The following is a 72,089-nucleotide window of genomic DNA, read 5'->3' as shown; positions in this document are numbered from 1 at the left end:
CCAAGCAGCCCTTCTTGGTGAGAGCGCTGCCGAGACACTACGAGAAATCGAGAAGATAGAGGGCTCACTGAAGCACCAGAAAGGGGAGTTGGAAGAGGCTCGTGCGTCACTGCAGAAACTAGAGCAGCAAGCCATTTGCGCTCAGAAGCGCGTCAAGGATTTGAAGTCGCAGCGCGATCGAGTGAGCGAAGAATTGACTCCGGCCGAACGTGCGCTTCGCACCGCCCAGGCCGAACGCGACGAGCTTCGAGAAGACATAGTGAACGCTATGAGTCAAATGTCCTTGCTCAGCGGAGACACGGAGATGCTAGAAGAGAAGCTACTCGACACGGGGAAAAAGCTCGAGGATGAGCGAAACAAATCACGTCTACTAATCGACGCGGTGCGTGAGGCGCAGGCACAAGCGGACCAGCTGACCGGAGAGCTGATCGCAGAACGCGGCTTGTCAAAAAGGTTCGCGGACAAAGCGTTCGTTCATGAGCGTCAGTGTGCAGAACTGAGAATGGAGCTGCAAAAAATTGAGGAAGCGTCCAAGTCCGAACAGCGCTCGGCTGCGGTTCGACTCGAGGGGCGCCTCGCGCAGGCCACCGATCTTCTGCAGCAGACTGAGGAAGGAAATCGGACTGCCGCGCGAACCATCCGACAGTTGGAGAGGCTGCTGGAAATAGCCAGGAAGCAGGTGGAAGACGAGAAGAGACGCGCAGAAGAACTGAAGGAAGACGAAGACGCGTTCAACAGTCGCACTAAGGAGCTCAAAGCAGCACTCGATGACGCCAAATCCCAACGCTCGCAGGAGAATGAGCGACGGCTGAAGCTCCAGTTTGAGCTACAGGAGGCCAAAAACCTTCACGAGAAGCTCACGTGTGAACTTTCCGCCTGCGGCGAGGCCTGGGGCTCCCTCCGCCTGGCAGAAAAGCAGCGCAAGCTCCATTAGTACCACTTACGAGCAAAGATACATTTCGGACCATGCTGCAAACTGTAGATGTCCCTAAACGGGACTTTGTGTTGAGTGAAATAAAACAATGGCTTGGCTGTCTCTGAAAATATTCATTCGTTCCCTGGTTATAACTTCAACCACTGCGCATATGCAGCCTAAACTACTTTAAATGCAACGAAATTCATCGATGATTATGATTCATCCGATATTTAGGTTTGCATGTGATTACTAGTGGCAAAGCAATGTCAATTCCGTTTGCACCGAATCAGAGGACCGAACCCTTTCAATTTTAGAGCGAACAGAGTACAACATTTAGCCGAAGGCGGAGCTCGGGGAAAACAGCATTGCAGCGCCTTCTAGCAAAGCTATCTGGCATCGAGACTATCGTGGCGGTGCCCCATTTTACTGACATGCATTTTGCGCTGTCGCTGTTCCTGTCGCTAATAGCATCGAGCTCCGCCACCGGCTGTGTCGTAAACCATGTCAGCATTTGTTCCTCATGATGGAACGACTGGTACTGAACAAAAAATTAGCTGTGGCTTAGCTCTGGTTAAGCCTGAGTGATTGCGAAAGCAATACCTCCCTGGCTGCGCTTGGCTCTGCTGGTGGTTTTGGCATGGCTTCGCCTTTTGTGCAACCAGAGTCCTTCAATGCTGGTGCAACTAAAGGATTTACTCTGGACACAACAGGGTTTCTACTGTTTGTTTATTCCAATGAACACGCTTTGGTGGTCCTTAAAGTAGTGACTCTTGGTATGAACACTGGCTCGCTGACTGAACTTGTAGAGCGCCGCCGGGCTCGCCATTCGGCAGCATAGGCATAGGCGCGTTGCTTAGCCAACCGCTCTTGCCTTTCTTCATCTGTCTCCTCAGCACGGCGCCGGCGTTTGCTCGCAGCACGTCGCTCCAGCGAAGCCTTGCACGACTCCTCAGACATGACTAAGCGGAGCGCGCCTGCGGCGCCCCGTTATCCTCTCCTAGCGAGCGCCCTCACGCGGCGGGCCGAGGAGGCCGTCACGTGGTAGCCGCCGCGCCAGCAAAAGGTGGTGGTGGAAAACATTTATATAGGATGACTACGGCCGAAGAGACAAGTTGGGGCAACACCACGTAATCTAGGCAGTGTTGGTTGGGGCCCCTGCTCTCCTCTAGTCGTGACGTCACGCTGTCACGTGGTATCCGGAGCGAAGGAACGACCTCCACCGACGGCAGAAAAGTGCTAGCAGTATTGCTTTCGCAATAAAACTGATTTATTTATAGGAAGGGAAAGGCGCGGTAACTGTCTCACTTGTTTTCTGTGGACACCTCAACCGCGCCGTAAGGGAAGAGAGGAGGGTGGGAGTGAAAGTGGAAAGAGAGAAAGAGGAGCCGTAGTGGAGGGCTGCGGAGTAATTTCGATCACCTAGGGATCTTTAACATGCGCTGACATCGCACAGCACACGGACGCCTCTTCGTTTCGCTTTTTTTTTGCCTTCATCGAAACGCAGCCGCCGAGGTCGGGTTCGAACCCGGGTACTCCGGCACAGTGGTCGGGCATCTTACCACTGCACCACCCCGGCGGGGGCAATAAAGCATGCCTGATTTATTTGTAGGAAGGGAAAGGCGCACTACCTATCTCACTTGTTTTCTGTGGACACCGCAACTGCGCTGTAAGGGAAGGGAGGAAGGTGGCAGTGAAAGTGGAAAGAGAGAAAGAGGAGCCGTAGTGGAGGGCTACGGAGTAATTTCGACCACCTGGGGATCTTTAACGTGCGCTGACATCGCACAGCACACGACGCCTCTTCGTTTCGCCTCGTGTGCTGTGCGATGTTTTTTTTTAAAATGATTTATTTGTAGGAAGGGAAAGGCGCGGTAACTGTCTCGCTTGTTTTCTGTGGACACCTCAACCACGCCGTAAGGGAAGGAAGGAAGGAAGGAAGGAAGGAAGGAAGGTGGGATTGAAAGTGGAAAGAAAGAAAGAGGAGCCGTAGTGGAGGGCTTCGGAGTAATTTCGACCACCTGGGGATCTTTAACGTGCGCTGACATCGTACAGCACACGACGCCTCTTCGTTTCGCCTCCATCGAAACGCAGCCGCCGAGGTCGGGTTCGAACCCGGGTACTCCGGCACAGTAGTCGGGCGTTTTACCACTGCACCACCCCGGCGGGGCTGCTGTGCGATGTCAGCGCACTTATCTGCCAGACTTGAGAGAAAGAAGGTAGAAGTGGAAGTGGTAGAAAGAGGTCCCATAGTGGAAGGCTTCGGAGTAATTTGGCTACCTCTGGGCCTTTAATGTACGCGGAAATCGCACAACCCTGGTCAGCCTTTCCGTTTAAGTTAGGTTTTGGGGAAAGAAAGGCGCAGTATAAGTTTGGGTGAACACTACGAAATAGTGGACACCCATACTTTACTAGGTCAAGCTCACTTGAAGGGCAAATTTTGTGTCACATTAAGACCTGCTATACCTTGACCTAGCTAGTAAAGTTTTAGCTTCCATTGTAAATTGGCTTATAAAAAAAATGACGACGATTACGGTACTTTCTAATGCGAAATTTGAGCGCAGCTCGTCAGCTGTTTCAGCTTTTCTATAGATTTAGGCAACTAATTCGAGCAAGACATATATGTACAATTACAGACAACTGGTTACGAGGGACAATGGCGACGGCGACGACGACGCGAAACCCAGGAACAGGCGCCAAAGAGCTTAATGCTGGAACGATGCCATTCGAGACATATTTTGAAAAGCGGTTTTTTTTTTTTTTTTACCGTGGTGAACTAGGTGTATATAAGCAAGCTACATCAAAATATGATGCTTTTCTCTGTACCCCGCCGGAGTGGCGCAGTGGTTACGGCGCTCGACTACTGTTCCCAAGGACGCGAGATCGAATCCCGGCCTCGGCGGCAGCTTTTCGATGGAGGCGGAAAACAAGGCGCCCGTGTGCTGTGCGTTGTCAGTGCACGTTAAAGAACCCCAGGTGGTCGAAATTTCCGGAGTCCTCCACTACGGCGTCCCTCATAGCCTGAGTTGCTTTGGGACGTTAAACCCCACAAACCAAACCAACCAAGCTTTTCTCTGTGAGTGTGTGAATTCTCGGTTACTGCACATGTTACCCTGCAGTTCGGTGTGGGCGCTCGCATTATTCATGAATTATCTTTGCAGTGTGCACCATTTGTGATCGCGTCTTCCATTTGAGCTGTGAAGCGTGCCTTTCATAATTGTTTCACACGAATGTAATTCGAAGTGTTGGTCACTTGTCTCTGTGGACACCTGAATCGCGCCGGAAGGGGAGGAAGGAAGGTGAGAGTGAAAGTCCACTTGAGCTCTGAAGCGTGCCTTTCAAAGTTGGTTCACATGAATGGAAAGGCGCAGTATCTGTCTCACTCGTTTTCTGTGGACACAGCAACCGCGCCGTAAGGGAAGGAAGGAAGGTGGGAGTGAAAGTGGAGCTGGTTACGAGGGACAACGCCGACGCCGCCGCGAAACCCAGGAACGGGCGCCAAAGAGCTGCGCTCTAAAAGGAAGGTGCAGTATCTGTCAAGATCACTTGAAGACGAAAACCTCCGTAACGCTGATGGCTGGACAAGTTGTGAAGCTTTTGCTTCAAAAATTGTTGAGACACTTAAGGCGGAAGCCTTTCTGGCTAGTTCTATTGGAGTGTTTATTTGACAGAACCCTGCCGATCACACAGTGACGGCCGGACAGCGGCTTCTTCCGTGCTGGAGTAAAGGGGAGTAGCTCCACTCGGCGGCCATGGCGCGTGCTTGATCCTCATAGCTGGCGGAAGATGGTGTGCTAGAAGACGATGTGCGTTTTTTTATTCATTTTGCTTGGCAGAGACAAAGACTGCCCGCTGATCTGTGAAGTATCATGCAGCGGTCTCAATTTTGTCTATACAATATTTCGATTTGGTAGTGGCCAAACGCAGTCACATACATTGGACTACTCGCCTTTGTCAAGTCCATTTGGTGCCACAGTCTCTCGCACGCGCTACACATGTGTAAAAAGGGATTTTTCACCAAGTCTGCTTCAAATGTCTGGGCCGCAGATGCACTTTCGGAAACTCGAATGGAGCGATCAGTTACACGATGTGCCTTCACATCCTCTTGTATTGGTTCCAGTTTACTGAACTCTTCCATAGGCCCCATATCGACGGCTATACGCCGTCTAATACGTTCGGCAGTCTAGGATCACAGTTTGGCAAGCCGTTCCTCTCTGTTTGGGCATCTCCGCTGCTATCTTCGCCTTCTTACGCTCATTCTCGCTTTGCTGCTGCTATACGCCGCTTTTTACGCTCTGCATCTTGGCGTCTCCGCTTGGCAAGACGTTCTTTCTTCGGGCGTCTCTGCTCAACACCACCTGTTGCTCATATCTGGTTCTCGCGCATACGCACTAGTGGCCTCTCCCAAACACTGCGAAACACTCGGCTTGGTAGGTTAGTATAGCTCTGGCTACAACATCCTGTCTCCACCGGGAATCGAACCTCCATCCCTCGGATCTCCAGCCGAGGGCTTTATAACCAACTGCGCCACGACCGAGATCTTATAATAATAATAGTTGGTTCATAGGAAGGGAAAGGCGCAGTATCTGTCACACTTGCTATGTGGACACCTGAACCGCGCCGTAAGGGAAGGGATGAAGGTGGGAGTGAAAGTGGATAGAGAGAAAGGGGAGCCGTAGTGGAGGGCTACGGAGTAATTTTGACCACTTGGGGATCTTTAACGTGCGCTGACATCGCACAGCACACGGACGCCACTTCGTTTCGCCTCCATCGAAACGCAGCCGCCGAGGTCGGGTTCGAACCCGGGAACTCCGGACAGTAGTCGGGCGTCTTACCACTGTATCACCCCGGCGGGGCACCGAGGAGGAGGAGGAGGAAAAACATTTATTATGTAAACTTCCTTTTCTTCCTGAGTGGAGCCCTCAGTCCAGGGCTCCATGTGCCGCCTCAATCCTGCAGGCCCGCCAGAACAGCTGTCGCTGGTCTTGCGGTTTGGTGCTGATGAAGCGGTCTCAGAAGAAATAAATACACGTCAGTCCATAAGCCCATGGGCCACGGCAATCCTCTCGGCCCGCTCGATTAGCCAGCGTTGTTCGGCCAGCTCCGTGCGGGACAAGGCATCTTCCCAAGATGAGAGGGTGGGGTGAGGTACAGGTGCAATGCCGCCGGGTGGCTTTGGGCAGGCCCAAACAGAATGGTATAGTGTAGGTCGGTGTTGTTGGCAGGTGGGGCATTTATCTGGGTAGCGGGTGGGGAAGAACAAATGTTTGTGGTACAAATTTGTATACGTGTGAGTCTGCAATTGTCGCCATGCCACAGCTTCGGCCTTGGTGAGTGTTGGGTGCGGCGGTGGTAGAGTTCTTTGTGTGCGGTAATATAGTGTAATGTGGGTGTAAGACTGTGGAACTGTGCTGGCGTCCTCTGTGTCTACTTCCTCATCCGCTTCCGTCGACAGCGCCCGGAAGGTTGCTGCTCGGGCGAGCGCGTGCGCACTCTCGTTGCCAGGAAGGGAGGAGTGACCAGGAGTCCAAACAATTTTAACAATGGGAAAGGTATGATAGTTTATAGTTGAGAGCACGCGTGAAGCCTCGAAAGATAATGTATTCTTCGCGAAGGCGCGACACGCAGCTTGTGAATCTGTGATTATTGTGTATGTCGAACTGGTGGGATGTTTGTAACCTGTGTCCATGTGGTGTATGAAGGTGAGTGCTACCGCTATGGCAGTCTCCTCAGCCGTCGTGCTCGAATTCCTGCCACGAACGGAGCCCGTAATCTTAATTGAGCCGTTGGCGTCCGTAACAGCTAGCGCCATAGCGTCAGTGCCCGATGGATATCTCGCCGCGTCGACATATAAAACAGTTTGGACACCTCTGTACTGGCGCAGGAGTGCCTTGACTCTAGCGGTCCTACGACCAGTGTGGAGTGCGGGGTCCATATTCTTCGGAACTGGCGCGACCCTGATCTTAGCTGCCAGTTTGGGCGAGATGGCATGGTACCTCTGTTGCAGCGGTGTTGTCGGCTCCGGGTAGCCTAGTCTACGGAGAACAGTCCGGCCCACTCTAGTGTCTCGAAGGCGCGTGAGTTGGCCATTCCTTTGGGCTTCTATCAGCTCTTCTGCGGTATTGTGGAGGCCAAGCTGAAGCAGGCGATGCGTCGAGGTGTACGGGGGAAGTCCGAGGGCTGTCTTTACTGCCGATCGTAGAAAGATGTTCAGATGATTTAGTTCAGTTCGATTGAACTTGTGATAAGGGGCGTGAAACGTCATACGGCTGATTAATAGCGCCTGCACGATTCGCATGGTATCTCTTTCCTTGAGCCCCCCACGTTTATTGGAAATACGGCGGATCAAGTGCGCCACCTGCGCGAATTGCTTCTTGAGCAGCTGTATAGTGTAGGTCGCTCTGCCGTTGCTCTGCAGATACAGGCCCAGTACCCTTAGTCGATCCACTCTAGGGATGGGAATTCCTTCGAGATGCAAGCCGATTTCCCGGTTGACTACTTGGGTCCTCGCTCGTGCACGAATGACAAGCAGTTCTGATTTCTCAGCCGCGCATGTAAGCCCGCGCTCAGATGCGTACTGCTGTATCATCTCAATTGCTTCTTGAAGGCTGTCTTGGATGTGGCCGTCAGAGCCTTTGGTGATCCACAACGTGATGTCGTCAGCATAGAGCGAATGATGCAGATCAGGAATTCTTGACAGCAGCGGAGGAAGTCCTGCCATCGCCACGTTGAACAATGTGGGCGACAACACCGAACCCTGTGGGGTGCCTCGACCAGTGAGACGTATCGGTTCAGAGCATACGTCTCCGATACCCAGGGTAGCAGTTCTATCCATGAGGAAAGCCCTAACGTAATCATAAGTTCGTTGACCACAATGTGAACTCGCTAGTCCCTCCAAGATGGCATCGTGCGACACGTTGTCAAAGGCCCCCTTCAGGTCTAAGGCCAGGACAGCACGGGCCTGGGTCCTGCCGGGATGATCGATCACTTCCTCTTTAAGCTGAAGATGAACATCCTGAGTAGAGAGATGCGGCCGGAACCCGAACATGGTGTCAGGGAAGAAGATGTTGGTTTCCAAGTGTGGGTGCAGCCGCCGGAGCACTACATGCTCCATCAGTTTCCCAACACACGACGTCAAGGATATGGGTCGAAGATTCTGAAGGGCGAGCTGCTTGCCTGGTTTCGGAATTAAATTTATGTCAGCATGACGCCATTCTTGCGGGAGTGTACCTGTCTTCCAGACGTCATTATAATAACTGGTCAAGGCAGTTATTGATTCGTCGTCAAGGTTCTGGAGCATCTTATATGTAATACCGTCCGCCCCAGGGGCAGTGCTCCTTCTCAGGCTCGCGAGTACTGCTCGAACCTCTGATTCCGTGATGTCCTCGTCCAGGGGTGAATACTCATTTTGATGAGGGTAGTCTCTATATTGCGGTCTGGGACCCGTCAGTATATAGCGCGCCTCCAGGGCATGCAGCAGTGCAGTGCTATCTTTCGCTTCCTTATGGAGAAGTTTGGCAACCGCTTTAGAGGTTTCCTCTCTGGTTTTGGATGGGTCGAGAAGACCTCGGAGGAGTGACCACGTTTTGGCCGTTCCGAGTGTTCCCTGCAGCCTTGTGCAGAGCCTGTGCCAGTTGGAACTCGTGAGCTCTTCTGCATAGCGCTCTGCCGCAATTGTAATTTCCGCTATACGTTTCCGTAGCTTGCGATTGTGTCGCTGCTTCCGCCATCTTCGGACAAGTCCTCTTCGAGCTTCCCACAGATGGAGGAGGTGCGGGTCGATCTCAGGTGCCTTTTCTGTGGCCTTCACTATGGAGGTGGCGTTCTTTAAATCCATCTGAAGCTGTCTCACCCATTCAGCCAAAGGGAGTCGCTCGCCTTCTTTCAAAGCGATTCTTTGTTTTCGGAAGGCGTCCCAGTCTGTGAGGCGCAGCTGACGACCAGACACGCGGCCCACTCGCACTTGCATCGCCGTCTCAAGGATAAAATGGTCACTGCCCAGAGACTCTTCTAGGTTGGTCCACGTGCACGGATGTTGCGTGCGAACTAGTGTCAGGTCCGGGCTAGTGTCCCGGTTCACGCTGTTGCCCATACGGGTGGGATGGTCGGTTTCAGTCAAAAGAGTCAGTTGGGTGCGGGCAATAGCTAGGGCCAACTTACGGCCCTTGGGAGTTTCGGTTTTGTAGCCCCACGAAGGATGGGACGCGTTGAAATCACCCATAATTAGTAAAGAATTCTCACGTGGCTTCACAATCTTGAGGGCGTCATGAAAGAGCTCTTCAAATACGTCCCTCTTGCCCTTTTTGGGAGGACTGTACACATTCAACACAAATACACTGCCATGGCCTCTTTCTCTAGGCAGGAGCTCGAGCAAAACGTGTGAAATGTGTGAGTGTTGTGTCATTGAGCAATCAATCGCGGCCATATCATTGTTAACCAAAATGGCTACGCGTGGTGTTTCGTAGGGATCCAATATTTGTTGCGTGAATGTTGAATATCCCGTGAGTGTTGGCGTGCCGTTCGTTTCTTGGAGTGCGATAACATCTGGTTTGCGTCCGCGAGACTCTACGAGTTGCTGCAGACCTGCCTTTTTCTGACGAAAGCCTCTGGAATTCCACTGCCATGCAACCATGGTAGAATCCGGCGGTGCACTTTTTGACTGTCGTTTGTGCTTAAGGTGTCCCGCCATAATTAGTTCGGGCGCGAACACGGGCTACCTTATCCCTTAAAACTGAGCACGTTCCGTGGCCAGCAGGATGGTTCGAAATTTGCCCGGCTTCACGGCATGCGGCGCAACAAACAGCGGAGTTCCGCACACGTAAACTGCAAGATGTGACGCGGTGAGGTCCAGCACAGCGTGTGCAGACAGCTTTTGAGAGGTCGTCCGCATGCGGGCAGCGGCTCAGCCCATGACCATACTCTGAGCAGTGCGTGCAAAGGGGCACGTGCAAATCCTCAAAGACTGCGATTGACGTCCAGCCTACAATGACACTTCTGGCTGCCATCAGGCGGCGAAACGCAGCCGGGTCCACTTCAATTATATGTGCATAAGTTCCGCCTCTTTCTTTATACGAAACACGCACCTTACAAGTGGCAGGGTCCAGCTGCAGCGATTGGTTCCGGCGGTTTAGGGCAGCAATCAGGTCGTCCGTGCTAACACCCGCGTCCACTCCGGCAAGTTTCACATGAGGATTTCTCTGCTGCGGCACTCGAACAGCTATCGAAGTGCGGGTTACCTCAGTACGGTTGATCGCCTCCTTTATGCGTTCGAGGTCTGAGCGATCTTTGGAAACGACTGTGACCCCGCGCCGAGTGCGTCGCAAAGTGACGGCTCCGATGCCTTCAGCCTCAGGATCGATGTTAGCTTTGAGCACGGTGTCCACATCACGGCCTGCAGAGTCGGAGGGCTGGATGGGTGACAAAAACATGACGTGATCAGGACTGGGGATCACAGAGGACAAGTTGCCAAAGGAGTCAATAGGACCAGCAGACGGAGTTACAGGGACGCAGCTGGCGGCATCCGAAGTATCCTGAGTAGGCTGCTCGCGCACCACGGACGCAAAGGATCGAGGAGCCGCTGTTCTACTTCGGAGGGCCCGCAAATCTTCCACAGCCTCCGTGAGCCGCACTCGTTGCTCCGCAACCAATGATTTGAGGGCCTCAACTTCGCGGTCTCTTTCGCGTAAAGTGGCGAAAAGGACATCTGAACGTCCACGCTCGCCAACTGCAACAGCGAAGAACCTTGATGATTCTCGGTATAGCTCGCTGACGGCCGTGATAAGCTCTGCACGAACAGTGGCCTGTACTTTGTGCAGTGGGTTCAGGATCGTTGCTATTATACCCTCGTGGAGGGCCATGGCCTTCGCAGAACTGCCGAGTTGAATACGGTCCGGGAGAACAGACGCAGAGTCCGGAGAAGACTGATGTGTGTTACCGGCAAGTGCATCATCCGATAGAGCCCGCAGCTCAGAGTTCAGGGAAGAATGAGCGTCGTGATGATGCGCCTGCAGTTGTACAGGTGGTAGAGGTCCGTCCCGAGAGCCAGAGCTCCCCGCCAGGGCTAGGCCATCAGAGGCGTCTGCAGGGCTTGGTGACCGGCCGTGGATTTCGTTCGAGGCGGCCATGCTAGGCCTCGCTGGTAAGAGGCACTGTGGCCTGCGGCCACCGGGGACGAGCTGCCCTTCAACGAAGCTTGGGCTGTGCCAGGGTGAGCCCTACAAAAGGTCCTTGTTCAGCGACAAAAGCCGCTCAAGGCGAATAAGAAGTTAAACACAGCGAATAAATCCAGTCACTGCAGGAACAGACAGCGGGCTACCTGCTTCTTCTTCCTTTCTTTCTCCTTCGAAACCCGCCGCCGGACACCCACCGGTAAAATTGGGTACAAGCGTCCCCCGGCCCGGCGCCCGGCTCCTTTAGGGGTGTGCGTTTGGAAGAGGCTCTGCTAACCCTGCTGTGCCCCTTCGGGGGCTTAGTTTCGAACAACCATGGCCTGCAAAGGCCGTGCCGAATAAAAAAGGGCCACATAATGGGCTGTTGCCGCGCAAGGCGGACTTATTGTTGTCCGATGGCGGAACGAATCACTGCCACATCGGCGCAACTATTTGGGCCGTGACCCCTTTTCCCAAGCATTTCACCCCAGAAGAGCCGAGCACCAAACCCACCGCCGGACACCCACCGGTAAAAATGGGTACAAGCGTCCCCCGGCCTGGTGCTCGGCTTTTACAGGGGTGTGCGTTTGGGAGAAGCTCCGTAAACCCCGCTGCGCGCCCCTCCTCCGCAGTGGGCCCAAACCCAGTTTCGAACCTCGCAGCCTGCAAAGGTGGTTCTGTTTGTCTTGCAAAGGTACTTCCTTTGACCCTCACCTGAAGTGCTCCCTTAGAGCCTCAGCTGCAGCAGTCCTAAAAAAACAAAACGAAAAAAAAAAAAGGGCCACATAATGGGCTGTTGCCGCGCAAGGCGGACTTATTGTTGTCCGATGGCGGAACGAATCACTGCCACATCGGCGCAACTATTTGGGCCGTGACCCCTTTTCCCAAGCATTTCACCCCAGAAGAGCCGAGCACCAGGCCGGGGGAAAGCTTGTACCCATTTAAAAACCGGTGGGTACCCGCCGGCACCAGGGATCGAACCCGGTACCTCCCGATTGCGAAGCGGATGCTCTACCACAAGGCCACCGCTTCTTGATGATCTTGATGATATCGGGATTCCGCGAGTGACAGATACTGCGCCTTTCCGTTCCTGTAAACTAATCATAGAACGTCGGTCAAGTTTGATACGTTCAACGAAACGCTGACTTGTTCGACAAGGGGCGCACGCTGTACAGTGTGCAGCAGCAACGCTAAGGCTTTCTCATTTTTCCGCTGTAGATTCTGCAGTACTCTTGGAATTTTATTTTGTCGTAGTCATTGCACACCGATGAATGTCATGTCGCCAATAACTCAAAATGATGAAAAACCTGCGTAGTTGCTCTTTAAGGTTAAATTGGACTGGAGCACGATCTTTTGTTCTGCGCTTGCGCGACAGTATCCGCCGCTGCCACTAGACAGACCAGACCAGGGTAAGGCAGGCAGACCTTGTAACAGGCAGGCACTGTTGACTGCCTGCCCATTACACCGATGGCCTGCCCATTACACCGTCCTGGACTGGGGGCGCCAACCGTTAGTCAGCCTCGGCAGAAGAGGCGAAGATAAAAGATCTCCATGTATTTAATAAAGTTTTACTCACTCATTCACTCACGCACTCACTCACTCACTCGCACTAGTCAGACTGCTGCCGACCTTGAACAGGAGGTAGCCCGCACTTTCCGCAATCCACCTCAACACCCCCCACCAGATACCTATGTCCCTGTTCCATCCACAGACTCTACTGGCATTACTGCGCCCCTTTTAACACTTTTGAATTCGATATGCTCTTTCACAAGAAAAAAATAACAGCGCTCCCGGCAAAGGTGGCATCACTTGGAGCATGTTCCGGGACTCCAGCACACCTACAAAGGAAAAATTAATCGATCTCATCAACCAGCACTGACATTCGAGCTCCCTACCACAACAATGGAAGCACTCGGTAGTCATCCCCATTCCCATGCCTAGAGAACACCCCACGCAACTTACGATCAATCTCTCTAACCTCAATCGTCTGCAGGATAATGGGACGCATGGCCACCAATCGACCCACACATTATCTTGAGACCTCCAGTTATTTTCACCCGTTCCAGACAGGCTTCCACCCTGATCTAGGAACTAAGGACAGCCTTTATCTTCGCCATACCAACCTGAACAGCACACGCAGATGGAGCAAAGACTATCCCGACATACACGTAGCTGTCGATTTACGCAAGGCATTAACACCATCAGCAATCAAGCCATTGTTGACGCGCTCATCAACACTGGTGTTGGAGCCCGCGTAATCAACTTTGTGAAATCTTTGCGTTTCATTGCATGAGAGCTCGCCGTTTTTTGAACATGTGCTACCAAACGTGCCCATTTTAGGTGGTGGTAGAAACATTTACTGCCAGTATTACAGGATGGAAGGGTGGCAGTTCCTGGCCCCACGGGGCTGGGACGGTACGTCAACGCCGCTTTGGCGATAGGGACGGTAGGTCAACGCTAACTTTGGCTACAGTGTTTTCAAGGCAGTTCAAGGTATTTTCGAAGGTTCTTCTCTTCTGCAGCTTGTGACATTAGTCTCTTCGCCACGCAACGTTTCTATGGGCTCCCGCGCTGCCTCCCGCAACCTCCCGGTAACTTAATCGCTCTCTTCATTTCTCCAACCACAAAGCTTCATTCATGACAGTCAAGAACTGTTAATGGAGTGTTTCTTGAAGGTATATGTGTGAAAAATAAAATAGTCGTCTGTAATAGTACAACATGTCTTGCTTAAAATCTTTGCCTCAATCTATCGAAAAAGGTGAAACAGCTGACGAGCTGCGCTCAACTTTCGCATTAGGAAGTAACGTAATCATCGGCAAATTTTTTTCTGGTCCCATTGTGTCTCCCCAGTTCTCGTCGGTTCACACTCATCAACAACACGGCACCAAAACAATGCTATGTACTCGTCAGAAACAATGGCAGAAAATGCATTCAACGGTCACATCGAACCGGCTCAATTTCAGCTCGTGTGAATCAGTGCCTCTCGACGGGGTTTTCCAGTTGTTGCTGGAAACTTTATTATCATCAAAATCTTCATATGGCGCTTGATTTCCCCTGTTTCCTCAGAAAAAGAAACAGGGGAAATCAGGCGCCATATGAAGAGCATGCGGGCATGAAAGAAGCTAACCTCCTAAGGCTAGTCCAGTCTTTCATAATCAGCAGGATAGTCTATGTGACGCCGTATTTACGGCTTCACAAGGCGGAAAAGGAGAAACTTGACGTTTTGATTCGTAAAGGGATCAGACCGACACTAGGTTTACCACCCAATACATCGACAAATAGGACTTTGAGACTAGCGGTTTCCAATACCCAGGAAGAGGTATTGTGAGAAAGAAAAAATTACTGATAAAATGAGATACAAGTATGGTAAAAGTAAACTTACAGCCGTCGGAAAAGCAGCGAAACACAGGACGAGCTCGTAGCGTAATTATATGCACGAAGTGCTCAATACGTTCGTATTTCCTCAAATAACGAGACTTTAGTGCGCCACTGTATAATTATTATACCAGGAAAGAAATTGTAAAATACAAACTGACAGAAATCGATATAGATTATCATCATTATACTTTCATATTGTTGCACGGAGATTGGTAATACGATACTTCTCTGTCGCTAATCGCTAGAGCAAGAAGGGAATTTATGAAATGGTGGGCCACTGTGCTGACACGCATTACGAAAAGCTGGATAATTCGCTTCACGTTCTTTTTTTTTTTTTTTTCGCAGCGACATGAGCACTGTGTTAACTGGTTTTCATATGAGGCTATACCGTGGTGTCTCTGTTACATTCTCTTGTGTAGTGTTATAAACAAGCGTTCTGATGCATAACGTATATATGTCGGTTTGGTTGTAAAGCCAGAACACCCAGCAATGAACGTTCAGGGCCAATTTCAGAACGTTAATTGGCATACGTTGTTTCCTTACCTCCCACGTTGTTTCCTTACCGCCCTCCATCTTCCTCAACTCAAATAAGCGTTTAAAAGAGGCTCCTAACTTTTGAACAATCCTTAACCGCTCCTTGGGTAAGGAGGCAATCAGAGTGACGAGGAGCACCGTGCGAGGAGCCGTTGGCGCGTGTCTGATGTCGAGAGCTTTTGTTTGAAATATATTGGTTGAAATTGTAACAAACGAGCAACTTCACATCTATACCTTTGTGTTCCTTTCAAGGTACGCACCTACGAGCACTCATTTCGTATTGTTTCAAAGATGTATTTAACTTGACACGGCAAAACCGTTGGTCTGGCAACGTGCAATTGTTTACAGTGGTGGAGCGGCTTTGCAAGAGCAGCTGCGAGTGCCTGATCTGCGTGCTCTACCACTGTAAGTGGGTTCCACCTTATCAGCAGCTAGAGACGCCTTACAGCGCAAGCGCAAAGCGAGTTGTGTTGGAGGGAAGCGTGCATTAAGTCAAGAGCGATGAAAGGAAGCCTATCTATAGGTCCTAAGGGGGGCCTCACTGAACACTCATCAGTAAGGCGTGTTTAAAAATTGACCAAGGAAGTGTTAGGACCGGGCTTGTGAATGAGCAAAACGAGACTGGACAACGATCATGGTCCTCGGAAATGTAACCAGGGACGAGCTGCTGTTGTGTGACGATGGTGCGGATGCGGAGGAAGGAATGAATAACTATGCAAATTGAGTTGGAAATGTGAAAATTGTGGGGAAAAAAGTGGAACGCGAGCAGCAGAAACTGCATGAAGCGCATAAAAATGATGGAATTGTTAGGCGCAGGGCTGAAGCCGCTTCGGCTCGAACTTGAGATGCAGAAAAAAAGGCAGCTTCGATTAGGATGATCCAAACCCAGGAGGAGCGACGGAGCGAGAAAGTAGAGCGCCAAGAACGAGGGGAAGGTAGTTGTGTGTCAGATGGGAGGAGGGACGATTACCAAACAGTGAAAACTTCTCCGTTCCGGCGCTGCTCAATTGGCAGAAGGAGCTGCAACATAAGCGCCATGCGAACCCTATAGAGATCAAACCCGCTCATCTTCAGTCCGTCGCAGAGATGCAAACTCGCAAAGCTGCGGATAATAAAACGGCGCTTAATCGTCTCTGGTGGAAGGGAAACACTAGAACTCTAGATAGAGATTCGGAAGAGGTTAAAGAAGCCACTTTTCATCCGCGTCGGCATCAGATGTGGTGGGGGCACGGCTGCAGCGGCAGGTGTGGCGATGAAGACGGGGTGTGCGCGTGGTGGCGTGAGCGTGGTGGCACTAGCGTGACGGGTGCTAGGTTCGAACGCCGCGGGTGTTGCCTTGGTGTCGTGTGCAGCGATGTGATGGCTTCGGTCCACCATTTCGATGTTCATCGTCTGAGCGAGCTCCAAGGACGCGACGACTTCGGTTCGCCGCCGGCCCGCACGCTCCTTCGACCGCGTGACCTGTGGACACCTGGCCAGCTGTGCTCCGGACACGGAGCAAGAAACCATTTTTGCTCCGTTGCTCCGGACCAGCGTCTTCGCTTGTTTCTTGGCGCTGACTTCGATCTGTGAGTGGCACGAGATACTGTGAACGTGCCTACGCACTAGGCCACTAGTCCGAATGCTGTACTCTAGAGTTGTTCCGCGTTGGCCGTTTCTCGCATCGCCACTAGAATAGTTGTGCTCTACTCCCTAGTCTGCTCTAGACGCTAGGTTAAGGAGGACGTCCTCGTTATAAAGGCGTTTGTCTTAGTGTGTTCAATGGTGTCTTTTTTTTTTTTTGACGGACGCGGCGAACCACCACACAGGGTAGGGAACCCAGTGCAAGCGTCCGGCGGACACGGAGGGAAACCAGGAAAATGGGAGCAGCTGACCACAGTCGAAAGAGATATGGCATGGAATACCGCGGCAGAGTCGGTTAGGAGGAGTCGGACGACAAAGTGATAGCGAAGTGATCGAAAGATGTGCCCAAGTGTGAAGGCCCCAAAGATGGGGGTGGCCTGGAAAGTGTACACAAGGCTGTGCCGAAACGTTTCACTATAGTGTATGTGATATAAACCAGCCAGGCGAGCTAGTAGGCAGTCAGACGACGCGCAGAAACTAAAGGACAGCCCTCCGTTGAGTGACCTGTGTAACTCCGAGGCAGTAAGAAATCCTTCATTTGAGTTTGACGAGTTTGCCTTTGGCTGTGATGTCAGTAAGGACGTTGTTCCTAAAACCAGGAGAGCAGTGTACCCGCAGTACCTAAGTGAATCACTGAGAGTTAGTTGACGAACGCGAAGCGCATGGGCAAGACGCGCAGCCAAGAGAAGGCAATAGCGCGCCACTGCCGGATAAAGGCAAGAAACGCCCGCCTTTGGAGTTATCAGCGCTAACAGTCGCTGATGAAAAGAAAGGTGGAGTTAGGTCGAAGCCCCCAAAAGCACTACTGAACTGTCTATCAGAAAAAAGAGATGAGGTTCTGGTCGTACGACGCGTGCGTATAGTTGATGCACTATAAGCTAAAACAGAGTTAAGAGAAATTATCTTAAGGGCACGAAATTAGCAGACCTGACTCGTGGTCGAGGTAAAACTGACAAGAAATTTGACAGCAAGAGCGCTTCGCCTATGATCTTCCCAGATGTGGAAAGCGAGCGGCCACTGATTGTGGAGTCACTTAGACCAGAGCAGCTCAAGATGAAAGACGAACATGAAGACACAGTACAGCAAACGTGTCAGCGTAATGTGCGAAGAGAATCGTCAGAGGCTGAAGCTCAGCCCATCGATAACTGAGTGACGACGCTGCCCAACGACAGCGAAGAGAGGGTTCATGACATATCAAAGAAAGAGTATCCGCAGTGAATTCCAAATGCAGGAGAACCTGCTTTGGGGAAGGCAGCGCACGTAGAGCGCTCTAAGCGCAGAAAATGGGAAAGAGCAAAGGCTAGATTGAAACAGGCCAAAAGCCAGGCCCTTGATTCGGTGGCATTGACGGTGGCTAGGGACAACAAAGAAAAGTTACTGCCGAGCCGAACGGAATCCCTTCACGCGGTGCACCGATAAACTCGCGGACACGGTTCGTCAGGCGATGCACACGAGTGGTTCGCACGTTCCAAACAGCGATGGAAAAATGCGCGAGGTCAAGGAAAGGACGTCGCCATTCAGGAGGAGTTCAACCCCGCCGTCCTGGAACGAAAACGGCGGAAGCGAAAAAAAAGTCGCTTCGTGGAACCCGTCAAAAGCCTGTGGACTGGGATCAAGCAGCGCGTGTGCTTGATTTGAAGGGTTACTGCAAGGGAAAGATCGTTTTCCAAGCCATACAGGTGCAGGGTTCAACGGAATCGGCCTGCGAGAGCAGCTAAACCACGCCTGCTGTGCCGAGAGGGCGCTGAGGAAGAATGCGAGGCGACCCAAGAGAGCAGAATGGACAAATCTCACAACGCCCTGCGTAGGCATGCGAAAGGTTCAAACATCAAGGTTCGTACATGTAGGAAAAATGAGCCACAAACACGGGGGAAGCTACTTTCTGGGAATCGCATAGAGCGACAGCGGGTCGGCCAGACTGTTTGATACGGGAACAAAGAGTAGCTTCTCGTACTGGTCGCCACGTGTTATCCAGCTTCCCTTCACCATGGTAGCTGCGCTACGCGGAAATTATGAGCGCGTTGAGGAAGCACGGAGACGGCACTGCCGGCCAAGGAGGGACCTGTCCCCTCCCCTTTTGTCATTCCTTGACAGAGGAACAAGGGAGCAGGCGACGACGCCAAAGGGCATGCTTGAAAGCCTAACCGTTCAAGTTGATTGTTTTTCCTTGGTATTTGATATGTATGGCTGGTCGCTTTTCGGCCATCTAGGTGAAGCTTTACGAAGGCAAGACATGAGCGCTCGCTCCGACGCAAAATGTTAGTAAGTGTAACGTTCTGGATTTTTATCTGTTTGTTGTGAAAGCCTGGCGTGTCTCGGGGCGAAGTCGTGGTGTTTGCGCGCCCTTTAGTGTAGTGTTACTTCGGCCGACCATGCCGCTGTTTGCCATGGTGAGATACTTGGGAGTTGTCTGGGTGCTCGCAGAGGAAATCAAGCCTTCCCACGATTAAGCGCATCTCGCCGTGGCAAGTAATTGATGCTACTGACCGGTCGACATTTTCCGGAATGTCAAGAACGCCTCCTCTCCTTCGAGCAAGACCTTGCCGGAGACGTGTCAACGAGCGCGCGTGTGTGTGTAAGTACGCGAGAGTGATATGTGTTATGACTTATACGAACGATTCCTCGAAAAAATAATTGAATTGTATAATATTGCATTCCCCACCGTCACAATAAAAAAGAGCAAAAGGGCTAGGAAACCTTGGGTTACACGCGACTTAGTGATAAGAATAAAAGCGCGAAATGCTCTCTTCCATAAGTTCCTATCATGCAGAGAGAAATTATTATTTCAGGAATACAAAAAGATCCGTAACAAGTTAGGTAACGATATAAAGAAAGCACGTATCCACTACTATGGCAATAAATTTGCTGACATTTATTATGATCCTCAAAAGACATGGCGCATTGTAAAAAGCTTACTTGGCAAACACCATACAGTTTTACCTGCTGAATTAAATATTGATAACCAAATGTACGGTGGTGTGGCTCTCAGTAATGTGTTCAATAGACATTTTTTAACTTTTGGATCTTTTACTACTTCTGGTTCTTACGATTTCGATAAGTATATTCAGTGCAACCTGACTAAGTCCATGTTTCTTTATCCAGTCACAGAAACCGAAATTGTCGACCTAGTTAATGACCTTAAAAATAACAGTTCATGTGGTTTCGATGGTATTATGGCAGCACCAATCAAAGCGGTTTCTGATATTCTATCTGAAGTGTTATGCCACTTAACTAATCAGGTGTTATCTACAGGAATATTTCCAGATAAAATGAAAATGGCTAAAGTCATAGTTCTACACAAAGGGGGTGCCGTCGATTGTATCAGTAACTATCGCCCAATATCAGTCCTCCCACTGTTTTCCAAGATAGTAGAAAAAGTAATTAATCTAAGGCTAACTAAGCACTTGACTGAAAATGCCTTGCTCTCTGCAGCCCAGTATGGTTTCCAGAGAGGTAAGTCAACTGAATCTGCTCTAGTATTCATTAAAGATAAGATAGCACATAATATAGACATGCAGTTGTGTACTATAGGAATTTTTTTGGATTTCAGCAAAGCTTTCGACTCAATTAAGCATGAAATACTTTTTGAAAAACTGCCACACTACGGAATAAGAGGTGTCGCACTTCAACTGCTCCAAAGCTACTTGTCAAACCGTTCTCAGTTTGTCGTTATAAATGATTTTGCCTCGAATCCTGAATTCATAAAATACGGTGTTCCTCAATGTTCCATCCTAGGCCCTCTATTATTTCTTTTATATATAAATGATATAATTGCTATCCCTGGAACTTCCAATATCTTGCTCTATGCCGATGACACGAGCGCCTTTTTTTCCTCGCCAAGCTTACCCTCCCTAGTGTCTGCAGCTAACAAATGGCTTGAAGATCTTTCGAGTTGGCTTTGTGCAAACCAGCTGATGTTAAATGTTAATAAAACAAAATATATACCTTTTTCCGCTGTCAATAAACCAATAAATAAAAATATCACACTTTCGTTCCAATCTGTCTCCTTAGAACGTGTTTCAGTGCATAAGTATTTAGGTGTTCTATTTCACGAAAACCTCCGCTGGTCTTATCATGTAGACTTTGTATCCAGCAAAACAGCCCGATACATAGACATACTGAATAAATTTCGCCCGCTTCTGCCAATGCACTTGAGGAAGCAACTATATTTTTCCACTGTCCAGTCTCGTGTTCAGTACTGCCTGTTGGTATGGGGAGTGGGTACAAAAACCAACATGGAAAAGATTTATATTTTGCAAAAGAAAGGCCTTCGGTTTATTCACAACCTGTCTAGATATGATTCTGCGTCTGCATACTTTAAACTAAGTAATATATTAAGTATTACAGCCCTCTATAAACAACGACTATCCGAATTTATATACCGACAATACAAAACTGACAGTAATGCGTTTTTAACTACGTTTATCAACACTGATCCACATTACGTCCTTAGAAATGTGAACTTTATAAAACCTCGCATAAGGACCGGGTATGGTATGCAGTTAATTCACTGGCAAATCCCTAACCTCTTGAACTGCTATCCTGACATATTTTATCTACCTAAAGAATCATCCTCCTTGTTAACATTCAAAAAAAAAATTAAGATGTACTTTTTGGAACATACGTGATTATTTGTTTCCTATTTCCGTTGTGTAATACCAATTACTGTTGACACTGTTACCTTGATGTATGTTACAGATTGAATTTTATGTATTTTGCCCCTGGTTTGTGTTTGTATTACATTCTCACATATGACTATTTTGTGCTGCTCTGTGCCTGCTGCGTTGTGTTGCACATGTCATTTGTGGTGCCGAAGGCCCCGTCAGGTGACTTGTACGTCACCTTTAGCCTCGGTCCCACGGCAAAAATTGTATTTTTGCTACAAAGTGCAATAAATAAATAAACAAGTTGCTCCACCCTCGGCTGGTCCGCCTCTTTTTGGACATAACTGGGGACCGGATGCGTATTTGGGTTTGCTCGGTACGGTGGCTCCGCAAGGTACAAAACGACAAAAGAGACGAAGAAAGCGGGCTATTCCGACTAGCGTCTACCGCCCCCAGGAGCCGAGCAGCCTAGCTACAGTGAACCTAGCGATTAGCGGCGCATGCTTTTTCAATGGGCGTCATGTTGGACGCGGCACTAGCTTGAGAGAGCCTATAATACTATACTACTACTACTACTACTACTACTACTACTACTACTAAATAATAATAATAATAATAATAATAATAATAATAATAATAATAATAATAATAATAATAATAATAATAATAATAACAATAATACACACATTAATACTTATTTGCTAAATTAAGACTGTGAAGATAATATTTAGCCAGTTAATTCGGCCGTTACCTACAGACAATTCAGTGCCAACTTCGTGTAACGAGTCTTCCTCTATACTACTACTACTAATAATAATAATAGTAATAATAATAATAATAATAATTTTAGTAGTAGTAGTAGTAGTAGTAGTAGTAGTAGTAGTCGCTAGGCTACTCGGCTCCTGGGGGCGGTAGATGCTAGTCGGAACAGCCCGCTTTCTTCGTCTCTTCTGTCGTTTTGTCCCTTGCGGAGCCACAGTACCGAGCAAACCCAAATACGCGGACCGGATACCAGCCCAGCTGATATGGCCTCTTCGGGGGACATCGAGGAGCTGTGACCCCTTTCGAGACGTCTTCGGGCAGCGAACGAACTGGTAGGATGAGGCTCTTAGCCGTGGTTCGGGCGACTCCTGCAGCGGCCGACAACTGTAGCCAAGTGGGTGCCAGTAGGCGCCGGACACTCTGCATGCCCCGGTGCTACTACGTATGGCACTGGCGCATTGAGAAGAAGCTTCGGCTTCAAACACGTCTAGACACGAATTTCAACAAAACTGAATACTGGGCGAGACAAACCCAGCGCTGATTTGTCTTTGTGTGTGTTTCTTTCGCGATCATTGTTTTTCGCGCTGCGCGCAATGCTTAACGTCTAGACACGTTTGGCAGCCAGACTCCATGATCCCTCAACCTCCTTGCCGGCGACGTAGAGGCGCTCCCTTCTCTCCCCTAGCCCCGCGGCACATCCGCGATGGAAACATAGCGCTCTCGCTAATGTGCCTCTTGAGCCGCCGCCAACTTCTACGTCCGGATTGGAAAGTCCAGTTGCCAACAGTTGTCAGGCCTATAAAAGAAAGCGCACTGCCGATTGTCGAGAGAGCGCCGCCACTCTCGTCCAGTGTCTCTTAGAGAGAGGACTTCTGCCTCTGAGCCTCCTCCCTGAGCTGATACGACTTCACCGTCGGTCTGACCGGCACAGCATATGCTTTCGTCACGAGTATGCCTCTTCGCGGCGGGCTCGCTGCTGCAGTACGCGCTTGTGCGCTCCTCGCTGCCGCTTCAGCGACCGCCGCTATGCTACTGAACGTCGCTTGCCCTGGACTTAGATGCATTGGTGCCTCCCGATTCCTGCCTGGGCCTCGATGATCCCCGCAGCCCAATTCCATTGCGCTCGGAGCTCCACTAAGGCCGCTTCCGCATTTCTCGAGTGATCGCGGCGGACGACCGCAAGGCACCCACGTTGCAAACACGTGGAGACAGTCGCCTTGCCGTTTCCCCCGCCACCAGCAGACTCCAGAGAACCTGGATCAGACTGGCTGCTGCCCGGACCTCCTCTCGGGAAGTGCCTAAAATTTGCTCATGATTCAAGACTGCGCCAGCCGCCCTACTGTCAGCATTCTAGATTTCGTGCGCCTCCCTCCGCGCACTCGGCTCCTCCGTGGTCTGCGCGTGGAGGCTTCCTGACAGGCTTCGCCCGTGTACCTGAACTACACCTGGGCATCCCGAGGCCTGTACGTGTGTGGCGCGTGGCGTGCACGTGATGTTTTCCATCACCAGACAACCTGCCGCCACCATGTCTTCTGAGGATATTGAGTGCGCTACTAAAGCCAGGAATATCGCACACATGCGTATCTTCAGCACCTACTCCTGCAACCGCTTGATCGCAAGGTTTGCCTTCTTGTGGAGAGAGCATCGGCGAGGCAATACTTCTGAAATCAGTGGGTTGCCTACGCACTTTGCGCCAACGCAGCCGCAGCCCACGACCACCCGCCAAGGACAAGTACTTTTCATCCGTCTCCAGGCCAGAAGGCTGTCTAGAGCGGACCTTCTGAGGACGAACGAGGCCACCCATGTCCCCCTGAAGGGTAAGGGTATGAAACGACAGCCCCGTCCTTTGCCTCAGGCGATCTCTGAAACACAGAAGGCCCACCCAACCCACCAGAGGAGACCAGTCTCCAGGCTTCCGAGTGCCGCGCGGATGCCAGGGTTACCTAGGACCTTCCAGCTGACAACCAGGTGTCCCACCATGGCAGCGACACTCAGGCCCATCACTGGACCAGGAGCGTCGCGACTGGGTGTTTCTGCAGGGCCATAACCGCCGGCAGGACCCATGCCGACCCGCCTTGCCACCAGAACAGCCTGAGAACATCATCGGGACCATCCTGTTCCGGAAGCCCACGCTCCTAGGCCATTGCACTCCGGAGGGACCTCGTGCTCACAATAGCGGCGGAGCTCTCTTCCACAGCTGGCGTCGCGGAGCCAGGGCTCCGCTATCCGGGTTCCACTGTCCTGGACTCTGCTATCCGGGTCCGATTCCGGGCACCTCAACCACCCTCCTGGGTGGCGATGCACAAACTATGCGTCTCCGTCCGATCTGCCCTTCCTAGCCGAAACCAGTGCGGGTGATGGGGCCACATAGAGAAAACGGGACGGCATGCCGCCTTGAGGCGCCACGTTGAAGATGCTGCAGCCACCCTTAACGCACCAAGTCCTACAAATCTAAGATGACATGCTGCAGCAACTTCGGGGCTCTCACCCTGTCAACACATTTTCCTGTCCTCGATGGCAGGTGGAAAGGCACGTGGCAACTGCTGTTGCCGCGTCCAAGGAACCTGTCTATGAGGGCCATCCTGTAATGGCCATCCTGTCCAATTGGAGATCGGGCTATCCCTCCTATGTCCAGGTCCTGGTGGCCCCTCCATAAAGTCCCCAGAAGGTCAGTAGGCACACAGCGGCCGCCACACCAGCCAGCAGGGTCTCGGTAGACGTCAGCCCGCTGTCGCCTGAAGCCCTTGGCAGCCACCTCGCAGAGCATCTCCAGGTACCTAGATGCAACTCTGTGGACATTGACGTCCCTCCTTTTAGTGGTCATCCTCTGGCAGTAAAGCCGATCGAGCCAGGCCCAGCAGCAGCAGCCCCCACCGTGGCTGGATGCCCACTGGTGACATTCGTCCATGGGTTCTCCAGTGGAAAGAGCTCTCCGCCTTCGACTCACGGAGCTTATCGACCGCCTGTGGGCCGACAGCTATGAAGTTTTGGCACTCCAGGAGGTCCACTGCTGCCCAGGCCATCTCAGAATCCCAGGCAGCTTGGGCTATCGGAGCAGAACAGCCCCAAAAGTTCTTCCTGCACATCCGACCCATTCATGGGTGCCTCCTCCTACCAAGACCATCCTGGGTGGCCCTCTTTATCCGCAATGCGCTTTCCCAGGCAGAGATTCCGGTGAGTGATGGTGCGGTGGTGGCCTCTATGGATGTTTGGACTCGGCTAGCTCGAGTTGACCCAGCGGTTGCAAGTTTTACGTGGGCGCCACAACCCCGTCGGATGCCGAATCCTTGCCACGGCTCATCAGTCTCATCGGCGGTGAGAGCCAGACATCCGCGGTGTGATCCCGCAGGACGGAGAGGCGCGGCCGGGACTTGGTCGCGTCCCTTCGTAGCACTGAGCTCTATATTTTGAACAGCGAAATTTCTGTTTCTCTAGTGGGATGGAGTCTATTCATACATTGATTTAACCATCGCGTCACATCGCTTTGTTTATGAATGGCACACCTGGCAGGATGCGTGGGGTTCTGACCATAGCCCATCGTTCTAACTCCCAATCCGGGTAAGCGCATTGATGGGCGAAAGTGCATTGTAGTACACTGGGACCTGTTTTGAGAGCTGTTGAGCAGCCCCCATTCTAGGACATCCTCGCATATGTGGCGCTTTATGCAGAGGCTAGAACTGTCATCTGCAAGGTCACTGCCAACCAGTCAGCTCCTGACCTTGCACTCTTCCAGCTGCGAGCCCAATGCAGAAGGGAAGAGAGGAGGGTCTTGCGCATCGATAAGCCTGACCACTGGACAGTCTTGCACTTGTGAATGCTAGAATCCAGGCTAGAGCCTGGCGGCTCTTCCGCTGCCTCCTTCTCCCTAACATCCAAAAGGTAATTGCTTTCGCTCAGGAAATTCATACCGGCAACTAACGGAATTCCCGGCGGACGCCTTCTTTCCTCAAATAGCTGCACCTCCAGGCCTCCGCCCTGCTGGCGGCACCAGACAACAACTCTACAGGAGCCAGGCCGACATCAAGGCTGTCTGCTCAGCACCACTCACCAGGGAGGAGCTCGCAGCCACCATGCAAGCCGCAGGGCCCTGGGCTCGGCTGGCATCAGCTACTAGATGCTGAAGAACCTGAATGAGAACATGCGCAACAACTTCCTGTGGCTGTTCAATAGCATCTGGACCTCTGGCCTACTCCCGGAGTCCTGGCGGATGGCCATCACCGTTCCTGCCCTCAAGTCCGAAAATCCCTCTTCGCAGCTTAAGTCCTTTTGGTCGATGGCAATCGCATCTGCCACAGGAAAGATCCTGGAATGCATTGCCCTGGAGCGAACTTTTTCATGAATGATGGAGCTCACAAAATTCATCCTCGCCCAATCATCTGGCTTCCGGAATCACTGATGGGCAGTGGGCGCCATCATGGACGTTGTGGCATCCAAATTCTTAAGCACGTTATCTGCTTCGTGCTCCTATACGTCCGTGGAGCTTTTGACATCCAACACGCGGCCATCTAGCTGGAGGCTGGGGACACATTGGGTTTCTCTGCCAGCCGCCGGAACTACATCCAGGGCTTCTTGGAGGGCAAGCAACCCCTGGTCCGTGTTAGCAGCGCCACCAGTGTCCCCTAGGGCAGTATTCTGAGCCCCATGCTGTTCAACCTGGTTTCGGCGCAACTCTCTAGCTGCCTTCGCGGCCTGAGGCACACTGTCCGTATCGTTCACGCGGACATCACCACCTGGTGCAGCGGGCTATAGCGACAGTGCCCCCAGGTCATCAGGAACGTTCAGCGGACCATCAACATGATGAGAACCTACCTGGATCGGATGGGGCTCGGTCTCTTACCATTCAAGACCGATGTCATGCTGCAGAACACACGACCAGGGGCTAGTGAAGACAGCCCTCTTCATTGTGAGGACCGAACTTCGCTGGAGCCGGCTCGTCCGCTACCTGGGCCTCCAGATTGACCGGGACCTGTCCTGGATACCTACTGTCCCGCACTTCTGCAACCAGGCTAAGAGCGTCAAGGGAGACATTTGGAAGCTGCTCGCTGGCGGCAGTGGCGTCATTCCACGAATCGGGTTGCGTCTGGTCGACGTCCTTGCGGTGGCGCAGTACCGCTATGCGCTCCCCTTGGTGCACCTCGCCACCCAACAGCAGCTCGCCATCGAGAGGTGCCAGAGAGCTTTCATCCGTATGTCCCGTATGTACACCTGGTCCTGCCGAAAGGCTGCCATGTGTCGGCCACCCTGGCGGAGGCAGGAGCCTTGCCCATGGAACTCCTGGCCAACAAATTTCTGCCGCATTGAACGTCATGTTGAAACATGCAGCTGAATAGACGACAATGCCCAGAAGAGGCACACACACATGTAACAAGGACGATGTGTGTCTCTCTTCTGTGCATTGTCATCTATTCTGCTGCGTGTTTCATCGTGTCTGAAGGCCAACTAGCTCAACATTCTACTGTAACATCCAACGACTCCACCTCTCCATGGATAGGCACCTCCTGCTCGAGCAGCTGCTGGAACTACCCCACTCTAAGATGGGAATGACGGCCCACGAGTATGAGCAGCTCGTGAGCAGCTCTCCTGAGGAGATCCCGCTCCCTCCATGGCCAGACCTTGGACACTTCTTCCGGATCTCTCTCTCACCCGGATCACAGGTGTAGAACAGCACGCCACCGGAGGCCCTCAGACAAGATGTATCTGCCACTCTGGAGGAGGAACTGGCCGACTACCATCACATCTATACAGATGAGTCAGTCCTCTCCGGTCGCTGCCCCTCGGATACTGCGGCCTGCCTGGCACCATCATTGGGACCAGCAGACAGGCCAGGCTCCCTTTCGCCACGATATCTATAACGGCTGAACTGGCAGCAATTCACCTGGCAGCCGACACTTCGGACGGATACCTGTCCGTGCGCTGCCATCTTAACGGACATCAAATCCGCCTTCCAGCTCCTCCGGAATCGATGCTCTTGCCTGCCCATAGCCCGTGGGCTGGCTGCTAGACTCGACCAGCTGGCCTGTCGGGGCTGTCGACTCTGGCTCGGCTGGACTCTGGCCCCGCTGGAGTTCCTAGGAACGAGGCCGCCGACGACCTGGCGAAGGCTGCATACGGTTACCTCATCCCATATCCTACCACTGTGTGCCCACTGGACATCGCCAGAGGAATCTTCGCGCGCATGTTGCTACGGGACCATCTTGAATAACACGATCTGCTAGGCTCGTTGGTTAGTTGCGATCCATTTGTATCAGCAGAGCGTACGCAATCAGGTCATATCCCCTTTTTTTCTGATTGTTACCTTTCCCTTCATTTTGAATATATTTTTAAAATAACCACATACTACTTTGAGCGCTACTGATACAAAAGGGATCATCCTGGCCACAGGATGGCAGTGGGCCCACGACAACTAACATTCAGAGATCTCACCTGGCAGGAGAGATCCCTCCGTCTCTGATTGGGCTGCTCCTGGACCGGAGCCTGCCTTCACGGAAATGGCCGGGTTCTTATTGCGGAAGGTGGCAACAGCTCACACGAGGAGAGAACCATTGGTGACCTCACTTGGTGAATGACATATGTCTTCGATACTCAGCAGCTTCGCCTTCGATCGGCCTGCTGACATGACGTGGTGTATGGACACGTGTCCAAGGTGGTTGGTTCGTTTGTGTGACGCCATCAGGCAAGCTGCCTGCATACAGTTCTGTGTCTGCGAAAATAAACCCCGTTCTGCGTTGGCCACCGAACCGGCTTTGTCACTCTGCCGCTACAACAGTCGCGACTAGGGGTTCGGCCCTGCGAGATTGGGCGTTCCTGCGGCGACGGCGCTACGTTTGGTTTGGTTTGGTTTTGGGGGGTTTAACGTCCCAAAGTGACTAAGGCTATGAGAGACGCCGTAGTGGAGGACTCCGGCAATTTCGACCACCTGGGGCTCTTTAACCCCAGGTGGTCGAAATTTCCGGAGTCCTCCACTACGGCTATGGTCATGGCCATGGCTGCGAACATCGGCTTCTCAAGTTTCGACGAGAACCAAGATAAGTGGGACATTTTTTTTTACTCTCCTGGAAGCATTGTTCGAAGCGAATGATGTTAGGCAGAAGATAAAAAAGAGCAGTCTGCACTATCGACGAAAACAATTGGCGTTCTGGCCGGATCTGCGTTCCGCGAAAAGTAAATGATTTAAGCTACCAGAAATCAGTTGTGTTTCATAACGACCATTGCCCACCAAAGTGCAACGAAATTGCCGCAAGTTACAAGTCCTTTTCTAGAAACCAGCTAGCCAGCGAATCCGTTCGAGATTATGTCGTTCAGCTCCGCGAGCTTGCTGACGAGTGTAATTTTGGCACCAGCCTTGACCGTATGCTACGCGACCATACGTCACTATTAGGCGCGCCAGTCAGTAAGACACACAAAATTCATGATCATTGCTCGGCTACTGCGTCCGTGAGAGTGCTTTCGCACTAAAAATGATAGGTGACATCGGTACTGTTGTCACTTAATTTGGCAATAAGGATGGTATGTGTAACACTCCCTTGATGTCAAGTGCCCAGGTTTTATCCCAAAAATAGCCTAATAGGCCCTACAATCGCCATCTACGAAAAGAAATAAAGCTTGAAAATTCGACTAGCCCGTCGTTGCCACCAGAAATATTTAATATTACCAGTTCCGAAACTATAGTTATACCGAAACTACCCCTCCGATGTGTAAAAAAACGGCGGCGCCCACGGCCATGTCGCGGCCAATAAATGAAACTGTGTCTAAGTTGAAACTTTCAGCTTTTTAAATAAATGTACAAACACCGGGAAATAAAATGAGTTGAAGATTAGTTGCAGTAGCAACAATGTGTTGACCTAACAGCCATTTTTTGGTTTGGTAAAACTTTATTTCCCACAGTAGGGGTCCTGGAGGACACTCGGCTAGGCGCCAGGTGTAGAGGGCAGCTCCCACGTCGGCACAGAGAGCCCGAAGCTCTCCGCCGCCGCGCGGGCCTCCTGGACAGCCCGAAGCTGATCATGTAGGGGAGCACTTTTTAAAACTTTGTCCCAACGTTCCTTGTTCTTGGCGAGGCGTCGCTCGATGCACAACCACACAGCATATGGTTTAAGTCTACACGATCACTGCACCGTTCACACACATGTTGTCCGTCGTAGTCTGGGTCGATGTGCTTCATGCGCCAGGGGTTGGGGTATGATTTCGTTTGGAGCAAGCGTAACGTGACTGATTGGCTGCGGGTTAATTTCTTATCCGGGAGGGGAAATGCTCGTCTGCCTAGATAAAAGTGCTTAGTGAGCTCGTTGTACGTGAATAATTGATCTCTGTACTCGATATGTGGAGTAGCAGGGGAAACCGGAGGGACGCGGTCGATGAGTCCTCGCGCGCCTCGTGTGCAATCTCATTGAGATTCCGCAGGCCGCCCCCTAAGCTGCCCATGTGTGCCGTTAACAATACAATGGAGTGAACGATGATGTTACTTCCGCCTAATATCCGTAGCGTCGTCTTGTCTATCCCGCCCTTGGCGAAAGCTCGAGTGGCTGCTCTAGAGTCGCTGTATACAGTTGTGAAGTTCGAGTCTTTTAGAGCTAGTGCTATCGCTGCTTGTTCAGCTACCTCTGGCTTCTTGGTGTAAAGTGTGAGTGAGTTGCGCGTACGTCCGTGTCCGTCGACTACTGCTACCGAGTAGGCATGCTTTCCCGGTATGTACGCTGCATGAAAGCTGTCTGGTCGGGAAACTGTGCCGCGTCCGCAGCGAGGGCTTTGGCGCGGGCGAGCCTTCTTCCTTGATTGTGGATCGGGTGAACGTTTCTTGGGAAGGGGGACACTTTGATTGCTTCTCGCACGACTTTAGGTAACTGCAGGACGTTGTCCTTTTCTACTATGGTGTTCAGGCCGAGCTTAACGAGAATCTCTCTGCCCGCTTTGGTGCTTGATAGGCGTGCAATCTGTGCCGTGTGCTGTGCCTCGATGATTTCGGCAAGGGTATTGTGCACTCCTAGCTGTAAGAGTAGTTCAGTGGAGGCATTATCGGGGAGCCCCAACGCTGTCTTGAAAGCTCGGCGTATGTGTACTTAAAGCCTTCTCCGATGTTCCTTTTTCCAGTTGAGCATTGCAGCCACGTATGTGATGTGACAGAGTACAAAAGCATGGACCATTTGAATAGCGTTGTCCTCGCTCAGTCCCCTGTGCCTATTCATGATGCGCCGAAACATCCGGATCGCGTTTGCAATCTTGATCGTGATGCTGTCAAGCATAAATGTGACTATATAAGTTGGAGAAGAAGAAAGAAAAAAATAATTTCCAGAAGGCATGCCAATGGAGTCTCATCTAATAGCAAAAGGTACTGTTGCAGAACTGTTGCAGGATCAAAATTTTGGCAGCGACCACTACATAATTGTCTCCACACTGAGGAAAGGCGTTAAAACACGCCGGGCTCGCGCGCCGGCCGTCGTTGAGTGGGATGAATTTAGAGATATCAGGAGGGCTCAGGAACTAGAGCCCATCAGAAGCATCGAGGAATGGGCGACGGCGCTCAAATCGGACGTTAGAGAGGCAACAAAATTGCTCGAAGGTGATAACGCCCCGGAGATTGCGGACAGCCGTCTTCTGCATATGTGGGAAGCTAAGCAGAGCATGGAGCGTCGTCTCAAAAAGCAGAAATGGAACCGCAACCTCAGAAGAAGGATTGCGCGACATAATAAGGAAATCGAAGACTATACTTTCAAATTATGCGAACAAAATTGGGATAACAAGTGTGACGAAATGGAGGGGAGCATGAACCTCTCCAAGACGTGGAGCTTCCTCCGGCACTTGTTGGACCCAGACAACTCGAAGACGCAATCTGGTATAAGATTGGCAAAAGTGAGGCACGCTTTCAAAGGGAACGATGATGATTTCATGAACAAATTAATTGAGACGTATGTGGGAGAAACTTCACGAACCCCACTTCCTGACTATGGTGGAGCGCCTAACGAGGCGCTGGACGCCCCCATCACAGAAGCGGAAGTGGGGGCGGAGATTGTAAGACTTAAAACGAAGTCGGCTCCAGGCCCTGACGGAGTAACGAACAAAATGCTCAGGAACCTAGATAATGACTCCATTAGGTATCTAACGGAGTATATGCAGGAATGTTGGGAAAAAGGCGAGCTCCCACAACAGTGGAAGACGGCAAGCATTATTTTAATACCGAAACCAGGGAAGCCTCCTCAACTAGCAAATTTACGACCAATTTCCTTAACCTCATGCGTGGGGAAATTGATGGAGCACGTCGTCCAGACCAGACTGATGAGTTTCATGGAGCAGGGCGATCTGTGGCCACATGAGATGGTCGGGTTCCGTCCTCACTTGTGTACGCAGGACGTCATGCTCCAAATCAAACATGACATAATAGACTCAAAGTCTAAAGATGCGAAAGCAATTTTGGGGCTCGACCTCACGAAGGCTTTCGACAACGTAAAACATGAGGCGGTCCTGGAAGGGCTGAACAAGATTAATGTAGGTACCAGGACATATCGGTACATCAGGGACTTTCTGACAGGTAGAACGGCCTGCATGAAGTTCCAGACGCTGGAATCCCCCGCAATAGAGCTAGGGAGTAAGGGTACGCCCCAGGGATCAGTGCTGTCCCCCCTACTCTTTAACGTGGCTATGAGGGAACTCCCCGAGCAATTGGCAAAGCTCGAAGGATTAAAATTTAGTATATATGCGGATGATATCACCCTTTGTGTCAACCGGGGAAGTGATTCGTGCGTCGAAAACCTGCTCCAAGCCGCCACCGACATTATAGTCGATTACGCGGCAGAGAGGCCTAGCGTGCTCGCCGCAGAAATCAGAATTGTTTATATACAATCCGAAGCACTTAAGGTGCAAGGCACCGTCGGAGATCAAAATTAAAGTGGCGGGTAACGAGGTACCAATAGTCGACCAAATCAGAATCTTGGGCTTGATTCTCCAGTCACACGGACATAATGGCGAGACCATCAAGAGGCTGGAGAATCACGCGATGCAGACCCTGAGCCTAATTAGGCGGGTGGCCAACAGAGGCCGAGGGTTAAAGGAAAAAAATTTGATGAAACTGATACAGGCCTACATCTGCAGCCGAGTGAGCTACGCAACGCCCTATCTAGATTTGAAAGCGGTGGAAAAAGAAAAAATTGAGTCTCTAATTAGAAAATGCGTAAAAAGAGCGCTGGGACTGCCCATATGCACATCCACAGAGAGATTGATGGCTCTAGGGGTACACAACACATGGGCAGAACTTGCGAAAGCGGTGCGAACCTCTCAAATTGAGAGACTTAGCACCACGAGGACAGGAAGAGTCATTTTGACGAAAGTTGGAATAAATCCGGATAGAGGTCCTACGGTCAAGGTGGAGGTAGCTAGAGAAGTCAGACAAAATTTGGTGATTCCCCCGCTGCCAAAAAACATGCACCCAGAATATAACAAAGACAGGAGGAAAAAACGAGCCGAAGCATTAGAAATTAGATTCGGCGAAATGTCGGAACATGAAGTGGCCTATCTAGACGCGGCGGGAGGTGGTGGCAGTTTCACGGTAGCAACGGTCGTCAGCGGCCGGAGCAATCCCGTGACAGCTGCCACTTTGCGCGGGCGGAACATAGAAATAGCCGAGGAAACTGCGATCGCGTTAGCTTGCGTCGGAACGGAAGCGAAGTTTGTCATCAGTGACAGCAAAACTGCCATACAAAATTTTAGCAAGGGCAGGATCTCGCCCTTAGCAGCCAGAATCCTAGGCCAGAAAAAGTTGGATAGGAAAATTCAAATAATTTGGACTCCTGCGCACGAAGCCGTCCCCGGCAACGAGGCGGCCCACAAGCTGGCTCGAGATCTCTACCGCCGAGCCGCTACAGGGCCACTTGATGACCGAGGAAGCGGAGAGCGCTTGCTAAAATATGGGGAGATCACGCAGCACTACAGATTGGATCGTAGACTGGTACCCCCACCAGATCCGAAATTAAACAGCAGACAAGCAGTGGCGTGGAGGCGACTGCAAACTTATACATATCCGCACCCGGTTATGGCGAACCAAATGTTCCCTGAAGCTAGGAGTGACAAGTGCAATCTTTGTGGGGCGAGAGGGACCCTCGACCACATAATATGGGAATACCCGTATTCTCCCAGGAGGACGAACAATATAGGCTGTAGAGACACCTGGGAGACCCTGCTGCGCAGCTCGGACCCTGAGCTCCAGCTCCTACTCGTCCAACTGGCTGAAGAGGCTGCTGGGACCCAAGACCTCCCGGCCTGCCTTTGAGGCGGCGGCACCCGCCCCTTGACCTGCGTGTTCACCTTATCTGTTGGACATTAAAGTTTAGTCCATCCATCCATCCATCCATCCATCCATCCATCCATCCATCCAGAAGGCAATGACGGCAATAGCAGAAAGCTTTTATTTAACGCTTCTAGATGGCGCGATAATTCATAAACAACCGAAAATGCGCATTTAAAGCAGTCACTTTTTGAAGTGGAGTAACGAAACGCGCCAGCAGACGATGTAGAAAGAGCGCGAACACAGAGACATTAGCTTGCGCCAACGTTCGCTTGTAAAGTCATTAATTAAAGCCCTTCAATAAAAGGGGCTTTATCATTAATTGACCGACAGCGTCACCTGATGGTTGTTTTAGGTATCAGTGTATTTTAGATATGACCTCAGCATGAACCAAACGCGGCCAGAGGCTGTCTCGGAGGCTATGTTGTTTTACTGGTTTTACTCCTTGCGTCCACCCAAGGAAGTTTAAAAAAAGCTGGTCCACCATGAGGCGGTCTCCGCAAATTGGATATCATATCATCACTCATCACCTGAAGTCATATTTTAGCTTATTGAGTGCTGAAGTGCTGAATGCTCTACATAATCATCAACAACGTTCAAACGGTTTTACACATCGGTTTTACGCAAAGTAATAATAATAGTGTCATTCTCTTGTTTACAGAGATCATTTGTTTGATAAGCTTCTCATTGTCACAGTTTTTGTTATTTTTGCAGTCTATACAAATGAATCAATAATTAAACCAAACCTCCCATACCTCCCAACATAAGTTAAGAGGGTGCTGCCCTCAAGTGTCGTCGCTGTTAAATGCCGGAGTTCATTGCGATCGCCGCTCCAGTGAATTCTGCCGTCCCCATTAAAAATGTCGGACTCTGTGTTGCCGTCGAATCCACACGTGTTCCTCGACGTGCGAATAGGAGAAGAATTCGGTACCAGAGTTTCTATTTCTTTTGATCATAACCGCTATAAGGTTATGCGTACCTTGACAGCACTGTCGCTTGCCGTGATTCGGCAGTTGGCTGTGATACGAATTAACTTCGGTCAACCATCGTCAAGTGTATTCGTGCCTTCGCGGTGTAGTACTTTACGCCTCGCAGTCCTGACATTGCTGCAGTCTTGGCTGTTGTTGATCAGTGAGCGCAGTATTCACGTGCATGGGTGTTGCTATCCAATGTGCGTTTTTAGCGGGCGTGTGTGCAAGTGCACTCCTACGGGACTGCTTGTTCGTAAGGAGACGCGTAAAAGCACAGTAGCACGCCTGTTTTTCTCGTTTACCTGATATGTTTGTTTGCCGCAAAATCTTTCTTTTGGACCTTTAGGATCATTCATGAGTATTGTTATGCCACCGTCATCGGGTGGTGCCGCTCGTTTGGATGCGTTTATGCGCCATGCACAATAATGCTCGATGTTGGCATTAATGGCTGCAAACTATTGAGTGGCTTTTGCTTTGTGCTGACGTTTTCCTTTTTTCTTGGTTACTGTGCAGTCGGTCGCATAGTCATTGAACTTTTCCGGCACCTTCAGCCGCAAACCTCGGAGAACTTCCGACTTCTGTGCACTGGCGAGAAAGGGCTCGGAGTCAACAAAGTGCCCCTTCACTACAAAGGATGCAAGTTTCACAAAAGTCAGTTCCCTGTGTGATTGCTTTCGAACTTATATTGCCTGATTCCGCTTTCACCAGTTTTGCTATGAACTGCTGCTGCCTGTGTGCCTTTTAAAGTTTTTTACTTTTTGCAGCGTTTTTGCTTGCTTGGTATAATACCCACTGCTTGAACACTGCAGTCACCTAGTGCATTGACATGCTGTTGAAAAGAAATTGAGGAGAGACAACACAGTTCGGGGACTTGATCATAGGCCTTCATGTTAAGAAAATATATATATATGCAACTAGCACAAGACATTTCAAAGCAACCTATAATGACCGTGTATAATGCAAATTATAATTTGGTCTTCATGTTATACGCGTAATACCCTGCAATTTCAAGTGCCACTGAAGTCAAGCATTTTCAGTGCACACATACGCTCGCAACTTGTCAGGTCATTTTGATAAGTAGTGTGCTGCATAGTTGTTTGCATAGCTGATGTCTCAAATTCATATAAGTTGAAACACTGCATAACTGAAGAAAAATTGCAAGCCATGGTTTTAGATGGTTTCATGTCAGCTCAATTTGTATGGTGTGACATCAATGACCGTCCACTCAGTACCGTCAGTGTTGCAACAGCTGGTCCAGAAAATGTTGAAGGGGCATCTGGTAATAATGGTTTATGGTAAGTGGATTTTTATGGATTTCAGCATTTTTGTATTCTGTGGCACATGTTGTGATGGAGGTCTTGTGTTGCGACCTCCCACCATGGTGGCTCAATGGTTAGGCTGCTTGACTAAGCTGGACTACCTGGGTTCTATCCCAGCCACGGCAACTGGGCTTCATTGGACATGAAATGTGAATTACTCCTGTACTGTGTGATGTCAGTGCATATTAAAGGACATTAGCTGGTCACAGTTCGCCTTCCATTATCGCCGCCCGTGTTCCGTAGTCGTTTTGGGGAATTGAACACCGGGTGCTCTAATACCTCGGCACACAACTCTTTTTGTACTTAGCTGCCATGAAAAACAGCCAAACCAAGCCAAACCAAACCTGTGAACAGAGCGAAGTATTCACTGAGGCCCTGTTACCAGATGGCGCAAGCATCATCCCTGCCAGTATGCCATTTCATTGGCAATGGGTGGCATTTACACACAACAGCTCGCACAGTACCAAGTTCGCCACTGGCTACCTTCCCTATATTAGAAGTGATCTCTGAAAATCCGGCATCGGTGTTGTGAGTGAAATATCAAGAGGATGGCATTGGCAGGCAATAGCTGGCAGGTGACATGGCCACGCACTAACTGGTCGTAGGATTGCCTGACATTACATTTGGCAGGAGCTATCAACTCGGGCCTCTCCTTTCATATCGAAGGGCGCTATCAGAATCAGCCTGCCAGAACTTTTGGATTCACGTTACACCTAGGACACGCAGGCACATTCAAATGGCTTGGTTAAAGCAGAGCTTTATATGTGAGGTGGTAGCAATGCTATTGTGTCATATTATAGGCGGAGCTTAAGTGTTCCCCATAATTCTTTTCATGTTAAATACTTCCACATCCACTTTTCTTTCTGTGCGCATGAAGTCTGCTGCTGCGACAGTCTTCTCCTATACAATGACATGATAATTAGGTGGCCATACTTGCCGCACAACAAAACTAGGCAGCTGCATCTTATATGCAACACAACTTGCAGCTTTTCAAATCTGTTACTTTTCTGCTACTGCCGCAGTACATGTCATGGATAGTTAGCACATAATTAATTGCCCAGGTCCGAAGCTTTCACAGGCACTGTTCCAACAAAAAAAGGAAAGCATCTTAGTTGTTTAATTTGGGTGACAGAACAGTCAAGCAAATACAGTCACAGAAGGCAGACCTAACAAGAATATTTTGCAAATTTTGTTGCAGCAACATAGTGCTGCTTAAGATGCATATAACCTGGAATCTAGGTTCACAGCAACACAATATCTGGCAATTACTCTAAATTCAGTTCTAGCACGTCATAAGTCGACACAGGTGACAATTTGAAATGTTCATAATTAAGGGAATAGGCATGTCACAGTGTACTCACCTCTAAAATCAGTGTACCAACCGTCGAAAAGTTGTTGAACAAGGAACACTTTCATCGATTTGTATATGTTACTATTTTTTGCTTGTCGCAAAAAGTAAGCCATTTACAAGACAGGCATCACTAATGGTGAGTTCAGTGTGCCATGCATTGGTTCTGTACACCACACAGCACAATGGAGTCTGCACTCGGTCAAGCTGATGTTATGACAAAGTTGAACCTGCTTGTTGGGTCTACCATTTTGATTTTTGCACTTAGTTTGTAGGCACATCCACTCACTCGCACACTTTTACGGATTGAACATAAAATACAAATGACAAGGCATGAAAGACGCTTGCTCTTTGCAGATTACAAGGAATTGAATACTGCAGCTGGCTGCATCGCTCATGCACATACCCATGGACATGGTGAATGCCGCGCCAGCCACTAGTGATCCTTGCGGATGGTCTAGTGAATAGCTTCTATACTTAGCGGCCAGAAAATCATGGTCACTGAACTGCTGCAGTGGATTCAAATTTTCGCTTTAGGGCACTTAAATAAAAAAACTGACTTGGTCCCGTTTCTTTTCTAAACTATTTGAAATTTTCATTCTAACACCTACTAACATAGGCGTACGCACAGGGGGGCGGCCGCCCTTCCAATCCTCTTAAGGTTGCTCCAAGGCTGCCCCATATCTTTACTCTGCCGGACCTATGCTGTCACTTATAAACGTGTAGGTTTATGGTCATGCATGAATTTTAAGCGCACACTATTGTTTTTATGTTTTAATGACATCACGTCAAAATAAATGATTGGTAACAAATCCTCATCTTTGCACTGCAATTTGTCCATAAGGACTTTGGGGGGGGGGGGGGGGGTGAAGCGTCGCTCCCCCTAATGCAGAACCCTGCGCACGTCTGTGCCTACTAATCTTATTTTACTAATGCTTGCTTTTTGAGGAAATAAACGATTGCATTGTTACATATTAGGGCACTCTTGTCAGTATTCATTAATCATCAATTTGCAGTTGTGAGGCGGCGCCTGTGAAATTTCCTGAAAACCAAGTTTTTCAAATTATAAGCCAGTGCGGAGTTACTGGTAATTTTTTTTGTACATGAACTTTCTATACTTCAGCTTTGCTAGTATCTTGTTAATTTAATGGCTGCATTAAGCACAATGCTCCTTTGTCTAAATCCGTTATGCTGTGCTACGATAAACAGCACAATGTGATGCCTTGCATAACAGTACACTCATTTCATTAGAGGTTTTTATCACTTTAGTTTAAGTCACAGCAAAATGTTGCATTGCCGGACATCATCGGTCTTTGTGAAAGAAAGTAGGTATAGTTGGCCTGTATTGTACATGGGTTTTATCATTTTTGCATCTTTTATTTTTCAAAAATTGGGAGGCTGGAAGTTGGGGGATAAAAGTTTCGGTGATCGAATGTTAATTGATTTTTTCTTAGGATTACTGTACAGTCTTGCTCTTTTCCTTTAAATCAATTTTACCACTTGTTAGACACAAAAAACTTTTTCTAATATGAATTGTAATATACACTGAACAGCTCAACTACATCCACCCACTACTGCTATCTGATCTTGATATAGTGGCCGCCTTTGTTTAATGGGGGGACCTTGGCTTGGCCTATTAGTTTGAAGAAAAGTTTTGAATTATTTCCATTCCAAAAACAAAATTGTAGGCAGACACTTAAGCTCCGCCTTTAAGTTATGACGCAATAGTGTAGGCTACCACCCAACATATAAAGCCCCGCTTTAACCAATTCGTGCGAATATGCCTGCTTAGCCAAGGGGTAACACAAATGAAAGGATCCTGGCAGGCTTATTCTGACAAACCTCCCATATGTAAGGTGAGGACCGAGTTGGCAGCTACTGCCAAATGTAACGTCAGGCAACCTACGTCCACTGAATGTGCTGCCATGTCAGCTGCCAGCTACTGCCTGCCAGCACCGTGCTCGTGATGTTTCGCTCACAGTGGGAACGCCGGTCGCCGATGCTGGATTTTCGATGAACGGTGTCTTTAACACTGTCGTGTTAATAACAGTTTAACATGGTCGCCTCGGCTTGCTGTGTGCTACATCTAGCTAGCACGCATCACTTTTTACAACATTGAAACATGCTTTTATGTGGCTACAATAGTATGAAGGGCATTTCACTTATTCTTAAATCTCATTACAAGTTTCTTGCTTAACTTTACAGTGATATGCACACAGAGAAACCCAGCTGCCATTGTAGCTGATATTTTACGCTAGGTGTGGTTGATATTTTACACTAGAGAGTTTGTTTTGTTTTTTTCATTGGTTTCACCTTGTGTTATTGATGCCAGAGTCTGCAGTATATGCGAACTTCTCCTATTAAAAAAAAAAATAAGAAGGGAACAGCCTTTTATTTTAAGGTCTTATTTTTGGTGTATCATTAGAAGGATCAGTACTAGTATGGGAACAGTTGCCTTGTGTGCTGGAAAAGCATTTGGTATATGTTTTGGAACACTGACAATTAGTGATATGTGTGTGTTAAACCTTTGCAGCGTGTTAAACATTTGCAGCAGTCATAGCCCGAGTAGAGCTGAAGAGAAATGGGCCCTTGCATGAGTTTGGAGCTCTCTCGATGTGAGGCATAGTGTGCTGCAATGACTGCCGATGGCAGACATGCTTGAGACATTAATACAGGATACACTTTTCGTCTCTGATCAGCGCATGATTGAATACAGGTGCACAGCAGTGCCGGCAAAGCCATGATACATAGGCTGTCTTTACTTGCCTTTGGTTGTTGGAATCCAGCAATGTCTGATGGGTCTCGTTGGAAATGGAACTGTATGACAACTCACCACATGCCTGGCGGCTGTCCTCGTTTGTGGCTACCTTCAGGATCTCATGTCCAACGGCTGCAGAGTGCGTAACTAATAGGCAACTGTGCCAAGATTATGTTATGGAACAGGTACCTGGCAATGCATTCTGTAACAGCATTATTCCTTAAGGCTCGACTTGCTCCACAGCTTGTCTCGGCCCACCCTAAAGTCAGTACAGATGACCACAAATAAGTTCAGCAGCGTCATTTTCCTTAGCCACTGCTTAAGCAATGTATGCTGTGATGGTAGAACATACATATATTTGTCACTACATGTTCCTACTTCCAATTGACCTTTTCTTAGCACATAAGGCTCTCCACTGTAGCCTCTCTCGTAGCCTGAGTTGCTTTGGGGCATTAAACCCTGGAAACCAAACAAAACCAGTGGTTGTTTCTTCGACACGACATCAGAGATAGCAAAACTTTTCTCATTATTTCTTTACTTCTATCTCGGTGTGTTAAAGCATTATTAGGGTATGAAGCAGCGACTGCATTAAGACATTTTACCAATACCTTTTCTTGTAGAATTGAATGTAACGGGCACCTTACTAAATCATCCATATTAAAAAATTGCAGCACAGTTACAAGCTTGTGACACAACAGAGGTCATCCACTTTGGTACTGGTATTGGTACTGGGCTTGTACATGGGATTGGAGACATGTTAAATTGGATGATTCGGTCATTACAGCTAGTGTTTAGCGCATCTGCCTCATATTCAGGAGGTGCAGGAAGGGCTGGCCTCATAGGTGGGATGTGGGTGCCCCGTAAGCGTGCTTACAGGTGCGAATAACTGAAGGGAGATCTAGTAATAGCTGATGCTGTAAAATACATTTTGAGAGTCCACACTCACTATCAGTTGGTGGTGGAGGTCCTTGTGCACTGGAGAAAAAGTTGCCGATATCCTTTCTTCTTAATCAGCTGTCTACACGAAAATACCCTGGGCAAATATTTGAATAGGAATTGGGAATTTTCTACAAAACCTGCTCAAGGTGTAAGAGTCGCATTTATCGTAAGTGTAAGTGTAGCATTTATAGACGTTAAGTATGCGCTGCTCTTTGTTTAGCTCTCGCAGAATTCAGTCCGTATTTGTGTTGTCCTCAGCGGGGAAGAATTTTGGTAACAAATCTAGTTCATAGAAGGAAATGACGAGCTGGGATCGCTTCCTTGACCATTTCTGGATGCTTCGACCCCTTACACTAGTGACATGTGGGGAAGCCGTCACGATGGCTTACAATCGCCGCGTTTTTGCTCGTGTATGTCCCCCAGACCCGGCCCACTCATAGGCAAGCAAAAAGTTGTGAAATGTTTCACCTCTATGCCCTTAAGGCACCGCAAAGAAGTTAGCGTGTATCTCCTCGTGAAGTCATGTTTTCGCCGGAACTGGCGCCCCGTATGTTGACTCTTTGGCTTTCTTTGATGGTTCGCTTCTTTGCACCTAGGCACTGCAAGAAAGCAGCTGTGGCGGATGAGCACCGCTGATCAGTTTTTCATGCCATAAGTGCCAGTTAGCACATGTCTCGCAAAACGTATCATGCGACTACAATTTGTCAAAATTTCGAACGTATTGACCGGGAAATTGTGTTATCCAAGAATGTATTAAGGAGGAGAAAAATAGTGTAACACTATGTGGGATGCTTTATAGGCCACTATTTTGAGTGTATGAAACGGGAAATCATATGAATTGGGAACATATTGTTACGGGGTAGTTCAGCTTGGAGCAGAGGGCGGACACGGAAGACAAGGCTTTCAAACAGACGCTTTCTGCAGGCACCAGCCGACTCTGTTGAACGTCGTCTTCTCTAAAACTCACGAGAGTCTTCTTCTTTCCTTATGTGTATGCACCGCCTAATGTGACAATATCAACGAGGTTTTACTGTAGTGGTCTCTTTAGATGATGTGACATTTTTGTCAATTTGGCTCTTTCCACCGTTACATTAAGAAATGTTTTTCTGGGTTTGCAGTGACTCCCTTGTCTCAGTATATTAATGGTGGACATGGAAGAACTGCAGCTGCCTTCGGAAGCTCATGCTAATATTTGTTTTTTGGCAGAAAGTGTGGCTGTAGCTCACACCTTGTGTTGAAGGGACCGAACACTAAATTTCAAGCATCTTAATACTGTTTAATTTTTTTATGGCACAGTAGTGAGCTTGGTGTCTGAAGGGCTTGATTCTGTAATGGTTTCCTTAGAAATGCTGTGGAAAATTTTGACACAAAGTTTTCAATCATTGCATTGGTCCCCTTTTTTTTGTATCATGACGCCGAAAATGGTTTTCACAGTGATTATGATGATCGGTGAGCACTACAGTGATTGCCCATTGGCAAAAGTTATGTACCGAAAACTGTTATAAACCTCACCCACCAGACAGCAATTTGATATTTTAATATAATGTCCATTTTAGTTTCAATATTCAAAGCTGTTATGTCAGTGATGTGCACCTTATTAGCAAAAGTTTTAGCAGATAATAGTTACGGCTTCATCCAAGAAAAAGCTAAACACTGTGATGTCTTCTAGTGGCAAAAGTTAAAAGCATATCCTTGGCAGTGCAAAAGGGCTATTGCTGTTTTATGAATGGTGCACTGGAAGATTGCAAACTGGAATGGTAATAATAAAACATGATGATCACTCTTGAAAGGAAAAGTAAACACTGTGCAATTAAGAAAATCGGCTATACTTTGGCGAGCTGAGATGTGGCTGCATGTTGAGTACATCGATAATGGCAGTTTCATCACATAATGGCACTTCAATTTGTATTGTGCTATTTTCGTTGCTAAATTACTATCGTAAACCCTTGTTTCTTGGATATCGGTGTGTGCAGTGTGTACAAGGCGAGGCCTTTTTATTTCCACTATAATCTCGTGCCATGTTAAGTAATGTTTTTCTTATCTCCCTCTCACTTCTCTTCGTGTGCAGTTATGCCAAAGTTCATGGTCCAAGGTGGAGACATTACACATGGAGATGGGAGTGGAGGAGAGAGCATCTATGGTCGCTATTTTCCTGACGAGGACCTTTCTCTGAAGGTGAACGCTTGCCTTTGCCAACTTGTTACTTCCTGTGCACGATGGTTCGCTGTTCGTTAGTCTTGGAAACTTGCTTGCCTCACTGCAGTAATAAAGCAACAGCAGCAGCAGCAGCAGCAGGTTTGGCAAGCTACCGTAGACTCAAGTTGAGACCAATTATCGGATAAGATTAACTGTTTAAGGCCTTCTAGTAGATTTCTCATAGTATTCAGTGTAAAAAAAAAAAAGAACTGTCATTCTGACCTTTTGATTAAGACGAGCTTTCATAGTGACTCAAGTTTAAGCTGTAAGGGCCCATGCAGCACTACTCACAAGGCATGTATGTGACACTGTCAGCAAAATAAAAATGTATAATTTAAAGGTGTAAGCAAATAGGACCATGGCTACAAAATAGCTATAGTGAGTCTATCTAAATTTTTGACTCGTTGTATTGGGGCTTAAGCATTTAAGGGCCGCATTTTAGCAAGTATAGCTTCACATTTTGCATAGTCATTGCGCAGAGATGATCATACGGTGGCACCACAGTGTCTGCAGTGGATGGGAAAGGCTCATTGTGCAGCTCCTTGTAGAGTTGGTAACAGCTATGATGCAAAACGAGAAGGATAAATGAGAGGCACATGGCTACCCAGCCAGGCACCTTCCAAGCACATGCTGGATGCTGGAGGAAAATTATTTTTAAAAAATCCACTTTAGCGGTCGTTGCAGGAAGGGCAGTAAGGAAAGAGACTGTGAAAGAAGGCAACTTGACTGACGCCAGTTTCAAGTAGGATCTGTTGAGCTTTTTGTTGCCTTAGCATTGCTCGCTTTGTTTAAATAGTACAATAAATGTTCTATTTCAAATAGCCTTTGATTGCTATTTTTTTCTTGTCACCTATGTTGGGACACATTTTTTTCAGACACTTTTGTTAAGATGAACAAATTTTCATTGTTTCTTCAAGCTCGTATTTAAGAAAGTCTACTGTATGTGCCATCTGCAAGCACAGGACTCGTGATTTGGAAAATTTCTTAGGACTACCTGTCACTCTTGTGTGAAAGCATGCTTTTGAAGGCTCCTGGATAGTAGGTACCACTATTCTTCTGAACTTTAGGAGTACCGTGAACATTTACGTATGGAATACTGACCAGCTGCTTAACCAGCTTATTCAGATTATTCAAGCAGTGTTTCATTGAGAAAAAGGAAAAACTGCCCTCTGATTATAGCTGAAATGAGACATTTATGGGCCCACAACGCCTTTGCAGGAATGCAGGGTTTGGGCGGCATTTAACAGTTAGTGCAGTGACTCCAGGCCTTGCAAGGGGACAAGGCAGTCTCCTGGGGCCAAACTAGCTGAAGCTGTTACTCTCTCCTTTGTGTTTTGCCACGAGTTTACTACACTGTGCAGCTTCAGCAACAACCTCTGACGTCGCTCCATGATTTAGGAGATGTCTGGTCATATAGGACGCTAGCAAGAAATACCTCTTTTAGTTAAATTAGCTGTAAAAAATTTTAAAAATAAAGCATTGTAAAGGTTCAACTATCCTTGAACGAAGTTTCATGAGTGTTAGCCATTGGCCGCAGCCACAGTCACTGCTGCCGCTTCAATCTTGGCTCGCTCAATCTTGGCTCGCTCAATCTTGGCTCGCTTCTATGCCTGGTAAGCTTCTCGGCAACTGACTAGTAGGGCTTCCCATTGTTCGATGGTCTTGGCAGCCCGTCTGTCACATCTGCGGTCTTTGTCTTTAGCGAGATGGCATATTTACATAGGTTAAATGAAGGTGGGGCGCAGATGGAACTTCATGAAGACGACGATGTTCGATGCACAGTATGAAATTGCATTGCAGTTTTACACAAAGCTTGATAGCACAGTACTCTCGTGCCTAGGCACAACAATGAAGGTGATGTTTGATGCACAACGTGAGATGAAACAAGATGCGGGGCATGAGTATGTGTCGCCATCTGTGAAACACACGAAGTACTGGGTCCGGGAATGACTCGAAACTTGCAAGTGAACCCAGCAGACGTAATGCTCTAAAATGTAGCTCCACTTGCAGAACTTGTTGGTCAGCTTGCAGTTTGTTGTAAGAATTCAGAAAGCACCTTTGTTTTATATATGCGAGTCAAACTGTTATACCGTATTTACGCCATTGTAAGTTGACCTGCCTTTTCAGCTCCAGAAATCCGAAGCGCGAATGTCAGCTTACAAGTCGAACCAAAGGAAGGAACTATTTTAATTTTTTTTTTTTTTTCAGACATCCCATTTTTTAGGTAAACTTGCAAATTGTGTAAATACGGTAAATTATTGTGGAGCCAATGATGTAAGAGTTCCTTAGGCTTTTCCATCTGGTCTGTCATGTTCAGTGTTAGCAGTTCTATTACTTTTCCAGTAATTTTTGTTCTATGTATTTAATAATTTTAATTGCTAGCAATTTGTGAGCCAGTTATGACCAAACCATTTTCATGCGACTGTGTATGTTTAATTTTGTGTTCATAATTTTTTTTTTCTTGTGCGCCTCTTATTTGATGCAGCATGATAGGCCAGGGCTGGTGGGCATGGCCAACAGTGGGCCAAACACCAACGGATCGCAATTCTACATTGTGACCGTGCCCACGCCACACCTCGATGGCAAGCATGTCATCTTTGGCCAGGTTGTCAAGGGCATGGGCGTGGTGTCTGTGCTGGAGTATGTTCGCACCAATGACAGCGATGTGCCTGTTGAGGCAAGTGCTTCCATTCCACACACATTGTAATGAATTAATGCAGTAATTTAGGCTAGTTGTACAATGCGCAGTTAATATAACAGCACAATAGGTGCTGGCTTGGAGCTGAACTTATTTACATATGATGGGGCTCGTGCTCAACTGCTGGCTTATGAAGTGCTAGTTGAGTAGGGGAGAAAAAAAAAGAAAAATAACTTTCCAATGTTCTTGCGTATTACTGTCAACTCTCAATAATTACTGCTTAGAGGGGGCAAAACAATTTTTAAAATTAAAGTGGCCTGTCTTGCAAACAAAGTGTTGGAAGTATTAAAGCTGAAATGCTCCGTAATGGTTAAGTGTTTTTGGAACCTTTTCCAGGAGTAGCTGGAAATGTGGTTCAGTAAGTGCCTCTGCTGAGGGCAGTGGGAGCTGTTATGCAGAGAGTACTTTGGGTGTACTTTAGGAGCCACAGTGTATGTCAGGGGTGGCCTCATTGCCACCACTGTAGCGAGCTCCTCCGCGAAAGCAAAATTACCCTGTCACCCTAGGAAATCTTATGGTGGCAGGCTCCTCGTGTACTCCTTCATTTAATTGCTTTTTTTTTTTTTTTGTAATGTATTATGCTTTACGGAAATTTTTTCAGTCATTGAAAGAATGCTGCACAGTTTTAATTATTAGTGCCTCTGTGGCCCTACTGAAGGCACACTGTCTTCTCAATGGACACCCCGTAGTGTATGATTCCTTGCAATGCAACAACAATGGAAGGACATGGAAGATATTGAAAAATTGAAGGCCTCGTGGATAATGCACCTGGAGATGCTGTAGGCAGGCCTGATAACAGACCTGAGCAGAGTATGATAGTAAAACTTGGGAAAAAGACACATTCTTGCAATGTTACGGCAGTTTACTGACTTTGTAAGGTGAGCACAATGTTTTGGTTTGGTGACACTACATCGTAGAGTGTCTAGCAACTAGACAAACCCAGAATGGTCAGGAAAATTTCATACACCTGGAAAAAATTGGGATTATCAAGAATACTCGCAGAAATTCATAAATGTGGCCAAGTCAGGGAAGAGGACAACCTAAAATTAACACAATGGTCTTCCATGAACTTTGATGGTCTTGGTACACAGGCTGTTCACATTGGCGTGATGACTTTTCACTTCTAGCATCAATTAGGCGTGCCATTGTTTTTGCTTATTGTTCATGAAGTGATTACTGTATATTCTGCCAAAGGTTTCCTTTTTTTTTTTTTCTTGTATAAGCTGTAACTACTAGTAATGTACAAAATTTGTGCATTTTCGGTGTTTCATATGAGACATCATGCCGTTCTAGCAGAGCATGAAAGTCAATCTGGAAAGCCTGCTCCCGGACCGCATTGTTATCATTTTCATTGCACGTTTTTGCAGCGTTAGTTTTCTTTTTCTTTTTTCTTTCTTGAATAGCTTACGTTCACTGTCATCATCATCAACCATTATGTTTTCCAATCACTTCGCAGTCAGGGAATTTTAAGGCGAAAGCCTTCAATGCCTCATCGTTGTCGACAGAAGGTTGTCAGCAGAGGTGTCACGCTTTCAAGGGTGAGAGTTAAAAATAAATCAATGAACCTTGTCTCCACCGGGAATCGAACCTCCATCCCTTGGATCCCAAGCCGAGCGCTTTACCAACTGCGCCACGCCCCGGATCGTGAAACACTCTTCATAATTCCCCTTGTCTACCTTGAGGATGATAGCGGGATTCAGTGAGTGACAGATACTGCGCCTTTCCTTTCCTGTAAACGAATTGTAGAACGCCGGTGAACTTTGATGCGTTCAGTGAAATGCTGGTTGTGTTCGACAAGGGGCGCGCGATGTACCATCACAACAGGTCATGACGTCGCACCAGGTGATTCATGCATATATGAAGCTGACCCGCTGTGCGTCCAATCCAGGCGTCCGTGCAGCACCTTTCATTTGCCGCTTCCCCGAACACCACACCACTTAGCAAACAGAAGTAGACCCAGATGTCTAGGAAGCGTTGGTACTGCTGGCATCAGCGGCGTTTGAAATTGATTTACAGGATAGAAAAGGCGCAGTATCTGTCACAATTCTCCTCGGACACATGCACCAGGTTGTAAAGGAAGGGAGGAAGATGGGAGTTAAAAAAGAGAGGGAGATATAGATGCCGTTAGTAGAGGGCTAGGATCCACCGTGCTATAATGGCTTTCTTCTTATCGCACTTTAGTGGTCCAAAGTGCCCTCTAGAATCTTTTACTAAAATGGTCAGGGAATTTGAAGGGTAGCTTGCTGAATGCCCGATGAGTGGAATAGGCCTAGCAGATGAAACTGTGCAGTTTCATGTTCTTTCCATAGCAAAATGTGTTAATTCTGCCCTCAAGGAACTAGACAAAAATTTTGAATGAACTGAAAGTGAATTATTGAGTGCCCCTAGAAAAAAACTGTCGAAAACCACTTGCATCACAGTAATTGCATCTAAAAAATTTTTGTACACCTAGCAGTTGTCTGCATTTGGTACAAAACCTTAGAACTATGGCTTTGCTGGTATTGGCAAGTGCTTTGTTTTGCTTGTACTGTTGTGAATGTTGAACAACTACTCCAAAGTCGTAACGGCCTCTGCTACCCTTTTCAATGTGTAATGCAGTAACAGTGGTGGCTCTTCACAAACAGCCGTGTCGCATTTTGAGGATACCTCACCGCATAGGACTACGCGGTGAAGCCTCGTAATGAGGTGCACAGTGCGGTGGAGTTGCGCATGACGAGCACGCAGTTCTAGCTTGCTGAAAGAAGCATGTGAAGGCTAGCTAGGGATATTAGTTTAGGCGTTGAGACAGCGTGACACCTTTTGGAAATAAAAATAAAATACAGTTACACATTGAGCAGCGTCAGAAACAGCGCCACTAGCTAGTGTGCGCTTCCCGTGACAGCGGCAGGATGGCGTGAATTTAAGAGAAGCAGAACTGAAACTATGTTGCTGGGCTATATTTCAACTGTGGGGGACCTTGAACCATCTTCGAGGCTGTCACAGCTCACACGCCTAAGGTGCGCAGGCCCCACTATTTCATACAAATCAGGCTCAAGGCAATCTGTCTGAACGATTGCTGGTTTTGCGAGTGGTACTTCGACATGATATTGTCTGAAATAATGAGTGTCTGATGCCATAGACTTATGTGCCCTTGGCGAGGACTGGGGATCTGGTTTGAGTTTCTAGAATTTTACTGTAGTCTGTTAGATAGGTTACTTTGATGTGTGTCCCAAATAGTGCACATATTTCAGTTTTGGTCGGATAAATGTTAAACAAGCTGGTAACGTCTACTAGGTGCAGGGTTCGCTGGAAATAATGAGAGGCGTGCGTATTGCCTTGCAGAAGGCAAGTCATCACTCAGGTCTTTTGCACGATAGTGTATAGGGCTCGTTTGACCAAAAAGCCATTTTCCATCGTCATACCTTAGTTTGAGAGAAAGTTTGAAGCATGAGTTGGAAGCACGTCAGGAAAAATATGCACATGATTTCGTATCAAAATTGTGATGGTTTACTTATGAAGTGTTCAATGTGGTGTCATATTATCTGCTTCCCATCTAACATTCATCTGCTAGTCAAGTTGAAGGGTGGTAGTTTGTGATATGGATTCGAACCGACAATATGTGTACGTACTATCGTAGATAAAAGTTCCCAGGATGCAGCATAAGGAATTGTAGCCAATAGCACTGTTGTTAGCCAGTGTCCGAAGACCAGACTTAACCATCTGAAAGTCGAACTCGCATGTTGTGACGTCAGGTATACTTCGTCTCGCAAGATGTTTGCAGCACTGCGAAAGGCAGAGGCACCCCGGTCCAATCAGGATCACGCGCACTACAGTAGGCAATTGCACTCCTACGCGCCTCTCGCCCCCCAAGTATGAGCACAATTTTGTATTATAGTGCGCAGGGGCGAGAGGCTCTTAGTAGCACAATTGCAAGGGCTCTTTTGCCTTTTGCAGTGCTGCAGATATCTTGTGAGACGAAGTATAATGAAATTAAGAGATCGCCAAAAAATGTGGCACTTGTACACTAAATTTGCTTTTCTAGTGTCCTGGAAACATTTGTCCTCAATAGTACCGCCAATTGTATGCCGTTAATTGTAAGTGTTGTCATCCACAGAGAAGCGAGACAGAATCTGAGCTATTCTTTCCTCAAAAACCACCTAGAAAAAGAAAATAAATTAAAATTTGCTGATCTTGAAGATAGTTTATTAAAGGTGCCATCGTGTCTACTCTTAACATGAAACTTAAGCATCACCCTAGTTTTTTTTCCATGAGAACTCACCATCAGAGACCTGATATATCATTGATGTCAAAGACATGATCAATCTTTGCAGGATTGTGTTATTGAAAACTGTGGAGAAATACCCCCCGGTGGCGACTTTGGCATTTGCGAGCGGGACAATACTGAAGATGTTTTTCCTCCATTTCCTGATGACTCGGATTTTGACTTCAGCAATGTGAGTCGCACCAACATAGCACGGAAGTGTCACTCAAACTGCCTCGCACCCTGTGGCACTTAGACTTTTCGATTGTAGACTTTTCGAAGCAGAACAGCTGAGAGGTTATAGGATAAGAAGTGAGAACTCTCGTCGCAAAGTAAACGCAGGTTAGTATCACACCCAAGACAGCTGAACAGTTTTAAACGTATCTAGAAGTTGTCCTGATTTAATTATAGGGGCACAACAATTAAGAGATGCTCGCACAGCACCATATCGTCTCCCACACAGTAGAAGCTGTTGTCACTGCTGTGCCACTGCCACTTCATGTTTCGTGCTGCCCAGTTCTGTGTTTGTTTGTCTGTCTTTCCTCTCCTTACTCCTTTTGATCCTTTTAGTGCATTCTTAACGGCACGCACCGCCGCCCACTTTTCGTGTTCACAGCTATCCTCGTTCCCCATTAACTCTAGTATCCCCAGTATTCTTAGAGAGTTGGCTTCTGCTAGCGACTTGCAGGTCTTGTGGTGACTGTCACTGCAGTTATATCTTCAGTAGCGAGAGGTAAAGATCCCATTATAATCACACCTTGGTCCCAAATATAACACAAGATGTATATTGAAACCGGTGAAATTGGTAAAATGTTGTGTGAATATAGTTAATGCCCTATATACTTCTTTACTGTACACATCACACCAAAATGTTGACAAATGCTTGAAAATAATTCACCGAAATCATTAGGCATTGATGTCCCCTAATAAAGCCCCAGAGTTTAAAAGGTCAAATTTTAGAAGGCTCCTTACCTCAGTGAGCATGCCCTCGTTCAGTGAATTTTTAAATACACCTCACAAACAGCTTCTTATTCATAGCGAATTTAAAAATTATCTGAAGAAGGGCGTACTGCTCATAAGGCATTCTCACTGAGGTAACGAGTCCTTTAAAATCTGGCCCTTAATCTTTCCTCCTGTTCTATAGGTTAGTAACAATTCACAAAATGCTAATTGATATGTTTACTTTTAGAGTGCTTTTTATTGTGTCGTTTTTTGTTTTTTTTAAATGCTGTGTTTATTAAGTGCATTTTAGCAGCTTTTATCTTGGCCTCTTTCATTACGCAAATTGAAATCAGTAAACATGTAAAATGCAGTAGCAGAAAGATGTTTTGTGCATGCATGAGCGTGCCTGCGTGGATGTGGGGATCAAACCCACATCTTCGGAATCAGCAATTGAGTGCTCTAACCGCAGAGCTACCAAGGCACGACACAAAAAGGAGAAAAGCAAAATTTTTCTTCTTTTTCCAGGTCTTTTTTTAAACATTGCCATTGTCACTGTTGCCTGTTTGAATGATCCGTGTTCTTTTCAAACAAAAAATAGAGTGGTGCATGCCTTGCTTGCCTCATTTTGTATTGTTTTGATTTTTACTTTTTCTTTCAGATCGAGCACATCATGTGTGTGGCCGAAAAAATTCGACAATCTGGTAACCATTATTTCCGAAAAGAAGATTATGTATCAGCAAATGCCAAGTACAAGAAGGCCTTAAGGTGTGTAACCGATTTCAACTTTGCAATACCTTCCAAGCTCTAAAGCCACCTGTTTCAGATATAAACAACAGGAAGGGATGTCTGCCATTAATAGTATATCGCTTCTGTTTTAGAAACAGAAATAACATTTATGAAAAAAAAAAAAAAAAAAAAAAAACAGGCTTAGAGGGCGTGTGGAAGATGCACCTGTAGATGGCATGTCATTTTGCCTAAATTATGTAATCTTCTCTTGTGGTAGCTATTCTGACAAGCATCAGTTCTAGATGATTATTATAGCTAGTGAGCCTTATCTGTTCTGCAGATCTGCTTTTATTTTCTCGGCATAAGGTACTCAGTGCCCACTGGAAAAAAAGAGAAGGCACTTGATTGGAATTCACGTTGTTAGCTATGTTGGAACAGCACTAAGTTCAAAATACTTCAGGCAGTATTTTGCGAGTTGTCTATGTTGTTCATGCTGACTGACTGTTGAGAAAATGTCATTGATCCTTTTGTTAGTGTGTAAAGCTGCAGGCTAATGGGTGACCATTTTTCCAACTTTTATTGAAGCACAAGCTTTACTAGCCCGCATTACGCAAAAATCCGGTCGCCGGTGTGTGGACTCGATGATACCCCAAAGAGACTTCAGATGTCCACAGAAACAAGTGCGACGTGTACTGCGCCTTTTGCTTCCTGTGAACCATTAAGGCAAAAGCTTTTCTAGTCTCGTGGTGAAAATCTCGCGTCGGCGAGATTTGTCAGCGAGATGTGTCAGCGAGATTCTGCTAATTACAGATACTGCGCCTTTTCTTTTCCTGTAAATCAATTAGAGATCTCCGGTGGACTTTGATGCATTGATCGGAATGCTGGTTGTGTTCGACAAGGGGCGTGCGATGTACCATGTGCAGCAGCAACACTCAGGATTTTGCATTTCTCCACTGCAGGTTCTGCAGTGCTCTCGGAACTTTTTTTTTTTCTTTTTTTTCAATGTAAGTTTCAGTTTCCTTGCTCAGGGGTGAAAGCAGGCCCTAGCCTTTCGGAGCAGGCACAGAAGCAGCAAAAGTCTGATTTCGGAGCATGTTTGGAGCAATTCATGGGCTATTTTGGAGCACTCTAAAGCAGACTTAAAGCTTTAAATGCTACTAAGAGCATTTTCTCCTCACACCTAAAGTAGTTTCTATTTAGTTTGGCCTCCAAAAGAGCAGAGAAAATATTCAAATTAGCCTAAAGTTCGAATTATCGAATAGAATCGAAAAAGCATGCTGAAAACTGTTTGTGTTGCAGTAACTTTATCTGCATTTGAGATGAAACTCAAATAAAAATTAGTTATTCCCAGTTTCGTCTTTACGCTTTGCTTTGTGTACGCACACTGTCAGAAAGGTTGAAGTATTGCTTCAAAATTGTAAAAGCCTCCCCACCCTTGATGCCTCTGCACAAAGCGGCCCCTTCGCATTTTGAGGATGCTTCACTGCAGAGTCGCACGGTGACCCACTGTGACGAAGCGTATGGTGCGGTGAAACTGCGCATGACCAGCTAGAAGCAGAATGTGGATGGACGCGCAGGATATATGTGTATGGATTAAAACAGCATGACGCTGTCCTAAAATAAATATTTAAAAAACTGTGACGCCCCGAGCAGCTTCCGATGTGCACGCCCAATGGTAGCTGTGGGATGCATGAAGTATAAGTGAATCCAAAACTGTGCGATTGAGCTTTATTTAGGAAATGGTGAACTTCCAGTCGTCGTCATACCTGCCACAGCGCACACAATGTGCTTATGCACAACAGTTACATGCAATTCAGGTTCGTGGAGGCCTATTTCAGTAATCGCTGGCAGAGCGTGTCGTACTTCAACGTGTCGCCGGACATCAGTGCATCTGCTGCGCGCTTCCCGTTGTTGACATTTACCCTGCTGGACGCAGGCAAAGAACTGCAATCGACCGTGCCATGAATTATCACACTTAGTTTTCGCACATGTGTCCCCTTTAAATGGACATCGGCCGGGATCATGCTCAGAGTTCAAATTATCCGAACTTCCGAGTTAGCGAAGGTCGAAACAAAAAGAATTTTCTACAGTCCAAAAACTGCATGCAAATTTATTCTGTTTAGCTGAATTATTTAGGACTGCAATGATTCCAAAGAGTTTTGCTCGAGTTCATAAAAGAAAAATAGACAAATGGCAGCTACTGCAAGCAGCAGTGGAATTGATTAGCTGCTATTAATTTAAATTCAGAAAAACTCGTGCCACCTGCCTTTTGTGAAAGTCGCCGCTATAACAGCTTTATGACAAACAACTCGAGTGAACCAAGTGTTGTAGATGCGGCTGTGTGCTTTTGCATAGCGAGCGCCCAGTGTTGCTCTACTAACGACAACAAATGGCTGAATTTGGCGTTGTATACTTGCTATGGTCAATTATAGTGTAAATTGTCATTTTGGCACAGCTTGGCGCAACAGGTCAGATTGGCACAGAATGGCGCTATTGGCCTAGCACTTCTGCCCCTGCTTGCGGTTTGGTGACTTTAGAAAACCCATGTATATTATGAACATATTCAAACTTATTGCTTGCTCACAATGACATTGCCCTTGTTGTCGAGAGACTGCAGTGCTTGTGCCTGCCATCAGTATATGTTATGCATTATGCAAAACTGGCTATTTAGAGAGTAAAACGAATGTTGTATTTACTTATTGTTTGCTTGCCACTGCTTTGATAGGTATCTCAACAGACTACACGAGGTGAACGAGCTCTCCAAAGAGCAGGAAAGCAAGATTGCTGTTGTGGTCCTGCCGTGCATACTCAACAGGCAAGTGGACATTGATTGGCCAGCCATGTGTGGGGCTCTCTTGCAACCTGGGGAATGCATGCCATTATCAGTCCTCTAAAGTCCCTCCCTTTCGCAATAGATCTGTGCACAGCATTCAAATACAGTGAAAGCTCGTTAATTCACAACTCGTTAATTTGAAATTTTGGATAATTCGAAATAGTCATCGTGGTCCGGTCCGCAGTGCATAGAAGTCTATGCGCGTAACAGCTCGTTAATTCACTCAAAAATTGGCGCCGCCACCCATAATTCGAACTGCGCGCCGCCAAGCGGCGCTGTTAAAAACCATCGTTGGAAGCTTTCACGGCAGAACGATAGATGGCACAACCATCGGGGCGCCGCTAGGGTGCTGGAACAAGTACTAAACAGTCTTTCCTGCCGCGACTCCTTCGAGGAACGACGTTTTAGTGTTATCGACCACGGTTTCGTGTTGCATTTCGTGAGCCCTCGTTTTGCACGCCGCTTGTTGTGAGCTTGTGTCCGCGAGATGTGTTCGCGTGGGAAATACTGTGCCAAGACGGTGAAGGAGAAAGTGGCTATTTTACGCGAGGTGGATGAACGGAAGGCCAGCAAAGTGGAAATCGCGAAAAAGCACGGGATTCCACCAGCACGTTGTCGACGTACGTCCGAAATAGGAAGGCCATCGAGGATGCCTATGAAGCCGAAGATTTCGCCAGCAACAGAAAAAGGCTTCGGTTAGCCAAGTATCCGGAAATTGAGACCGCTGTGATCACGTGGGTGAAAGAAATGAGAAGTGCTGACATTCCACTGAGCGGCCCAATTATCATGGCGAAGGCGGCCGATTTCGCCCTGCGCTTGAATGTGGAAGATTTTGTCGCCTCCGAAGGATGGTTTCACCGCTTTAGAGACAGACATAATCTTGTCTTCCGGGTGTTGTCTGGAGAAGCCAAAGAAGTGGATGCAGAAACTTGTGCCACGTGGCGAAGCGGTGCTCTGCAGCAGTACTTAGAAAGCTACTCGGCACATGATATATTCAATGCTGATGAGACGGCTTTGTTTTATAAGCTCCAGCCCGACAGAACAGTAACATTTAAAGGGGACAGCTGCGCTGGCGGCAAGCGAAGCAAAGAGCGGATTACTGTTCTGGTCGCCGCTAATATGACCGGGACGGAGAAGGTCCCTCTTTTTGTTGTCGGCAAGGCACATAAGCCTAGATGTTTCAAGAACATTAGGACGCTGCCGACGGAATACTCCGCCAACAGCAAGGCGTGGATGACGGGCGAATTGTTTAAAAAATGGCTCTTGAAATTCGATCGGAGGATGGAGCTAGGGAAGCGTCAAGTTCTCCTCATTGTGGATAACTGCTCGGCACACAAAGTCGACGCCGAGCTGAAAGCCACAAGGCTCGTCTTTTTGCCCGCCAACACGACTGCGGCCTTGCAGCCGATGGATCAGGGGGTGATCAGAAAAATCAAATGTTTCTATAGGCGCCACATGATCGAGCGCATGACTTTGTGCACTGGAAACCAGAAGACCAGCACCATCACATTGCTCACAGCAATGCACATGTTGGTGCGTGCATGGGAGCAGGTCACGCCGTCCACAATTGCAAACTGCTTCCACCACTGTGGCTTTGCTGCCGGAAGTATGAAAGAAAGTGGCGACGATGGGAGTCCGGAGCCTCTGCCTGCGGCTGTGCGTGCTGTGCTGCAGGACGTCAGTTTTGATGATTACGTTGGAGTAGACAGCGATGCAGCAGTGTGCGGTGCCCTAAGTGATGAGGACATTGTCGCTGAAATTGTTGGGGAGCAGTCTGTCCCAGAAGAGGCAGAAGACGAGGACGACGACGAGGAGCAAGAGCCCGTGCGTCCATCCGCGGCAGAAGTTATGGGAGCGCTGAATGTCGCGCGCCTTTTCTTCAGCTTTGAAGAGGGGGAGGAAGACTCCCTGCGTCGCATTCCCATGCTAGAAGACCGAGTGAGTACGGTAGCCCTCAGAGAGAAGAAGCAGAAGATGATAACAGACTTTTTTGCTAAATAAATGTTTTTCGTGCCCTCCGGGCATCAAACGCCTTCATTTTTGCTCACTTTCATTAGTTCGAATTTTGGTTAATTCGAACTGGCCTGGCGGCCCCGTGGAATTTGAATTAACGAGCTTTTACTGTATATGGAATCTTGTATAAAACTTAAACTGTATTCCTTTTGTAGGAGGGTATGCATTTATGGTTAAATTTATTTGGCAAGTACCTTGTGAATTCTGAAATAAACAAGGACAATATTTGCTCTTTAATTTTTTCTTTCTTTTTTTCCAGTTTTTAGCTGGGAGAAGCATTCTATGGCACGCATGCAATTGTACAACATGCGTTAGTTTGAATAGCGAGGTTCAAATTGAGTCAAATAGCAAATGCTGTTCAAAAACATTAATCAGCAGCCTCACTCCAGACTGCTCATCTCATGGTGGTGCTTTTCATGCAGCGCTGCGTCCAAGCTGAAATTGAAGAGGTACCACCAAGCGCTGGATGACTGTGATGAGGTAATTATATATGCACGTTTTCTGAAAGCTTCAGAAATAAGCTTGCATTTGCACGTGCACTTTAAATGCCGTCAAATCTAGATATCCAGCTTCAAGCTCAAGTCCCGTATACCAGTAATTCTGTGCATAAAATAACGGTGCCTGGGATAATATATTGCACCTACACTATTCACACCTTACGGACAGCTCACCATGCATTAGTCATTGGTAAGCCTAACCTGCTTCGCTTCGAAGCCACATTGTGCAGTTCTTTGGAACCACGCTGTACATATCACAAGATGCCGCGTTGTTGTCTGTGCATGGCACAACCTGTGTGTTTTGGAAAAAGTATTATCATGTATGGCGACATCGTCAATATTTTAAGCACTCTGTCTCCTAAATTGGGTGCTGTCTTTAAATTCAGTGTGGCCAAGCAAAAATTCTCAACACTGAAAATTCCTACTGCTCCTCAATGTTCTTGCTGCTATCCCTACCGCTGAGTTGTTCAAGTTTTTGAAGGTACAAGTTCACCCACTAAAGTGCTCTATTGACTGCCATGTCAGCACAGCATCCCTAGGTTGCACACATCATCAGGCGCTAATACGTAGGATACTATATGCAAGTTAAGAATGAAATAAGTTCCAGAATCACTGCTTTTCTCAAAATCGCAGAAATGGCAGTAGTAGGCTTGTAGTTATCCGGAGTTTGGTTAATGCTATCTGGCTCTGGTAGCAGTAGCAACAATGAACGCCACTGCTGAGTCATTGATCATCATCCATTATCGATGAGTCTGTCATTCGGTTTGAGAGCGTAGTGAAAATAGTGTGTCCTTCATTTTGGGGTGCTCTCGAGATGAAGGCCCTTCATGCTCGATCATTGTTGCCCAGTATCAGAGTTCTGCTTTTTCCACCTCCACAGGCCCTTGACCTTGAACCAAGGCACCCCAAGGCACTCTTTCGGAGAGGCCAGGCCTTCCATGGCATGCGGGATTACGAGAAAAGCATGGTATGCCCTTCCAACGCTCCTTTCTGTTGACTCATACGTAACCAGAACATGTGACAGTGGTAACTCAGCGTCCTCACGGAGGCCCATATTCGAGCGGGTGATACCTCGAGAGACTCATTGATTTGCTGATACAACGTAAGTGGTCGTTGTAATGCTCATTTGCAACAAAAAGCACTACCTTGCAGTCACGCTGTTGGTGCACATGGGCGTGGGAATCCGTAACTGTCTGCTTTGCAAACTGCTTTATCCTGACGGAAAAATCTGCAAGTACTACCGTATACACGCGTGTAATGGCCGCATGCATGTAATGGCCGCACCCCGAACTTTAGAAAGAAAATTGGGAAAAAAAACTTTTTCCCGAGTAAAAGCCGCACCATGAGTTTCAGGAAGTTGGGCAGCGCAGTCTACTGTGCGGTGCAAGAAATACGGAACGTTTTGTGTGCCGCCAGGTGGGGCCCAAAAATCAAGTGAAAGCCAAAATGAAGCGTAAGGTTAGAAGTAGAATTGCCAATAAGAGTTAAAAACAAAATATTTGAGGAAAAAAAAAAGTCCAGCATGGGGGCAGCGGCCACCATCTCCGTTACAAAGGGGGCGCTCCTAGCCGCAGCGATGCCCACCCGTTACAAAGGGTGAGACCAGCAAATCCAATCCAATCCAAGTCTGTTCGCTCCTCCGTTTTACAGCCATTTCCTTGATCGCCCGAAGCATATCACGTGCAATCTCGCAATCGGAACGCATCGCTGCCCTGATTTGTTCTGCGCTCGTGAGCTGAAGATTTTCTTTTTCCTCGATGGGATACGAAACCGCCCTTTTAAGTGTGGATTTCGCCGTGCGTACAGTTAGTGGATCATGGCAACGGCCCTCCACCAGAAGACTCCAACCGGCCGACTGAAACGGGCATCGCTTGTGGCCGTTTGCCACTGGATACTCGAAGCATGGGCCACGGTTTCATTCGAGACTGTGGAAAAAAGTTTCAAGGTGACAGGGATATCAAACAGGCTGGACGGTACAGAGGATGACCTCATCTGGGACAAGGACGAGCCTGAAGTCCCAATGAGTTCGGAGGAGGAGGAGGACGACGACGAGGAGTGATGTTTTGGACACGGGACGAGCCTGAAATCCCGACGAGTTTAGCGGAGGAGGACGAGTAGTTTTTTGACAATAATAAAGGCAGATACCACCGCAAATAATTTTTTTCGCTGTCTTTTTTCTCATGTAATCGCCGCACCCCCTGATTTTCACCCTAATCTCGGTAAAAAAAAGTGCGGTCATTACACGCGTGTATACAGTATATTCCCTTCAAGTAGAAACGCCCCACCGGGGTGGCGCAGTGGTTAAGGCGCTCGACTACTGTGCCCAAGGAAGCGGGATCGAATCCCGGCCTCGGCGGCTGCGTTTCGTTGGAGGCGAAACGAAGCAGCGTCCGTGTGCTGTGCGATGTCAGTGCACGTTCAGGTGGTCGAAATTTCCGGATGCCTCCACTACGGCGTCTTTCATAGTCTGAGTCGCTTTGGGATGTTAAACCCCACAAACCAACCAAGCCAACCAACCTTCAAGTAGAAACTGTAATCTGCTAGGAGGGAATGTTATCTATTCCGTCTATCGTGGTCAGGTGACTCGCTAGAAGTAAAGCATAAGATGTAATGCTTTTTTTTTTTCACATTTGACATTTTATTGCATCCATATTTGTTAACATTGTGCCTCATCAGAGCTGTTGCATGAGCACAGTCACTTCAATCAGTCATATACTTTTCTAACAGCATGTGAGAAAGATGAAAACGGCCATATTGTGACCACTGACCAAGAGAGGTTCTTCATTTTTTGTGCCAGACATGTTTCTCGGATATGCTGCCTTCACGTCTGCACCATTTGTTCATTTGGCATGCTCACACATAATAAGGCTAGTGAGCGTGCCCATCATTGCACGCTGTGCACATCAGCAGTCTGCGGTTTCCCTAGGACCACCTGTGGGCTTTCATTGCTTGGTCAGTTGCACTGCTGCGGAAACTAAGCTATTAGCAGCAATATCTGTTTGAAAGACGAGGAAATCTAATGTGCCTTCTTTGGTATTGAAGTGGGGGAGGGGAGGGGGGGGGGGTGCTTTTATATGCATCTTTGAGGTATTCCAACCATTTCTTCCAGAGAGCAAATGTAACATCATGAGATGACCCACACTGGGAATCCCTTTTCCTTTTATGCAGTGGGTACAGGAACATAGAAAAATTAAACTTGTCAATGCCTATCTTATGCTAGCATATTTACGCGATAGTGAGTGGACTCAAATGTAAGTCCCCCCCCTTCCCCCTCTCCGATCGCATATCCCAGAAAAGAAAAAAAAACATATAGGTGGATGCTTTACACAACACAAATTTATTGCCTGGTTGGGCTACTTGTCTCCACTTCCAATTCTCTATTTCGGTGATATATGCTGCAAGTTAGGCCTCCAGCTCTGGGTAGCCTACCGACTGCATCCCTCAGAAGCCTCTGTGCTTGGCACCACAGTTGAAATTTTGTCTCACTGCCACCGTCACTCCCACATAACCTGTTTAGAACGCTACACTGAACACAAGCGGAATGGTTTCTATATTAAGTCGACCCCCCCCCCCCCCCCCCCCCCCCCCTTTTCACTTTGAATTTTCGAATTTAAATAAAGAGGCAGACTTACAATCGTGTAAATACAGTATATTTGACAATAATTTGAGGGCATTCAGTGTGGATTGGAGGGATTTTCAACTTCACTCCATCTGCTGTGCCAGCATCACCTTACACCCCAATTGAGGCCATGCTGACAAAGGCTTTAATTTATTTATTCATTCATTTTGCTTTGCCAGTGGGCAAGAATGGCTCCGTTCTCGAAAATCTTCTAGTCGGAGTTTCCTCTCTGCCCCTTCACCTCACTTAGTACTTGTCACATCTTTTTGGGGTTACTTGCTGACAGCTGAGGGAGTACTGGGAATTGTTGGCATTGTTTAAAATGTATAGCTGCCAACATTTGGATTGTAGATGAAATATCCTGTAATTAGTCATTGAATGCACAAGTGACCAATATCATCTAGCTAATAGCGTGTTGTTCTGGCTACTCATCACTCATTCATCCTTAATACATCATGCGTTGCACATTAGACAGGGAAGTTATTTATGGCATGGCATGCTAAATGGTTCTTTCTTTGCTGCTTTTCAGGCGAATCTGCAACAAGCACTCTTGCTCTCACCAAATAATAAAGGTAAGCCGTATTTTCAACATGCCTGAGTGGGAACCCCTGGTATGTTTTCCATGTTGATAAGAAGCCAAGATAATTAAACAGAACCACTCACCAGTGACTACCGACAAGCTTAACACAAGACGGGAAACATTTCACAATTACTATTTAGTATTGTATCACATTCACTTGGCCATAAACATGCTCTAGTGTTTATCAAATAGTCAAGTGTGGGGTTTTTATACATTGCATGAGCTGGCTGGTTATGTTCAACTTGGCATTGCTGTGCACTGTTTGAACATTCATTCAGGTATTCAGGGAACCGTATCAAGTGGCTGGTAGAACCTCCCGCAGCAGAAATTAGAGACGGTGATCAATTTGATGCCATCCACAAAGTTTCTGAGCCTAAGTTACTCTTTAAGCAATACAAATGGCAGGGTTTCTTTTTTATGGCTAATAACGCCAGCATTCGTTAAAGCAATGCATTCTTTTAATCTAAAAAATTAAATTCAGATTGAAAGAGGAAGTTTACAATCAGCAGTGTTGGAAAACAAGCGGGGCTATGTGCCCAGCACAGGATCGGTCGAGCATCCAAAATTCTATTCACTTGAAGGCAAGTTTCTCAGTTGCTTCCTGATAAATTACTAATAGATGCCTGTTCATAGGGCAATTTGAGTTTTTATTTTAAAATAATTCTTTAGAATGCTGGCTTGATCTCTACAATTATTGGATGAACGCGGGTCCAACCTTTGCACTCTTGTTGAGTCCCCTTGAGTTCACAAGCTGAAATTCCCAGGTTTCTAGACAGAAACATAGGTGTACATTCTTTCAAATTTGTCCTCATTTCTGATGGTTCTTCAGAAATACCTTTGATAATATCAAGCTATTTCAGCTCATTCTGTCATTGAGTTCATCCAGAACTTGGGTAAATTGTTCTGGCAGCGCTATTTCTATGCTTTTAAGGTTGTGTCGAAGTCATGTGAGCTTCTCTGTAATCCAGAAGCATGCATACAGTATACCTGGTGTAGCGGCGCGCTTCATGCTACTATGCATGTCCCATCGGCATACCAGCAGCTCACTGCTTTCTGCGGACGCAGTTCCTCATGAAGTTTACACATAAAGCCGAACACCACTTTTATACTTTTACATGGGATCTGCAAGGGGATATTGTGATTTAATTCAGTATATCCGGGTTCGACATATTCAAGGTTGGCTGTATTTGCAAAATCCATGGTTTGGGAATAGCAGCTCAAAAAGCTGCAAACATGTGGGATTCGCATTGAAAGCGAACAAAGTACAGAAGCTATGCTGTTGAGTTGAATTTTCACAGACGGTGTAAGAATGGTTTCTTGATTAGAGACAATCCTTCAGCTGCAAAACCCCACTCGACAATTGATGGTTGTCAGGCCTCTCATTAGGCCTAGAAGGTTTATTCTCACCAAAGTCGCTCTGTTCACCCGATGCCCTGAGCCAGCATTCTCCATGTGTGCAGTTCAAGCACCTACTGCACACCTGCCACACTTGTGCAGTCTCCATCTCGACAACCCACGGTAACACCACCGGGAGTCCCTGCCGCACACCCGTACACCACCGCTCCCACGCACTGCGCTCATTGTCCATGCTCGGTCTGGCCCGCCGTGAACAGTGCCTCCCTGCGACACCTGACTGGCCTCTGACGCTGGCCCTCACGGTTTACTACATTATAGCAGCACATAGGGGCGCTGTGCACAATGACAGAACCTGTGTTATGGCAAGGGTAGGAGCAGTTGTGGTGAGGCATCAAAAAGAATAAGAATAAAAAGGCCTCAGCCTGTGCTGCAAAGTGTAGATCAGGATCCAGAGCCATTCCCCTGTGCCGCCATGTTGTGCGAACTGGAGAGCCACAGCATAAGCTTTTTTTGGAGGACTGTGGGGATCCTATCGCTCTGCAGCCGTGCCTGTGTAAGCTGCGATTTACTTCCCTTCAGACGCTTAAAAGATTGAACATATTTCCATGGCACGGTTGCATTCCAGCAAGTTTTTTGCGTTATCCTAGGCATACATTAGACTTCTGAAATAGTTTGAAGTTTCTTCTAGTGGTGCTGGCATTCAGCACATTGTGCTAACAGTACTGTCTTGGCACCCTGCAGCAGGAAAGGCTCTTTTTGGACAATCACAAGCTGTAGTGCTGTAGTTGTATGGCTCGTATGCAGTTTCAGTTCTAGCTCACTCATCACCCCTTCCTATCATGTACGTATCAGGATTGGCCTGCATTATTGCCTATGTGGTGGTGCGCCGTCGCATCAATAAATAAATAGTTGTGATCTCAGCTCAGTTGCAATGCTAACACAAGACAAGTTTGGGGTCGTTTCATTTAAAAACACGGCTTCATTATAATCCTTTCTTTTGTGCTTAGTAAATCTGTAGCGCTTATGAAACCAGCACATCTGCAGATGCATATGCAGCTTTTAAAATCCTGAACACATTATTGCACATGCTGAAGATAAGATTAGCGAAAGGGTGCTAGCTATGGGGGGAGGCGTAACAAGTGTTTTGATATTGTATATGGTGTTTATTTATAGGCTTATGCAATTATTCGGTATTTTCGAATATAGTTGAACGAAATCCAATATTCGCTTCGATTAGAATTTTGTTATTCAGAAATTTCGAAGTAGTCGGCTCAAATGAATAGCCACATGTGACAGGGAGAAAGATTTTTTGAAGGTTTGGTTTTTGGATTCAGTAATATTTTTGCCAATCCAGTCCAAACCAAGCCAGGAAACTCTGAACAAAGGCACACAAAAACGCATCTGTCGGCGCGGTCGATTGCGTTTAGCGGGCGACTGTGTCTCTGCCGCGGTGGCATTTGACCAGTCCCAGCCACCTTGGACCACTCGAGACCACCATGGAAATGCAGCCAGTGATTCGATTTGGAACTTTTTGTAAAGAACTTACTAGAACTGAATCTTGATATCTTAAATACAAGGCAGTCCTGAAAACCCCGACAGGTACAACAACAACTCTAGCACTTACGGGAAGTGCACCTCCGGGTCTTCGAGGGCTTCGAGTCACACTTTGGCATACGTGGTGCTAAACGGCAAAACAGAGCGCACTCTCAGTAAACAAAATGGCGACGGACAAACAGCTCGTTTTTAAGGATATAATATTCTAAATATTGATTGTTGTGCATTGAATTTAAATAAAAACAAACATAGCCTATTTTTTGTCAACGCAAGCGAAGATTATAAAAACGTATTAAGTGTACGTATTTCAAAAACATTTCAAGTCAAGACCAGCCGAGACAGCTTCCTAGCCTACACAGACGAACATGGGGAAGCATCCAACGTTACTGGAACGAACTTAGTAATGTTGGCAGCATCTGACGATGGTGTGACGCCACTAAAACTGAATAATTTTATTAAATGCTGTTAAATAACTAAAATGAACCTTTGTTTCCTTTTTAAATGAATTACATTTTGTACCAGTGAAATCGCTGGTGACAAGGCAACGCACTTGGCCAGAAAGTGCGTTCCCCACAACATACTTCAATCAGAGTGTACTTTTCTGTGAGTGCACTCCACTTGCAGCGTTTAGATTGGGCAAAGTGTACTTATAGCGAGTGACACTCTCCTTAAGTGCACATAACTTGTGCGCTTAACGGGGGTATAACTTGAACCTTATCGGTGAAGTGCTCTGTATGACCGAACTGCTGCTTCTCCTCTTCACAGCAATACTTTCAGAGATCGCAGCTGTCAAAGGTGAAATGCAAGCCTACAAGGCTAAGGAGCGCAAAGCCTATGCAAAACTTTTCAACTGAATTCCTCTGGTGTGATGTTCTTCACGCACGTGGCCCACCTCCAAGGCCTGGACGGCTGATCGGCACTACCACTCCACACTAGTGCTGCGCATGTAACGTATCGCTTGCTGGTTGGCACCAGTGGGCAGCTGAGTCACGACGGGCAGCTCAAAGCGCAAGTGTGTGCGGGGGTGCACCAGAATGGCTTTGATGACAGCCACTTCGTATGTGAAGGCTGTAAATTGGGCCGCCACAGGGTTCACTTGAAGCCCGAAAAGAAACCTCTCAGCAAAGCATCTGGAATGGGGCGCCTGTTGGTTCCGCAAGGTAATTTTTTTTTACACATGCCAGTCTCTATTATGTTTCTCTGCTTTCTTTTTTTTTCTTTGCTCCCCAAGTTAAGACCTGCTAAATTTGGGTATGTGGCTGACGTTCAGTTGAGGTAGTGTACCTAAACAGCAATGGCCATCTCTGTGCAGTCTTAAAATTATGGTTCAGCGATTGCAGCAGGGCTACTTCAATCTAAATATACGATTTTTTTTTTTTCACTTTTGCATGCATAATTGTTTAACCAGGGTGAATGCAACTTTTTTTTCCATGATGTGACTCACTCTGGACAGTGTGCAAAAACTCTTCTGCTATGCTACCCAGAAAAGTTGTTGAGAACAAACGCGTGTACAACAACTGTGCATGCAAAGTGGCAGATGTGTGCCTGGTAGCTGCTGCTGCCACCTGTAATTTGCACTTGTCATGAGCGTGAATTATACATGCGCACTAGAACTTGGGGCTTTGTTTTCAACCACGTCGATCCTGGTAGTGAGGAAAGGGGACGGGGCACGCGTGCGCGAAGCAGCCATGTGAAGCGTGTCGATTACGGCCGTGTTTTACTACGTGCCGCACAGTGCAGTTGTTGACTGCAAGCACACTGTAACTGGCTGCAGCTGCTGCTCAAGCATGGATGGGTGCATGGTACAGGGGTGCAGCCTGCCCTGCCCATACACTTCTGAAAAGAAAAAAGTCGCGGTAAAAAGTCGGATAGCAATACTGTGTTTCTCTGTAGAACCCGTGGTGTCAGTACCGTCTTTCGTCCTGTTGGCCCTCCCGTGGTCACCAAAGAGCCCATTTTGTATCTACAGCTGGCAACATGGAGACTGGAAATTCTGCGCCAATTTCAAACAGTAGACCGTTTGTCGCGCGACTATTCACTTATGATCAGCTTTGGACTGTGTGTTTGCAAATAAGCTGAGCCCTTTTATGGGGAGATTTTTTTTTAGTGGTGGTAAAGGTACGTCTACGTTTTATCTGGAATTTTTACTAAATGCTGTGTGTAAAAAAGTATTTTTTTTTTTAACAGAAATGTGTTGGGAAGCATATTTTCCATTGTCCATTTGGCATGGATAGGGCAGCAAAAAAATGTCTTTTTTATAGAGCCATTGTTTGAAATCGTGAGGTATATTTGGGAAGTACAGCACCAGTCAGCCAGATCGCAGGACAGTAAAACATTTGCATTGAATTGCTCTTCTTACAATGTCAAGTGAGACCTTAACCAAAGCCACTTTGCTTTGTTGCATAGTCTAAAGAAAAGTTACTCAGTGGTCTTGAGCTTATCAAATAGTTTCAGAATCACAAATCTCTCCAGGCTCCAAACCAGGTCAGAGAAGAGATTGAGTTTCCCATAGTTGAAACAGTGACAAAAAGTTGGCATCCTGCAGCCTATGAAAGGGTTAAAGATTTGTTGGTAGCGGTAATAATGTTGTATACGAGGCTACAAATTAAATACAGGGATTATTTATAGTGTTATCATTGAACGGATGTACGAAATGAACCAACAGGGTGGTCGTGTCTAGCCCTTGCCTTGTAGGGCATTTCAGTATGTGTTGTCTGATCAAGTCACTTCGGAACTAAAGGCAGCGGTTTCATATCGGTGCCACATACCTTCAATTTCTGAAAAGCATCGCATTGTTCAAGGTGGTCCTCACAGAAAACAGCCAAGGCCTCAGGTTCATGTATAGCTCTGCCTTCCTTTGATGTCAGTGGAAACTACTGCACCTCGTTGCTGTTCAGTTTAGCAGTAGCATTTCCCCCCTCTGCCTGGCAATGAACAGCAAAAGCAGCAGAGTTTTCCTGCAAGATGATTGACCTTTGCTGGGCACTCATACAAATGGCACTACTTTCAAGATCACCAAGACATTCAACATGTTCCCCCGCTCGACTGTCCTTTTTTTGCCTGCTTCTTATTGATGTCGGATGGAGGTGGAGTCATGCAGTAAACCTCAGGCCACCTAATTGGGCCAAATCCGAGGTTGTTTCAAGAAATATTTGATATAGCGTGCTCGTAAATGTGCTGTCATTGTGCAGTGGTTGACTTCATTCTGCAACCTCAGTGTGTGCTCCATACTACAAGTAAAATGATTGTGAATGGAAATTAGTTACTCGGATGAACATAGCAGTTGATACCATGTGCTCGTTTGTCCAATTACATATGTTCACATCATGCCCGTGTTTTTTTGTAGTGCAACTATATAATGAAGATTTACAGATGTAAGTTGCGAAGGTGTTAAAGCTTTATTTTGAGCACTCCTGTGACACTTGTTTCCAAACACAGTATACTTTGGATATATGTCTGGCCTGCCTGGTCGGAGTGTTGTGCCAGTCTAGGTATTGGTCTGGTCACCGGTACCATATCCCAAGTTCGAGTCGTTGCAGCATAACCACAAAGGCTGTCTGAATGAAATATGTCTACATGGTTGAGGGTATTTAATGAGCTGCTACGCTGGACAAAAGTAAATTTTTACGGTGAGTATAAATGGAAGCTTGACTGTACAGTTCTGTGTGGTGTGCAAGTTTTATGCTTTGAATGAGCAGCGTGGCGGTGCTTTCGACAGGTGGAGCATGAAAACTGACGAATGTTTTTTTTTTTCTAGTTTTAACTTCTCCTTTGTCCTGCTTACTGTGCATTCATTTCGGGATGCTTCTGTTGTCACAACCTTGAACAGCTTCCTAGATGCTAGGTGCGCAGTGTGTACATATATTTTTTCACCGGTTCTCTGCATCCACCTGGCCCATTTCTGTGTACATAGTGTGATGAGACATTTTGAACATGTAATTGTGTCTCATAGTGTTGACTGTGTCAATGAACCTTGTAAAAATATACAGCACTCAATTGCTTGTGTCACTTGTCTCATTTGCTGTTCTCATGCAATTTCAAAATAGGACCCACAACAGGAGAATAATAAAACAGAAGTGCAAACATTTTAGGGTTGGTTTCCTTGTAACAATTATTTAGTGAATTCAGCGAAAATGCTTTTAACTCCTCAACGAACATTTTTATTTGTGAATTTTCAGCTAGCATGGTCGTTTAGTGCCCAGAACATCATCTGTCTGCTGAGTAAAACGTTTCATTATATGAGCCGTACTGTCCACAAACTGGACACACACTGCCACAAAACATGAATGACAGTTGGCTCTCGTCCAAGTCCACTAGGGGTTAATACACAGTTTCATTTTAATCAGCATTGTCTAGCTTTTCAAAAACTTTTTGCTGGGCTAGTTGGTGCAGCATTTCAAAAATGGCGAAGCGCTAACAACACATGGAAGGGACACGAACAATAGCTTCATTGAGGATTTTTCAATTTGCCGCATGCATGCATGCACACGCGTGCACTCACACACACATACACACACAAAGCTGCAGGTACAAAATTTCTGCAACTGAATTTTAAAAATATTTTACAGCAAATAGCCATTGATCGAAGTGCTGTATTATGTGTTTATAGTAATGAGCTATGCATGGCATCATATTCTGCAATGAAAGCTAGTTTAGTGTTCAGGAGAGCAGAAGAAAATGTTCGTGATCATTCAAAAATATGCCAAAAGCCATTTATATCACAGTAAATTTAATTTGCAAAAGGGTGCACAATGGTTGCCTCCCCCTGGAGTTGGAACTGCACAGTAATGACTATCTTTTAACAGTTCCTTTAAGACACTTTTTGCACAATTGTGTGCACTGCCAACTTGCAGCTTTTCTCCAGAACACCTCAAAACATCCTTTATTTAAGTGGAATTCAACAGCCTTCGTAAAGCGAGTGATGCTTTTTTTTATGCCTTCTGGTGAACACCGCAAATATTTCTGGAAACAGCTTAGTACACAACTTCTGCCATGTTTTTTGCAGGCAGATTTTGCCACGAGTACTAATGTCAGTATTATTTTTTTCTCCACAATTTCTAGCATTATAAAGTGCACCTTCAAAAAGAAAATTGCATTATTAGTAAGATGAGTGGGGTGTTTGAGCATTCTTAGTAAAACAAACTAATGGGCCAGCCCATCTGATAATTTTTCAACTAAAACCATTTCGTCAAAAACCAGTTATGTTTTCGCAAATGTATTTGACAGTTTGGTGCTTCCAGTTCAAAATAATTGGCCACTTGTCAAGACCAAATGGCTTGCCGATTGGACTCAAATTGTATACCTATTGAGCCCGAATGATTTGAACTGTCTGGGCAAAAAAGAAAAATAGAAACGGAAATTGTACTTGGAGCTTTCTAGGTTCCTAGGAGTGGTGGGAGACTGCTGCTTTTGAGCTAACATTTCAACAAGAGAATCGAAATTATGAAAATTGCAAGCTTTTACGAAATACTAATAGAAGAATGAATTAAAAGAATATCTTTGAAACTGCACATGAATTAGTAACCTTTGAAAAATCCGACAGAGGATAATCCAAGCTTGATCACGGCACAGCTGAAATTAAAGATCAGTATGTGTTTTCAGTGCGCATTGAATGCAAAAACTTAAATACAACTGTGAAAGTAGTGACTTTCATATCGCCATTTCGCATTCACTGTGAGGTGTGACAGCCAAGTTTTCAGTCTCATTTTGAATCTAACCAAGCCGGGTGACAACCATAAAAACCAATCGCAGTGCACAGGAATGCATGCATGACATTAGTTTGGAGCTATGTAAAATAAATTGTCCTGCCCAACACAGTCTTGCGCACACAACGTGCATGACGGAAGGAAAAATCAGTTTTCTTCAAGCATCTTGCCAAAAGGTTTCACTGCACTGGATAGGTTATATTACAACACAGTCACTAGGTGCTGCACTGTTTTTATGCAATTGTGGTCACGTCAAATTCAGCCCCGACTCTTCAAACTGGTTTATAGAAAAAGCTGTGCACAGGAATTCCATGACTATGTGGCTAGATGTGTCAGCACAGTGGTATGTCGCACAAGAAACACAGGGGTAACTATGGGTAATGGGCCTGAAGTGCCCCTTACTGCTTCTGCTTGTGGCAGCTGCCGCAAGCAAACATGCTGCATGTGAACAATATCCTATCAAAGCATTTCAGCATTATCCAGCAAAGCAGACATTTGTCTCTTGTTTTCAAACAGCCACCGAGAGTAGTGTGTCAATGCAGTAGGAACCTAAAGGACATTTTAGTTCATTCTAAAACAACGTCCAATATTAATTCAAGCCCCGGATGTCAGCCATATGGAAAACCATGCCGTAAGGTTTGCAGTCGTGCAGACGATAAACATTGCTAAAGGTACATACCTTCTCCGACTATCACATTGGAGATTAAACCTTGAACCGCGACAGTGCCAACATTGTGCACGTGCTGCAGTGTGGTGTGTGTAGCATTGAATACATCAGCGTGACCGAAGCACCATGCAGGTTAACAACCACAAGGCCCACATTCATTCTACCAAACCTCTGCCTTCTCTCTCAAGACCTGGGCCTACCACAACATGCTTTCAAACAGGTCGCCAAAGAGGACGAAGAGAATCATAATTCATACACAAATTCCAGACTCTCAACACACTTTGGGCAACCTTTTCTGTCTGAAACGCCCATGGATGTAAGGATACACTACCCCGTTCTAGGCATCTTCCTCTTTTCATCTGGCACCCAATGCAGTAACCATATCAAGGCACCCTATATTATAGAATCTATTGTATTCAGCCTGCAGTTCTTGTAAAGGCTTCCTGCAGAAGCCAGAGGTGCATGTTAGCTTTCTACACGTCTATGAAATTGCAACTTATGTTCCATTCTATAGTGAAGTACAGTTTGCTTAGATCTGCACAGGGCTGTTTACTTTTTTTGTATGTGTCGTCAACTTGTTAACCAGCACTCGATTGTGGCTGTCACTTTCAAAGTCCCACAGAAATCTCAATAGTGCATGATCTGTTCCCCTTAAGCCAGAGAGCCAGTCACTGGACATAACGTTGCTAGTGTTGCAAGACTTCACAGACTCGTCAGTTTCAACAATGCTTCCTCTGTTTTCAAAGCCAGCCAAATCACCCACTTCACAATGGAAGTCATTGGTACACCTAACTTCAGTTAGTTCCTGCAATGGGGAGTTACCCTTAGGGTACGAGCTGCTTGCGTCTGGGTGCGCGGTGCTGGCGTTCAGTTGATCGCTCACTCCCCTCATACACCG

At 47.2% G+C, this 72,089-nt stretch overlaps 1 protein-coding gene across 1 annotated transcript; it reads left to right on the top strand.

Moving 5' to 3' along the window:
* The first annotated feature begins 35,017 nt into the window (after positions 1–35,017).
* Positions 35,018–68,909, top strand: LOC146191589 (peptidyl-prolyl cis-trans isomerase D-like). The gene is made up of 11 exons (XM_084602111.1): positions 35,018–35,157; positions 35,715–35,852; positions 43,634–43,740; positions 46,247–46,438; positions 50,770–50,892; positions 52,300–52,406; positions 55,093–55,182; positions 57,636–57,693; positions 58,591–58,677; positions 61,859–61,901; positions 65,585–68,909. Exons 1-11 carry the CDS (start codon positions 35,091–35,093, stop codon positions 65,671–65,673), a joined length of 1,101 nt encoding a protein of 366 aa, XP_084458237.1. The 5' UTR covers positions 35,018–35,090; the 3' UTR covers positions 65,674–68,909.
* The last annotated feature ends 3,180 nt before the right edge of the window (positions 68,910–72,089 follow it).

The sequence above is a fragment of the Amblyomma maculatum genome, chromosome 4 (assembly GCF_055883805.1).
Source record: "Amblyomma maculatum isolate TAMU_Amacu chromosome 4, ASM5588380v1, whole genome shotgun sequence".
NCBI classification, from domain to species: domain Eukaryota; kingdom Metazoa; phylum Arthropoda; class Arachnida; order Ixodida; family Ixodidae; genus Amblyomma; species Amblyomma maculatum.
The sequence above is the reverse complement of the archived record's forward strand: the minus strand, read 5'-3'. Positions and strand labels throughout refer to the sequence as shown.

Coding starts and splice junctions, on each gene's coding strand:
- LOC146191589 (XM_084602111.1), top strand. CDS start 35,091: ATGTCGGACTCTGTGTTGCCGTCGAATCCACACGTGTTCCTCGACGTG. Junction 50,893..52,299: donor CGGATTTTGACTTCAGCAAT/GTGAGTCGCACC, acceptor TTTTTCTTTCAG/ATCGAGCACATCATGTGTGT. Junction 52,407..55,092: donor AAGTACAAGAAGGCCTTAAG/GTGTGTAACCGA, acceptor CTGCTTTGATAG/GTATCTCAACAGACTACACG.